The 72,089-nt window shown below is 47.0% G+C and overlaps 1 protein-coding gene across 1 annotated transcript; it reads left to right on the top strand.

Moving 5' to 3' along the window:
* Positions 1-5,392: 5,392 nt before the first annotated feature.
* On the top strand, positions 5,393-19,080 carry LOC122924534 (protein S100-P-like). Its single transcript, XM_044275736.1, has 2 exons — positions 5,393-5,567; positions 18,940-19,080. The coding sequence occupies exons 1-2, from the start codon at positions 5,430-5,432 to the stop codon at positions 19,078-19,080; spliced, it is 279 nt and encodes a 92-aa protein (XP_044131671.1). The 5' UTR covers positions 5,393-5,429.
* Positions 19,081-72,089: the final 53,009 nt, after the last annotated feature.

Here is a 72,089-nt window from a genome sequence, read left to right on the forward strand (position 1 = left end):
TATCCGCACCTTCAATCTAATATACCCTTTTATGGATAGATTTAAAGTTGGCCTCATACAGCAGAAACCACTGATTTAGGGAATTGCTAAGTTGGGAATTGTATTTCAACCCAGAACAAAAACGGTGCTTTGGCGGACACTAAATGAATTGACCAGCCTCAGCAATAAACACAGATTTAGCTGAATATAAATTTTAGGCCTATTATTTAGGCGCTGGATGACAGGTATATGTTTACGGACAGAATTAGACTTGGGAATGCACGGTATCGTGTAAAGTTATTGAGGATGACCCTATCCGCACCTTCAATCTAATATACCCTTTTATGGATAGATTTAAAGTTGGCCTGATACAGCAGAAACCACTGATTTAGGGAATTGCTAAGTTGGGAATTGTATTTCAACCCAGAACAAAAACTGTGCTTTGGCGGACACTAAATGAATTGACCAGCCTCAGCAATAAACACAGATTTAGCTGAATATAAATTTTAGGCCTATTATTTAGGCGCTGGATGACAGGTATACGTTTACGGATAGAATTAGACTTGGGAATGCACGGTATCGTGTGAAGTTATTGAGGATGACCCTATCCGCAACTTCAATCTAATATACCCTTTTATGGATAGATTTAAAGTAAGCCTGATACAGCAGAAACCACTAATTTAAGGAATTGCTAAGTTGGGAATTGTATTTCAACCCAGAACAAAAACGGTGCTTTGGCGGACACTAAATAAATTGACCAGCCTCAGCAATAAACACAGATTTAGCTGAATATAAATTTTAGGCCTATTATTTAGGCGCTGGATGACAGGTATACGTTTACGGACAGAATTAGACTTGGAAATGCACGGTAGCGTGTGAAGTTATTGAGGATGACCCTATCCGCACCTACAATCTAATATACCCTTTTATGGATAGATTTAAAGTTGGCCTGATACAGCAGAAACCACTGATTTAGGGAATTGCTAAGTTGGGAATTGTATTTCAACCCAGAACAAAAATATATCCTTTGCCAGACAGCAGACAGTATTACAATTGGCTGGCCACAGCTGAAACACCAGATTTAGGGTACTGCTATTTTGGCAATTGTATTTCACCCCTCAATAAAATAGCAAGCACAGCCAAGCCCCTGATGTAGGATATAGCAAAAAAATAACCACACTATTGATGGTTAAATGTACTTGGTGGCAGCTTGTGCTGGCGCACCACAAGAGTGACAAAAAAGTGACATAAAAACGCTCTGGGCAGCCTAAAAACAGTGAGCAATTAAGTAGCAGCAATTCAATGATCCACAGCTGTAGATCGATCACTTCATTAAGTGTTTTTGCTGAGTTAATCGCTGCCTAATCTCGCCCTAACAGCAGCTGCATCCTTTCCCTACACTGATCAGAGCAGAGTGACGTGCGGCGCTACGTGACTCCAGCTTAAATAGAGGCTGGGTCACATGCTGCACTGGCCAATCACAGCCATGCCAATAGTAGGCATGGCTGTGATGGCCTCTCGGGGCAAGTAGTATGACGCTTGTTGATTGGCTGCTTTGCAGCCTTTCAAAAAGCGCCAAGAAAGCAACGAACACCGAACCCGGACTTTTACGAAAATGTTCGGGTTCGGGTCCGTGTCACGGACACCCAAAATTCGGTACGAACCCGAACTATACAGTTCGGGTTCGCTCATCCCTAGTTATCAATAAATTAGGTGTATTAATAGAATCACAGGATAAAAAGTATACAAATACTTAGTACGACAATGTAAAGCTAATAAATATTGATAAGATGGAGCAGTCTCAAATATAAATAAGTAAAGATGAAAAGATATTAAAAAAACATAGTAGCTTCAGGTGTCCAATGATCTGCAGAAAAAATGGTGTACAAAATAGTAAAACAGTCTTGCACATATAGTACTTTCATTGGAGAAAGTAATATAATCTCGATTGTTATGATATTCGCTGGCAAATTTTCGGGTTGTAGCTGATCCGAATTTATAATTCCAAGTACAAATCTTACTAGGTGCTGGTAAAAAGTTCAAATCATGTTCAATAAAAATACTGAAGACCCTCCTGTTGATTAATACCATGTCAGAGGTAATCTGTCAAGGAACCTACGTGCGGGGTGAAAATTCTCGGGTAGCTTGTGCCTTAACGCGGCGTCCCGCGTTTTCTTCGGCACCTAAAATCGCTTACCTCTTTTTGTTCTCCCCTACGCAGCTCTTTCGATTATTGATCGATTGTAGCCTTACCCGGACTAGGCTTCGGCGTCCCACGTGAAGTCTGGTAGTGCGTTTCGCCTGGATTAGAGGGTTCGATTTGTTTGCACTGTCTTCACTAAGTATCCTACACACATGTTCGGTATGTGGTTGAACTAGGAAAAGGGCAAAGCCAGTCTTGGGTGGGGCTCAGAGCTCTCTCCCTCCTCCCACTGTATGCATGGTCACATGCTGGAGGTTACTGGGAGATTGCTTTGTGTCGGATCTTGCGCTCCTGTAATTCGCCCACTGGTCCTGGTATTGCCCATATGGCCCAGGTAGGTTTAGCGTTAGGTCCCGAGCTACTTGAGAAATCTTGTCCTCCAAGCAGGATATGTTGGCTAATCTCTCAATTTTACACCAGTATGAGGGTTAGTAAGACCACAGAGTGCACCTGTCTTTGTTTTGGTTATATTATTTTTACTGTTTATCACATCCACACATTTGCTATCCTGTGTAGGATGTCCATTGTGGTACTTGTGGTCCGCTGCGGCATCCTCCATTGTATGCATTTTTGCTGGGAATTGCCATTAGCAGCGGACCACAAGTGCAGGATCTGCCTCCCCAGTATAGATGCACCACTGCATATGGGGTTTAGCACTTCCTGCTTTTTAATACCACGCCAATCTGTAGTTTGTATATTGACTTTTTTTGGAGATGTAGAAACTCCTAGTCTGAATGTGCCTTTATTTCCATCTACAGGCAGCATTCTGGTGCACGTCAGGCCCGGGCTATATCAGCCAGTTTTGGGTGGGGCTCAGAGCTTTCTCCCTCCTCCCACTGTATGCATGGTCTTATGCTGGAGGTTACTGGGAGATTGCTTTGAGTCAGACCTTGCGCTCCTGTAATTCGCCCACTAGCTCCTGGTATTGCCCATATGGCCCAGGTAGGATCAGCGGTAGATCCCGAGCTACTTGAGAAAACTTGGCGCGGTGCTCGCGCTCAGACATGTCCTCCAAGCAGGATATGTTGGCTAATCTCTCAATTTTACACCAGTATGAGGGTTACTAAGAACGCAGAGTGCACCTGTCTTTGTTTTTGTTATATGACTTCTATTGCTCACTCACATACAATATTGGCACAATGAGGTAAAATGAACACACAAGTCTGCAAGTTTGAAAGTCTGGTAGTACTGGGTTAAGCAAAGCTCCTGGCGTGGACTTGTAATTTCTACAGGTGACTGAAGTGCTTCATATTATACGTAGAAGTAACATGTCACCCATGTGGAACGTGACCCCAAAAAAGGATCTTGCGACTTTTTTTAGGTCAAAAAACAAAAAATTATTTTTAGGTGTAAAAATATTCATAAATGACCTTCATTCTGTGTAGAAATGAGTGAATTGATTCTCACAAATTGATTCTTCTCATCAGCAGGACTTCTTCACCTGTCCCCGACGGTGAGGATGTGCCCATCTGCTGCTAGACCGCAATGGCCGGACATTGAGCCAGACGCTAACAATTTCCTGGCATTTTTGTGCCCTTCTCGCCACATGGGAGTGACATGGGTGTGGTGGGGGCTGGGACTTCATCCCCGGCACATTTACTATCTTTTACTCCTTGAAACAGGCATAAAAGAGGAGTAAAATCTACTCAGTCAGGGGCTGTAGTCTTTATTACTCCAGGTACACGGACTGCTGGCACTGAGCCTAATTTATGACGATGCCTTGTCATAAATAAGGCACTTTCTCTGCCAGAAAATAAAGATTGGCGTAAAAAGCTGGTCTTTGTAAATGACCCCTAATGTTTTTCATTCATTTACAACCAGCTTTCATTCATCAGCAGTGGAAACAGCGACACCTACAGGCAGAAATACAAAAGTCAGACAAAAATAGAGCTGGTAATATAGCAATGTATTGGAGAGTCAGAATTATGGATAACATAGGTGATTACATTATAGCAGTAGCTAAGTAGTAATGTTCTTATCGATATTATTTGTAGCATGTAGTTTAGTGAGCCGAGGAGGTGGAGAGCCGGGAGAAAGGGAGTGGTAGTTGTGGCAATTATAGGAGTTGTAGTGGTTCACTGTGGCTGTCCTCAATCTAACGCTCCCTGGGGCCATGTAATCGCATAGTTGCCAACTGCCCTGAATTTGCCAAGACTGTCCCAGATTTTCAGAGACAGTCCAGGCAAATTTGCGCAGTCCCAGGCCGAAAATGGGCAGGACACCACAAACCCCGCCAATAAATGTACGTGTCCATCCGTTCCTGGGCGGTGCATATATTCCCCGATTTTACCAACTGAGATGTTGGTAAGTATGCAGTCGTGGAGCAGTGAAGGTGATGGCAGTGATGTGGCCGGTTTTGTTGAACAGCAAACAGTCCCTTTACTGAGGAAATTTAGGCAGTTCATAACCAATGATAATTTCAGTTCAGTCTCTCCAAGATACGTACACAATGGGGGTCAAGTATTTAGTTGTAAAAATAGTCGCAAGTCCCTTTTTTAACTTGCCGTGAGCCAATATCTAGTCACAGGGCTGGATTTACGCCATGGTCAGCAGTTTGGCGAAACTTGCACTTAATCGGGACATTTACTAAGATGGCTTTTTATGTCGGTCTTAGTTGTCACCCCTGCTTAGTAGTATATGGCTAATTTATGACGATGCATGCACCACGTCATAAATTAGGCACATATATGGCAGTCCATTCACCTGTCTGAAACACTACGCCAGCTCCTGGCAGATGTAGTTTTTCGTCTACTTTACCGCCTGTTTCCAGATGAAAAAGTAGTAAATTTGCCAGAGCTGAAGTTCTGGCCCTGACGAGAACTTCAGCCCCAACACATCCCCATCCCACCAATCTGTTATACTTGCCGTAAAAATGCCTGTGCGACATTAAAATAGTCGCAAGAATACCCTTTGCAACAATTTTTTCGCCAGAAAGGCTTTAATAAATGACCCCCACTGTCTGTCTTCCAGCAATCCTTCATTTTGATGCCGCACAGTCTTTATATTCTGTACTAATTTCTCTCTCAGGGGATGGTAACTTTTCTTCAGCATTCAAGGGCATGTTTGCAGAGATAGTCAATTTCAGGTTGTATGAAGGTTACACCCTATAGAATATTTATTTTTTGAGAAATATTTGCCCTGAGCACAAAGCCACGATCTGTATATAAGCAGGAGCTCCGTCCCTTGTACTTCACTCTGCCTTTAGCAGCTGCCTGGAGAAGCCGAGAAGCTCAAATCCCATCCAAACATGACTAAGCTGGAAACCGCAATCGATCAAATCATCGGTGTCTTTGACCAATATGCCTCTACTGAGGGCAATAAAGACACTTTATCCAAAGGGGATTTGAAGACTATCATGGAGCAGGAACTGCCTGGACTCATGAAGGTAAGATGATGCCTTACATACAGTAGAAGTATACAGCTATCACCCATTATCTATATTATACTATAGAAGATAATCGGGAAACGCAAAAATAGCAATTCCATAGTGACAGAATGTCTCCTGGCGGCTGCAGGATAACTCAGGAAGGAACCCATCAACAGAATACAAATTGGAGTTTATAGCAGTCTATATACTATGACTGGCGGAGCATTCTACAACCTCATGTATAGGGTTCAGTATTAGGGTCGTATTACCGTACGTTTAAGCACCGTGCCGATCTATTATAAGTTACCTATAACCTCAGTGTCCAGCTGATGGAAATGTAGTGTTTTCTATTTATTTTAAAAAAATTTATTGTAAATTTTTGAATTTTAAAGCCACAGTTTGGAACCTTCTGCCATATAGAACTTTTCCAGTCACTTTTTGCATCCTTTAAAGGGATTATCCAATGAATACTGTAAAAAATGAAAATCGTACATAATCTAGTACAACCTCTTTATAATAAAGCTAGAACCAGTCCTGGACCTCACGTGGATCCAGAGATCTCCTGCTGTGTGTGATTTGCAACATAGAAGCCGTTACATTGTTGCAAAAACGGCATTATTTTTATGCATTTTTTGCCACATCAAAAATGCAGCACCGCTGCAACGTATGGCCGCACCTTCATAGTGCTCCCAACCAACCGATGAAAGAGCAAATGTCCTGATTTGATGCCAACTGTCCTGAATTTGGCAGAACTGTCCCTGATATTTAGACACAGTCCTGGCAAATTCCCACAGTCCCGGGATAAAAATGGGTGAGATTAACGAAAAGTTTGCCCATAAGTGGGTGCTCCCAGGTGGAGCCGGTGTATTCCCGGGGGCGTGGCTTACATGTCCCGATATTACCAACAGAATGGTTGGTAAGTATGGCCGATTAATGTGTTTATAGCCAATTGGTGCTTGTTCTGTCCGGGCAGTCGAAGAGGACCCTCAGTGCCACCAGGCAGTAGTGCTAATCACTAAGCCTCAGAGCTTTCTACTAAACTAGAACAGTTCCCATAGAACAAGGAAACATTTCCCAGACCCCTTTCTTTTGTAAAGTTCTGATATGTTCCCTTCTTGGGGATCTGTTCCTGTTTTTAGTGGAAAAAACTGAGCAGAGAACAAGCTGGTCCAAGGCTACTGAGAATTAAATAATGTAAGAAAAGAAGAAATGAATCGCACATACACTGCTAATGCTATGATCTCATCCCTGCGTTCCTGCAGGAGACAGCACTGAATAGCGCATGTGTACCACCTCCAAGCTACATGCTAAATGAGGCATTTGTGTACATTTTGATCAAAAGGCAATAAGCCCACTCACCACGCCAAGATTGCCTCTATGAGTGGGTCCTAACCTAAAATTGGTGCAGCGCTGCACGGCGACCACCAGCGCTGCGGCGCCATCCTGGCCGGTGGCGTGACCCAGTGGCCAAACAGCACCCCTCCTGCCTGACCATGCCATACCTAGCTCTGGGCCCCACCAACCAGCCAGAAAAACAGCACAGTGGCCCCCGTGCAGCACCGCACCATGTGAACAGTTGTCAAAGCTCACCTGCTCTGAAGCTCACAGGAACTCCAACTGAGAGCATGATAGGCTAATTTAACCCCTACTACAGAATACTGGGCTAATTAAAATCACCTGGCTAGTGGAAGGAGTGTAGATCCAGGGACAGAATTCTATGCATTAAATAATGGGAGAAAAGAAGAAATGAATCGCACAGCCACTGCTAATGCTATGATCTCATCCCTGCATTCCTGCAGGAGACAGCACTGAATAGCGCATGTGTACTACCTCCATGCTACATGTGTCATGGTCTTACCTTCTTGCTGTTCTCCTTCGTTTGACATGTGCTGGCGGCCATCTTGGTTTCTGGGTTTCTTGTAGCCTCCCACCCTGCGGCTTCTCCTTCCCACTGGGAGGAGCTGGATGCCCAGCTCATATATATAGGAGGTCTGTGGCTTCAGTTCCTTGCTTGGTCCTCCTGTGTACACATGTTTCTAAGACTGCTGCTGCTTCTGGTTCCTGATCCTGGCTTCGTCTGACTACCCTGCTGGTTCCTGATCCAGGCTTCGTCTGACTACCCTGCTGGTTCCTGATCCAGGCTTCGTCTGACTACCCTGCTGGTTCCTGATCCAGGCTTCGTCTGACTAGCCTTCTGGTTCCTGATCTCTGGCTTCGCAAGACCCTGCTTCGGTTTAGCCATCCGTTTGGACTTTTGCCTCACTGCTTGATTTTCAATAAAGCCTTCTTATTTCCACTTATCTCTTGTTGTACGTCTGGTTCATGGTTCCTTGACATTAGGACCAAGCCATGAATTCTGACGGTATAGGGCCATCCTCGCTACCTACGCTGGTTGCCAGACTTGATCAGCAGGATCACCTGTTGGGTCGGTTCGCTGTGGCGTTGCAAACCCTGCTTGAACGCACGGCTCATTTAGCTTCCGTTGCCGATGGGTCGGTTGTCGCTCCTGGGCCCGCTCCTACTGCCGCTCCGGTTGTTGCGCCAGAGTCTACCCCGACACCTGTTGCTGCGCCTGCGGTGTTTCGGGGTATGACCGGTTCTGCCCCCCTTCCACAGCGCTTTGGGGGAGAGCCAACTCAGTGCCGAGGTTTCCTTAACCAGGTGGGCATTTATTTCGAGTTGCTGCCACATGCCTTTCCTACTGAGAGATCAAAGGTGGGCTTCTTGATCTCGCTGCTCTCGGACAAGGCCTTGGCCTGGGCCAGCCCTTTATGGGAGAACAACAATCCGGTGGTTGCCGAGTTTTCCGGTTTTGTTGCTTCTCTTCGGAAGGTATTCGATGTGCCGGCTCGTGTTGCCTCTGCTGCGAAGCTCCTTATGTCCATCAGACAGGGTTCACGATCCGTAGCTGAATACGCCATTGAGTTTCGTACCCTGGCAGCAGAGGTGGGCTGGAATAATGAGGCTCTGGTCGCTGCTTTCTCTCATGGTCTCTCGGATGCCTTGAAGGATGAGGTTGCAGCTAAGGACCTACCAGTGGAGCTCGAGTCTCTTATTTCTTTCCTGATTTTGATTGACACCAGACTCAGGGAGAGACCTTCCTTTAAGGAGAGCCTGCGGAGGTCTTCTAACAGATTGGCGCCTACGTTTGCTGTCCCACCCGTGCCTCCCTCTCCTCCCACGCCTCCTGGGGATGACTTGTCTGGGGGTGAACCCATGCAGCTGGGGTTTGCTCGCCTGTCCGAGGGGGAGAGGGTACTCCGGAGACGCGAGGGCCGATGCATGTACTGTGGTTTCGGTTGGCATGCCCGAACCGTCCGGGAAACGCTCGCACCTGAGATCCTGTCGGGGGCAGATCTTGGGTGGAGTCTCCTCGTCCCCGGTTTCCCGTGTTGACAAACCACTGATTACTGTTGTCCTCTCCTGGGTCGGGGGCTCGGTGACGACCCAGGCGTTGGTGGACTCTGGTGCTGGTGGTTTGTTCATTGATAGTGTGTTCGCTGCCGCCAATTCCATTCCTCTGCAGCCTCGAGGTTCCCCACTGGCTCTTGAGGCGATAGACGGCAGACCCCTTCTGCCGCCACACGTGACTCAGGAGACCCTTCCAGTGGGGATGGCCATTGGTGCCGTTCACAGAGAGTCGGTCTGTCTCCAGGTTATTTTGTCTCCACACTACTCGGTGGTCTTGGGGTACCCCTGGCTCCAGAAGCATAATCCGACTTTCGATTGGAGATCGGCCGAGATCCTCTCGTGGTCACCGCAGTGTGGGGCTAGTTGCATCCATGGGCCTGTCAAGTTGCTGTGTACTTCCTCGGACTCTCTGTTGCCTCCTGAATACGAGGAGTACCGGGATGTATTTGATAAGGTGCGTGCGGTTGCCCTACCTCCGCACCGCCCATACGATTGTGCCATAGAGTTACAATCTGGTGCCGTTCCTCCTCGTGGCAAAGTCTATCCACTGTCGGTAGCGGAGAATGAGGCCATGGAGGAGTACGTGAGGGAGGCGCTTTCACGCGGACACATTCGCAAATCCTCGTCCCCGGCAGGGGCTGGATTCTTCTTTGTGAAAAAGAAGGGCGGTGAGTTGAGGCCTTGCATCGATTACAGGGGTCTCAATCGCATCACGATCAAGAACGCTTACCCGATACCCTTGATTTCCGAGCTGTTCGATCGCCTCAAAGGGGCCACGGTCTTTACCAAACTCGACCTGAGGGCGGCATATAACCTGGTAAGGATCAAGGCGGGCGATGAGTGGAAGACCGCGTTTAACACCAGGACCGGTCATTATGAATCCTTGGTTATGCCCTTTGGGTTGTGCAATGCGCCCGCAGTCTTCCAGGAATTCATCAACGATGTTTTCCGTGACCTGTTGCAGCAGTGTGTGGTGGTCTATTTGGATGACATCTTGGTATATTCTGAATCCAGGGAGGCCCACATTCTGAATGTCAGACGAGTGTTGCAACGGTTACGAGAGAACAAGCTGTTCGGTAAGCTTGAGAAATGCGAATTTCACCGATCCCAGGTAACCTTCTTAGGTTACATCATTTCCGCTGAGGGGTTCTCCATGGATCCTGAGAAGGTTTCGGCTGTCTTACAGTGGCCCCAGCCCAGTGGTCTTCGTGCCCTGCAGCGCTTTTTGGGCTTCGCCAATTATTATCGGAAGTTCATCAGGGACTTTTCCATGCTAGCCAAGCCTCTCACGGATCTGACCAGGAAGGGCAGTAATCCCCAGGTCTGGCCGCTCGAGGCCATCCGAGCTTTTGAGGCTCTAAAGTCCGCCTTTGTGTCGGCTCCGATTCTGTCGCATCCCAACCCTGGGTTGCCTTTTGTCCTCGAGGTGGACGCGTCTGAGACGGGAGTAGGCGCCCTTCTGTCTCAGCGTAGAACACCAGAGGGTCCTCTGCTTCCTTGTGGGTTTTACTCCTGGAAACTGTCTTCCGCGGAGTGCAACTATCAGATTGGTGACAGGGAGTTATTGGCCATCGTGCAGGCCCTTAAAGAATGGAGGCACTTGCTCGAGGGCTCGGTGGTTCCGGTTCTCATCCTGACGGACCACAAGAATCTGACCTACCTCTCTGAGGCCAAGAGATTGACACCACGTCAGGCCAGATGGGCTCTGTTCTTGTCACGTTTTAATTACGTGGTCTCCTACCTACCCGGTTCCAAGAACATCAGAGCGGATGCCTTATCACGGCAGTACTCCGAGCTGTCCGGGGAGGAGTCGATTCCGACTTCGGTCATACCTCCGAATCAGATCCTGGCCGCCATTCGCACCAGCCTGACCTCTCCCCTGGGTGAGCAGATTTTGGCGGCTCAATCTGGTGCTCCCTCTGGGAGACCCAACGGCAGATGTTTTGTGCCTGAGGAGTTGCGCACTCGGTTGTTGCGAACCTACCATAACTCCAAGGCCGCGGGGCATCCTGGAAAGAATCAGCTGTCCTGGGCTGTTTCACGTCTGTTCTGGTGGCCTTCTCTACGTTCCGACATCGCCGCATATGTAGCGGCATGCTCCGTTTGTGCCCAGAGTAAGTCCCCTCGGCACCTTCCATTGGGCCTTTTGCAACCCATAGCCACCGGGGAGCGTCCATGGTCACACCTGGGGATGGATTTCATTGTGGACCTCCTTGCATCCCGAGGCCATACGGTCATTCTCATGATTGTGGATCGGTTTTCCAAAATGTGCCACTGTGTTCCTCTCAAGAAGTTACCCTCTGCACAAGAGTTGGCCTCGATTTTTGCCAGGGAGGTCTTCCGGTTGCACGGTTTGCCCAAGGAGATTGTGTCGGATCGGGGGAGTCAGTTTGTGTCCAGGTTCTGGCGCGCCTTTTGCTCCCAGTTGTCACAACCAGACAGCTGAGAAGCTCTGACAGAGGCCTTTCAGAACCTCCTCCTTGAATTTCTGTGTTGTGGTATTCAGCTCCTCCTCTCGTCAGCCTCTCTCAGCTGTCATGTGTTAATTGCTTCCCTTTAAATGCCTCCCCAGAATGCTTTTCTGGGCGGCTTATATTACTTCCTGGAGTGTGTGTGCACGCTGATCTGTCCTCCTGTTTGCTTCAAAGCTAAGTATACCTTATCTGTTAATATCTGTTTGCTGGATCCCAGGTGACCCTGACTCCCTCCGTGTCTTGTGTAGGGAGCCGGTGGTCGTGTCCCCTCACTATTGTAGGGTGCTCAGGGCTTTATAGTCAAGGTTCGTGGATATGCAAACCTCCACCATTCGGATCTTTGCATAGGCTGAGCAGCCAGGGAAAGTGCCAGGTCTTCTGCAGGGGTCTCCCTTGGTTCCTTAGTTTTTGGATCCAGCGAGTCGTTTATACATGTTGCTTTGCCTTGTTACCTGTACACATTCCGTGACATTATAAGCCGCCTAAACCGTCTTAAGCATGGATCCGGTTTCACTTTTGGCTGAACGCTTCCAGGGTCTTTCATTGGAGGTAGCTGACCTCCGTAAGACTTTTTCTCAGCTTCAAGTGACCGGTTCAGCTTGCGTTCATGGAGCTTGTTCTGAGCCTAAGATCTCGCTCCCGGATACGTTCTCCGGGGGTAGTGAGAATTTTGTGTGTTTTAGAGAGGCTTGCAAACTCCATTTTCGCCTTCTTCCCCATTCTTCTGGTGATGAGGAACGGAGGGTGGGGATCATTATATCGCTGCTCAGGGGTAACGCTCAGTCCTGGGCCTTTTCGCTGCCGGAGGGGGCACGGCCCCTCCGTTCAGTGGATGAATTCTTTTTAGCCCTGGGTCAGATATATGATGATCCGGATCGTATTGCTCTGGCGGAGTCTAGACTACGTCTCCTATGCCAGGGTAAACAATCCGCAGAAATATACTGCTCAGAATTTCGGAGTTGGGCAGCTGATACTGGTTGGAATGATGCTGCACTCCGAAGTCAATTTTGCCATGGTCTTTCAGAGGGATTGAAAGATGCATTTGCCTTTCATGAAAGGCCTATTTCTTTGGACTCTGCTATGTCTCAGGCCGTTCGTATTGACAGGCGTCTTAGAGAGAGAGGAGAGATCTCTCCTTCCTGTCATACTCGGTCCCAGGACTGTGCAGCGGTCCCATTCTCTGCGCAGGGGTCTCAGTCGCTGTCAGCCCCTTCTGAGCAGGAGCCCATGCAGCTGGGGTTGATTGCTTCTGACAATAGAAGATTCAGCCCGCATGGGAGGGTTTGTTTTTGTTGTGGAGGTATTAATCATTTGGCAAATATTTGTCCCTCTAGGAGATTCAGGCAGTTCTCTGGGTATAATAAAGAAACAAAGAGGAAAAAATCTTTGAAAAATGTTCCGTCTGTTACTATTGGCAGGATTGAGGCGGAGATTGAAGATTTTCCGTTTGCTTGTAGTTCCCGTTTTGTCCTGCCGGCTAGGGTGGCGCTAGAGAGCAAGAACATTTTTTGTGAGATTTTTGTGGATAGTGGAGCAGCGGTCAATCTCATTGATAATCACTTTGCGATAACTCATGGTTTCCAGGTGTGCGCTTTGAGAAAGGATATTCCTGTGTTTGCTATCGATTCCGCTCCACTTTCTCAGAAGTCTTTAAAGGGCATAGTTCACAATATCCGTTTAATTGTGAGTGATTCTCATGTTGAGGATGTGTCATGTTTCGTCCTTAGCGGTTTGCCGACTCCTCTAGTGTTGGGGCTACCCTGGCTCACTAAACATAACCCCACCATTGATTGGCAAGCAAGGCAAATAAATGGTTGGAGTGACTTTTGCAGAGAGAATTGCCTCACGACATCTGTTTCTGAGGTTGCTACTAAGACTGTACCATCTTTTCTCTCTGAATTTTCGGATGTCTTCTCTGAGAGTGGAGTTCAGGATTTGCCCCCGCACAGGGAGTACGATTGCCCTATTAATCTCATCCCAGACGCCAAGCTGCCTAAATCTCGTTTATACAATCTTTCCCAACCTGAGAGGATCGCTATGCGTACTTATATCTCTGAGAGTCTGAGAAAGGGACACATACGACCCTCAAAGTCACCTGTTGCCGCTGGTTTTTTCTTTGTTAAGAAAAAAGATGGTTCTTTAAGACCTTGTCTGGATTTCAGGGAGCTGAACAATATCACAATTCGTGACCTTTATCCGCTTCCTCTGATCCCGGACCTATTTAACCAGGTTGTTGGGGCTAAAGTCTTTTCCAAATTAGATTTAAGAGGGGCATACAACCTGGTCAGGGTCAGAGAAGGGGACGAATGGAAGACGGCCTTCAATACCCCTGAGGGCCATTTTGAGAATTTGGTTATGCCTTTTGGTTTGATGAATGCCCCAGCCGTTTTTCAGCATTTCGTGAACAGCATTTTTTATCATTTGATGGGAAAATTTGTATTGGTGTATTTGGATGACATTTTGATTTTTTCTCCCGATTTCAAAACTCATAAGGAACATTTACGTCAGGTCTTGCTCATCCTGCGGGAGAATAAATTATATGCGAAACTGGAAAAATGTGTGTTTGCGGTTCCAGAAATTCAATTTCTGGGGTTTCTTCTCTCCGCTTCTGGTTTTCGCATGGACCCCGAGAAGCTCCGCGCTGTGCTTGAGTGGGAGCTTCCTGAGAATCAGAAGGCGCTGATGCGTTTTTTGGGCTTTGCCAATTATTACAGGAAGTTCATTTTGAATTATTCTTCTATTGTTAAACCACTCACTGATATGACCAGAAAGGGGGTAGATTTTTCTTCTTGGTCAGTAGAGGCGCGTAAGGCTTTTTCTGATATCAAGGAGAGTTTTGCTTCCGCTCCCATCTTGGTGCAACCTGATGTTTCGTTACCCTTCATAGTTGAGGTTGATGCTTCTGAGGTGGGTGTGGGGGCGGTCTTGTCTCAGGGTTCCTCTCCTGCCAATTGGCGACCGTGTGCCTTTTTCTCAAGAAAACTCTCCTCCGCAGAGAGAAATTACGATGTGGGAGATAGGGAATTGTTGGCCATCAAGTTGGCTTTTGAGGAATGGCGCCATTGGCTAGAGGGAGCCAGACACCCTATTACCGTATTTACTGACCATAAAAATCTGGCCTACTTGGAGTCAGCCAAGCGTCTGAACCCGAGACAGGCCAGATGGTCGTTGTTCTTTTCTAGGTTTAATTTTGTTGTCACGTTCCGCCCTGGAGTTAAGAATGGGAAGGCAGATGCCCTGTCACGTTGTTTTCCGGGAGGCGGGAATTTTGAAGACCCGGGTCCCATTTTGGCTGAAGGTGTGGTGGTCTCTGCTCTTTTTCCTGAATTGGAGGCAGAGGTGCAGGCAGCCCAGTCAGAGGCTCCTGATCTTTGTCCTCCTGGGAGGTTGTTTGTGCCTCTCGCTTTAAGACACAAGATTTTTAAAGAACACCACGATACGGTCCTTGCTGGGCACCCGGGGGTAAGAGCCACACTGGATCTCATCGCTCGGAGATTCTGGTGGCCTGCGCTTCGTAAGTCGGTTGAGGGTTTTGTGGCAGCCTGCGAGACTTGCGCTCGTGCCAAAGTCCCTCATTCACGGCCATCAGGTCCTCTCCTTCCCTTACCCATTCCTTCCCGTCCTTGGACACATCTGTCCATGGACTTTATCACGGACCTACCTCGTTCCTCGGGGAAGACTGTGATTCTGGTGGTGGTGGACCGTTTTAACAAAATGGTGCATTTCATCCCTTTTCCTGGTTTGCCCAATGCTAAGACGCTGGCGCAGGCATTTGTTGATCACATTGTCAAATTGCACGGTATTCCTTCAGACATAGTCTCTGATAGGGGCACGCAGTTTGTTTCCAGATTCTGGAAGGCTTTCTGTTCTCGCTTGGGGGTTCGGTTGTCATTCTCTTCTGCTTTCCACCCGCAGTCGAATGGCCAGACAGAGCGCGTCAATCAGAATCTGGAGACATATCTGCGTTGTTTTGTGGCGGAGAATCAAGAGGATTGGTGTTCTTTTTTGTCCCTTGCTGAGTTTGCTTTAAATAACCGTCGTCAGGAGTCCTCTGATAAGTCACCATTTTTTGGTGCATATGGGTTTCATCCACAGTTTGGGACTTTCTCGGGAGAGGGGTCTTCTGGTTTACCTGATGAGGACAGATTCTCCTCGTCTTTGTCATCTATTTGGCAAAAGATTCAAGATAATCTAAAGAGCATGAGTGAGAGATATAAGCGTGTGGCTGATAAGAGACGTGTGCTTGGTCCGGACCTGAATGTTGGTGATCTGGTGTGGTTGTCTACCAGGAATATCAAATTGAAGGTTCCCTCCTGGAAGTTGGGTCCTAGGTTTATTGGGCCTTACAAAATCCTGTCTGTCATCAATCCTGTTGCATACCGTCTTGATCTTCCTCAGACTTGGAAGATCCATAATGTTTTTCATAAGTCCTTATTGAAACCTTATGTTCAACCCATTGTACCCTCGCCTTTGCCTCCTCCTCCGATTATGGTTGATGGGAATCTTGAATTTCAGGTATCTAGGATTGTGGATTCTCGTCTTGTCCGCGGTTCTCTTCAGTACCTTGTTCAGTGTGAGGGGTATGGTCCTGAGGAGAGTATGTGGGTCCCAGTGACGGACATTAAGGCCTCTCGTCTCATCAGGGCTTTCCATAGGTCGCATCCTGAGAAGGTGGGTTCTGAGTGTCCGGAGTCCACTCGTAGAGGGAGGGGTACTGTCACAACCAGACAGCTGAGAAGCTCTGACAGAGGCCTTTCAGAACCTCCTCCTTGAATTTCTGTGTTGTGGTATTCAGCTCCTCCTCTCGTCAGCCTCTCTCAGCTGTCATGTGTTAATTGCTTCCCTTTAAATGCCTCCCCAGAATGCTTTTCTGGGCGGCTTACATTACTTCCTGGAGTGTGTGTGCACGCTGATCTGTCCTCCTGTTTGCTTCAAAGCTAAGTATACCTTATCTGTTAATATCTGTTTGCTGGATCCCAGGTGACCCTGACTCCCTCCGTGTCTTGTGTAGGGAGCCGGTGGTCGTGTCCCCTCACTATTGTAGGGTGCTTAGGGCTTTATAGTCAAGGTTCGTGGATATGCAAACCTCCACCATTCGGATCTTTGCATAGGCTGAGCAGCCAGGGAAAGTGCCAGGTCTTCTGCAGGGGTCTCCCTTGGTTCCTTAGTTTTTGGATCCAGCGAGTCGTTTATACATGTTGCTTTGCCTTGTTACCTGTACACATTCCGTGACACCAGTTGGGGATTCATCTCTCTTTCTCCTCGGCCTACCACCCTCAGTCCAATGGGGCCGCAGAACGATCCAATCAGGCCTTGGAGCAATTCCTTCGTTGCTATGTCTCCGATCACCAAGACAATTGGGTTGACCTCCTGCCTTGGGCTGAGTTTGCCAGGAACACGGCCGTGAACTCTTCCCCTGGGACGTCTCCCTTCATGGCCAACTATGGGTTCCAACCTGCCGTGTTACCGGAGGTATTCTCTCCCCAGGATATTCCGGCTGTGGAGGATCACCTTTCCGTCCTACGTGCTTCTTGGGTACAGATCCAGAGGTCCCTTGAGGTCTCTGCGCAGCGCCAGAGACTCCAGGCCGATCGCAGACGAGCGCCCGCTCCGTCCTACCAGGTCGGAGACCGCGTATGGTTGTCCACCCGCAACCTCAACCTTCGAATGCCCACTCCCAAGCTGGCGCCTCGCTTTGTTGGTCCCTTCCGAGTGCTTCGCAGGGTAAACCCGGTAGCCTATGCCCTTGCGCTTCCTCCTGGCATGCGGATCTCCAACGTGTTTCATGTCTCCCTGTTGAAGCCACTGGTGTGTAATCGTTTCACTTCCTCGGTTCCTCGGCCTCGTCCGGTCCAAGTGGGCAATCGTGAGGAGTATGAGGTGGGCAATATCCTGGACTCACGCCTGGTCCGTGGCCGGGTGCAGTTTTTGGTCCATTGGCGTGGTTATGGTCCAGAGGAGCGTTCCTGGGTTCCCTCCGCAGATGTCCATGCTCCTGCCTTGCTCCGAGCCTTCCACGCACGCTTCCCTCAGAAACCGTTCTTTACTCCGCGGAGGAGGGGCCCTTGAGGGGGAGGTACTGTCATGGTCTTACCTTCTTGCTGTTCTCCTTCGTTTGACATGTGCTGGCGGCCATCTTGGTTTCTGGGTTTCTTGTAGCCTCCCACCCTGCGGCTTCTCCTTCCCACTGGGAGAAGCTGGATGCCCAGCTCATATATATAGGAGGTCTGTGGCTTCAGTTCCTTGCTTGGTCCTCCTGTGTACACATGTTTCTAAAACTGCTGCTGCTTCTGGTTCCTGATCCTGGCTTCGTCTGACTACCCTGCTGGTTCCTGATCCAGGCTTCGTCTGACTACCCTGCTGGTTCCTGATCCAGGCTTCGTCTGACTACCCTGCTGGTTCCTGATCCAGGCTTCGTCTGACTAGCCTTCTGGTTCCTGATCTCTGGCTTCGCAAGACCCTGCTTCGGTTTAGCCATCCGTTTGGACTTTTGCCTCACTGCTTGATTTTCAATAAAGCCTTCTTATTTCCACTTATCTCTTGTTGTACGTCTGGTTCATGGTTCCTTGACAACATGCTAAATGAGGCATTTGTGTACTTTTCTCTCATTATTTAATACATAGAATTCAAGGCTACTGAGAACTGAGTCCTACAAAGGCAGCCTTTGTTTAGCAGCATTTCCTCAAATATATATAAGATTTCAACTTTGCTGTAGATTATTTTTATTTTTTTTAAATGGTATATTTCTTTTAAAGAGGTTTACCAAGCTCCAGATATTGATGATCTATTCTCAGAATAAGTTAATAATATTTGATGGGTGGGGGTCTGACACCCTGCACCTCCACCAATCAGCTGTTCCCTGCAGCCTCAGGTGCTGGAACTAGCGCTTGAATGGAGCAGGAAGTAGAGAGCTCCGTTCAATGTGTAGTGGCCATGTCGGGTTACTGCAACCCATCTTCCATTGAAGTGAAACTGAGCTGCAGTAACCCAGCACAAACACTACACTTTGAACAGAGCTGTCTGCTTCCTGCAAGTCATAAACATTTTAGTCCATACTGGCAGTTATACTTGTTCATACTGGTCATATGTGTTCAATTAAATCGGGAAATGGAAAAAAAAAAAATTCTGGGAAATTTTCGGGAAAAAAGATGTTTTGTCCATGAACAATCTTTCTTACAAAAGATCTTTCATCTAAGTATCAGACGAAAATTTCAAACATGGCTGACTTCTTTCAGATAATGATGGTCTCACTTCGGTCAATTAAAACAATAGTTCATTGTTAAATTTCACCAGATGATCATTTTGGTTGAAATTGTCGGATTTTTGGAGTCTAATGCTGGTGGCATGTAGCGTAAGGGGAATTTTCTAAATTTCTAATTTTCGCATTTTAAGGTCTTTGTTATGTAAATGTCCATGTTTATCGGTTCCTTCTTGACTATTTCAATTGTACAAAGAACCAAGGAGCTTCTCTGATTCTAATTCATTTTCTATATTTTTTGGTCTAGAATCCAAAAGGTAAAGACGAGCGGGGCCAGCTTCTAAAGGACCTGGATGAAGATGGAGACGCTCAAGTGGATTTTCAGGAATTTGTAATATTACTTTCTATGATCATTTCTGGGCCACGAAAGATTTCAATAAACGTCTAAAAAATAATTATTTCAATCAATCTGGCTTTGAATAGAAGTTCAGTATATTCCATTTGTTTCTTTTTTTTGTAGGGTTATGAACAGGTTGATATGGACATATATGATACATGATGGTTTAGAATGGGTGTGGATTAAAGTGTATCTGTTACCATGGTCAACTCTACTAAACCTAGAACTGACTATTATTATTTATATGCAAAAGAGATGCTTGGGGCACTGAGGGATTGGCCTAGCCCCTCGGAGGACCATTTCTAATTCTTCCTCTCCCCATTGCCACACTCTCTAAGTAAGATTAAGAGGGCCAGTCACCCTCACCAGTTAAGTGCCTGACCTCAAAATTTCGTGCATGCGCTGAGGGCAATTCTCAGAGTAAAAATCTCAGAGCAGTTCAATTCTCAGAGTGGTCCGCTAGTACTGCCGCTGGCGCATGCGCAAGATTTTGGGACCAAGCTTCAGAGAGGTGACGCTGCTTAGCCTTGTAATTCTCACTTGGAGGGGGATAAAAAAGGGCAGAGGCAGAGGTGAAGTGCTACTCCGAGGGCCTCATTTGCAGATGAATAAAAATGATAATTTCCCTGCAGTGGTAATACCAATTGCAACAAGATATGGCTCATTGCATTCAACATGATCAACCCTACTAGGAAGCTGTTTATAGGGTTGATCATTTTAAAGGAGTTCTCTGGTCCTCTTACGGATATTGATGGTCACTCTTCAGGATTAGGCATCAAGATTAGATTGGGGGGGGGCGACACACAAACCCTGCAACCCAACCAATCATCTATTTGTCATTTACCAGTCAGCACCATTCACTGTGAGTAGTGGATGGAGCTATTTATTTAGCTATTGAATTGAATGGGATCAGTGCAGCATTAACCATCCCACAATGGACAAAGCTGTTGTTCTGGAGCTGGACCTACAGTACTGCCGAACCGCTGATCGGCTGGTATTCGGAGTGTCAGACCACCACCAATCAGATATTGATGGCCTATCCTGATAATATTCAATATTCCTGAAGGCCAAGGATAGTTTTGTGGTTAACATTAGACATAGTTATATAATTATGTGGTTTAAAATAGTGAAGTGGTTAAAGTGGGCCCAGGGCAAATTAGTTTACCAATGCATTTCATCTAAATCAGGGATGGCAAACTGCGGCTCTCCAGCTGTTGCAAAACTACAAATCTCAGCATGCCCAGTCTGCCTACAGCTATCAGCCTACAGCAGGGCATGATGGGATAACTACACATTGCCACCAGCAACAAGTCTGCACGGCAACCGCGTCACGGTCAAACAACAATATGACTGTGACAGACCTACGAACTGCTAAAACCTGTGATCAGTTGTTATGGCAACCTGGCGTAGGACCTGGAAGCTTCTATTGGCTAATAAGGGACATGTGACCGTGTAAATGGCAGTTCGGATTTAAGTGAAAGGCTTGCTGGCTTCTAATGGCTAATGCAGGTCATTTTTGGGGAATATCTCAAGAACGGTACGTCCTAGAGACCTGAGTCTAGAAACCCGGTCTAAAACCTTCCTGGACAACTGATGTACCTGTGTGCCAAATTTGGTGAAGATCAATTCAGTCGTTTGGTCACGCATAAAGAACAGACAGACAGACAGAAACTCAATTTTATATATATAAGAGATAACTTTTACTGGTTTTCTTTAAAACCCCACATTATTAACTAATATTCCCTATAAATATACAACTGTATCAATATTCCAATAAGAGTTATTATTAGTGTCAGAAAACTTTGGTGGGGCATGGGTATAATCTCTGCCCAGCCCATCATTACTCACGATTTCACCTTCTTCAATCTTCCTGCACCAGTAGTGGTTCGTGATTAAAACAATATTCATAATGTTCATAGGATTCCTCTCATTCCATCCGAAATCCCATGGTCCTTTTCAGGGTGCCTCCCTAGAAGTGGGGTCATATCTGTTATATTTGGAGCCAGGTACCTGTACCTAGTTACTCCCTTATCTACCCCTACCTACAAGCGGAGCACCTGCCCCGAAAGGGGCAACCCCACTTCTCGGTGGCTAAACCCTCAAGAATCGCTTTTTCTACGCTCAATTTGGTACCAGACCTCCTATATTATTGTTCCATCGCGTTTCTCCAGTGTCTATGATATCTGGTTCTTCAGGGGACCTTGGATGATGTAGGCTAGACACAGACGATGCTGATAATGTCGTGATGAGCAAATAATGGCTTGATAGCAACTGCTCATCAACTGCAGAGGGCTGGGATGCCACAGACCTCAGCTGCAGTGTGGGCGCAATACAAGTCGCATGCATGAAGCATGAGTTTGTCCCCACTCTCTCTGGAGCGTGATAATTCCCTTGTCATTAAACCATCTGACAAGGGAAGTAACATTGTTGGAATGAATTGTGAACAGTATAAGGCCATGTGCCTCAGCATTCTTAGTGACAATTCATGTTATCGTGTGCTAGAGACAAATCCAATTGAAATATTCAGGAAAAAAGAGTCTTCTGGATGTAACACAGGATCATGACCTGATCAGTCGGACGGAGTTTGATTTTTTGTTCCCCAAACATCCCCAGATCCCTTGTTTTTACGGATTGCCCAAGGTACACAAGGGGCTTTCACCATTAAAGGGACGTCTTATCGTCTCTGGGACTGGGAGTCTGACACATCCAATCAGTACATACGTGGATAGGATTCTGCGACCGTTTGCGGTGGCCCTATCCTCGTATGTACGTGATTCTATGGATGTGATCAAAAAATTGGAGGGGATCCATATTGGTGGGAACGTCATGCTGGCCAGTCTGGATGTGGAGGCCCTTTACAGCTCCATACCTCACGAAAAAGGGTGTGGAGTTGTGGCCTCATTTTTAAACCAACGTGGCATCCATTGTTGGCAGCATAACGAATTTGTTCTTGAACTGATGAAATTCATTATTGAACACAACTTTTTTATTTTTGATCACCGTATGTACCACCAGCTCAGGGGAGTGGCGATGGGGAGCCCATGTGCCCCCACCTTCGCTAATCTCTACCTGGGCTGGTGGGAACGGGAAGATGTATTCGCTGACAACAACCAGAGATGGGCTGACCACATTAATTTGTGGTTACGTTACATCGATGATGTGCTGATTTTGTGGTCAGGAAGTGTAGATGATTTTAATAGCTTTGTTACGGACCTGAATTATAACATGATAGGACTTTTCTTTACATCAGAGATCCAGGAATCACAAATCACGTTCCTTGATCTGACTATCTTCAGGGACACGAATGGCAACATTGGTACACAGCTATTTCGTAAGGAGACTGCCACGAATAGTCTCCTTAGGTGGGACAGTTGCCATCCGTTGCCCCTGAAGAGGGGAATTCCTAAAGGCCAATACCTTCGGGTAAGGCGCAATTGTTCCAGTATGTCTGATTTTAGAATGGCGTCAAATGACTTACAGACCAGATTTAGAAGCAGGGGGTACCTGCAACATGTGTTAGCTAAGGCTTACCAACACTTGCTGGCCTTGAATCGGGATACCTTGCTCACATCTAAATCAGGACCATCTGAATCAGAACAACTGCGCATTGTGGCCACTTATGATGAAGCAAATAATACAGTAAGAGAGTTACTGACGACCTACTGGGGGATTTTAAAACCGGACCCCGATATTGGACATATGGTAGGCGATACACCTCTTATAACGTATAGATGTGGACGCAATTTGAGAGATCGTCTGGTCCACAGCTTCTTTCAGGACCCTACCACTACCACTTGGTTGAGTACCAACCTCAAAGGGACCTTCCGTTGTGGAGGGTGTGTGGCGTGTCCCGACATCCAGTTAGGCTCTGCATTTAATTGTGAAAAAAGAAGAAGGTCAGTCAGGAGAACACAGGAGTGTCTCCCTGATTACTGCTCAGTGAACAAAATCAATAAACTAGGGGGGCAGTAACTATTAAAATATTACTTTTATTAAATCATAGGAGTAAAAAAGACGGCCCCTACAGACAAACAACAAGTAAGACGAATACATACAAATCTGGTACATAGATGAAGACCAGTAATTGATATATGGTATGGTGTGAAAAAATGGACTGGACCAATGGTAGCAGGTCAGGCACGGCAGTGTCAGATGACAATGACTAGCCCTAGTCACTCCCTGCTTGGCCTGGTCCGCCCTATAGCACAAATCCTCAGGACGGGGTCCAAAAAGCCCCGCAAGGGGTGGCCCAGACAGGAACTCTTAACCTATGTAGGTAACCCTAACAGGCCCTAATACATCAGGAAGGGGATAATCGTCCAGAGGAGTAAAAACACACATAAATACCAAAAAAGCGTAACCCCACCACAGAAATTAACCACTGATCGGATTAAAGTGAGAGGAATACTTAAGTGTTCCTCTCACTTTAATCCGATCAGTGGTTACTTTCTGTGGTGGGGTTACGCTTTTTTGGTATTTATGTGTGTTTTTGCTCCTCTGGACGATTATCCCCTTCCTGATGTATTAGGGCCTGTTAGGGTTACCTACATAGGTTAAGAGTTCCTGTCTGGGCCACCCCTTGCGGGGCTTTTTGGACCCCGTCCTGAGGATTTGTGCTATAGGGCGGACCAGGCCAAGCAGGGAGTGACTAGGGCTAGTCATTGTCATCTGACACTGCCGTGCCTGACCTGCTACCATTGGTCCAGTCCATTTTTTCACACCATACCATATACCAATTACTGGTCTTCATCTATGTACCAGATTTGTATGTATTCGTCTTACTTGTTGTTTGTCTGTAGCGGCCGTCTTTTTTACTCCTATGATTTAATAAAAGTAATATTTTAATAGTTACTGCCCCTCTGCATTTAATTGCAGTGTCACTGAGCGGACATTTACCATCAGATCCTTTGTCAATTGCAAGACGAGGGGGTTGATATATTTGGCCACTTGTACTTGTGGAAATCAGTATGTGGGCAAAACCACTAGGGGATTCCGCAGAAGAATCGCAGAACATCTTAATGACATCTGCAAAGGTGCCGATACTCCCATTGCGAGACACATATCCACTTTACATGGTGGTAATGCAGATGTGATTAAATTTCAGGCTGTCGAGGTGGTGAGAAGATCCCCAAGAGGAGGTGACTTTGATAGGCGACTATTACAAAAAGAGACACAGTGGATCTACCGCTTGCATGCACTCCAACCTCAGGGACTGAATGAGTACAACTCTTTTGCTTGTTTTCTCTGAATCCCCGCACATATGGTTTCTTTTAAATTACCATATGCAGTGCAACGGGTGGAATATTAGGGCATGATTTTTCATGATTCTTCTTGATCCCTGTACTCTAATAATATGGACTAAATGAACGCAGCTCTTTTGTCTATTGTCATTTGGCCACTAAATTTGCGGCTCCCTTTAGCTTTTGTTATGGATTAGAAGGGGTGTACCCATGAATTGTGGCATGATCCCTTTTTACCTGGCTGCCACTTTATACTGGACACCCGATCCTTTGTAGGCATTAAGGGGTTCCTGTGAATATTCGCCAAGTCGCCACAAGCACCACCTGTAATAGGAGATGTGACAGGGCTCTCCCCCGTCCCTGCCTCGTCATTTTATTTGCAATCAATACTGTTATTAATACACTGGACCATATACCATCATATAATCTTCACCCTGGTTCCTCCAATACCACACTGCCGGTTAATGTACAGTCGCCGTTTTTGTCACTTCTATATCCAGCATACGAATGTCGGTTTATACGGGCAGATGTTTATCAATAGATTAGCTCATAAAATTTAGTCCAGGGCACACCAAGCTGGTTTTTGAGCAGAGCACCTTGTCAGTATCACGGTGCACACTTCTGGCTGAGTTTATCCATCATGGCCGGCTGGCCTAGTGGTGCAGCCTCTAGTAACGCACCAGTAGTGGACTTTCTAGTGACCCTATCCACATTTGAGCGGTACCGCGCCATGCTGTTTCATGTGCCATCTTGATCCGACTCATACTTGTGGTTAGGTGGTGTTCTAGAATTTTAATATAGGTTGTGGGTTTCCCCTCCCCTTCCCCCTTCTTTTTGTGAAACAATAAAGTATTAGTTTCATCTAATTTTCATAGCGTTCCTTACGACAGTGATATAATTTTGATGGTGGAACGTACACCTAACACCAGATACTTGTCAGTGATTGGAAGTTATGTTTCCACATGCTAACACGTGCATAGATATACGGTATAGAGGTATATAAATCACAGACGGACCTGACATACTAGATTATATAGATATAGTGGAAGACAGGGACAGGGGTGTACGGAATACCAAAAATTAGGATATTGGTGAATAGTTCCTTATATTGTACCTCCGTCCATCATATTGTGCATAATTGATGACTTAGATGAGGCTGTGAATTTCATATTCCCTATTTAGTCCCTTTGGTTCCAGACTATCAAGCGTGTGGCTCCAGTATGCTTCCCTCATTTTTAACAATTTGATTCTATCACCTCCCCTCCGACTCGGTGTCACCTGTTCAATCACTTGATATTTTAGTTGTGATAGATTGTGACCTGCTGACTTAAAGTGTGCTGGTACTGGAAGTAGTAGATTCTGTTGTCTGATGTTTGATTTATGCTAGCACAGACGATCACGTATCTTTTGGGTTGTCTCTCCTACGTACATCTTACCACAGGGACATTTTAATAGATATACCACGAAATTGGTTTCACACGTAAAGAAGCCACGGATGGGAAAGTTTCTACCTGACTGAGGGTGATAGAATTGAGGTCCTTTTAATACATTTGAGCACTGGAGGCAATGTATACATGGAAATGTTCCTGTCTTAGGTTTCTGCGTGAATGTCTGTCTCAGGGTGGTCTTTGAGGGGCCTATGTCAGCCTTCACAATTAGGTCCCGTAGATTCTTGGGACGGCGCGTGCAAGATAATATAGGGTTTTTAAACTCGGCAATATCAGGATAGGCCTTTTGTAGAAGGGGCCAGTGATTCCTAATGCTATTAATTATCTTATTGGCACTTGGGTGAAAGGTATGAACAAAGGGTATCCTATTAGTTACTCCTGTCTGTTTGTCTGATCTAGGTTTAACTGTTTCTTGAAGAATGTGTTGTTGATATCCTCGCGCTAGAAATCGCTGTTTCATTTCCGTTATTCTGGTTTGTTGAAGTGGGACTGTTTTAACTATGCGGCGTATCCGTTCAAATTGAGAATGTGGGAGTGACTTTTTAGTATTGGAAGAATGAAAACTGGAGAAGTGCAGCAGGCTGTTACGATCTGTAGATCGGTAGGTAATTTAGTGACCATAGTGTCTAGGAAATTGATTGAGTCAGAATGGTAGTGAATGGTAAACTGTACTTCTGGGTAGATGGAAATGAGGAATGTATGGAATTCAAGCAAGGAGTCCAATGAGTCACTGACCGTCTGCAGGCTCTTCCCTCACTATCTCCAGAGTGTGAAAAACAAGTTGAATCAGCAAGCGTATCCAAACACATCTGTATCTAATCCTATCCTGTGTGATACAGCCTGCTGAGCGGTGTATCTAATCCCATCACTGACAGTCCATAGGATCTTCCCTCACTATCTCGAGGGTGTGCACACGACCGTATCCATTTTGTGATCCACATTTTTTGCAGTCTCATTTAGTTCCAGGAATTTGAGGTCTTCATTTTGAGGACCAGAATAGGACATGTTCTGTCTTTACTGGAACTGACATACAGGTGTAAAAAACACACTGATGACGTCCCTGTGCTTTCCACATCCATATGTCAGTTCTGTGAAAGATAGAACATGTCCTATTCTGGTCCTCATAATGCAGATCTAAAACCCATAGAACTCAATGGGACTGCAAAAAAATGTGAATCGCACACGGACAGTAACCTTATATAGTGGATCCACCACTTGCAGACCGCAAAACAGATACAGTTCTGTGAACGAGCCCTATTACTTATACTCAGTGCTCATAACAGTGACATCCACAGTCCCCTCATAACAGTGACATCCACAGTCCCCTCATAACAGTGACATCCACAGTCCCCTCATAACAGTGACATCCACAGTGCCCCCATAACAGTGACATCCACAGTGCCCCCATAACAGTGACGTCCACAGTGCCCCCATAACAGTGACATCCACAGTGCCCCATAATAGTGGCATCCACAGTGTGTCCATAACAGTGACATCCACTGTGCCCCATAACAGTGCCATCCAGTGCCCCTAGTGCCATCCAATGCCCCCTATTTGACATCCAGTGCCCACTTGTGCCATCTAGTGCTCCTAATACCATCCAGTACCCCCACTATGCCATGCAGTGCCCCTTTTTTGCCATCAATTGCCCCACTTGTGCCATCTATTGCCCCCCTTGTGCCATCCAGTTCCCCCATTGTGCCATCCATTACCCCTTTGTGCCATCAATTTCGCCTATGTGTCATCCACTGTGCAACAAATGAAATCCAGTGCCCCCATGTGCCATCCTCATTGCCCCAGAGTGCAATGCACAATTCCACAGTGCCGCTAAGGGACATGTGACCCTGTGTATGGCAGTTGGGATATGAAGAGAAAGACTTGCAGGCTGGTATTGGAACGGTAAGTCCTAGAGAGCTGAGACCCCCACAAGATTTCTTTCCAGGTAGCAAGGGATGTGTATACCAGGTTTCGTTGAAATTGATGGTTGCGTTTTTGAGTGATCATACATATACACATATATATGTCCTTTTTTATATATATAGACTAGTAGAAGGACCCGGCTTTGCACAGGTAGATTTCATCTATTTCATTTAATGTTTGTGTGTGTCGTTAAAAGATATCGACAGTATCCACAAAAACAGTGACATCTACAGTACCCCTCCCCTTCAACAGTGATCTCTACAGCGGCCTGTACCATTAACAGTAACATTTACAGAACCCGCCCCCTTGACAGTGATCTCTACAGAGCTCTGTTCCCTTAAAATGCGACCTCCAAAACACCCGCCCCCTTAACAGTGACCTATACAGCACCCTGCCCCACCATAGCGGGCCGCCCCATTAACGGTGACCGTTATAGTTTCCTTTCCCCTTAACAGAGACCTCCACCATGTCCGCCACTTTAACAGTGACCTTCACAGCATCCCGCCCCCTTATCAGTGACCTCCACAGCAGCCTGCCCCTTTAACAGAAACCTGGACAGCATCCCGCCCCTTAACAGTAACCTCCACAGTGGCCGCCCCTTTATTAGTGACCTCCACAGTACCCCATTTCCTTAACAGTGATTACCACAACGCCCCATCCCCTTAACAGTGACCTCTACAGCACCCCCCCCCTTAACACTGACCACCATAGCGGACCGTCTCCTTAACTGTGACCTACACAGCAGCCTGCCCCTAGGGTGGCCAGAGGTCCGGTTTTAAACAGGACAGTCCAGCTTTTAGACTCCCTGTCCTCTGTTCGCCGCAGGACCTGGACGGACACAGAGATGTTCTTTTTAACAGCTCACTCTCAGACAGCAGTACTGTGTGAGCGTGAGCTGAAGGGAGAAAGTCACCCTCCCTCTCACCCCTGCAGCTGACAGAAGTAGATTTTTACCTTAATTTGTTTAAACCCCGTCGGCTGTGGAGTGGGAGGGGGCGTGGCTTAGTGGGTCCTGGGGGCGGGGTTTTTAAGTCTGTCTTTTGAGGGTGGCTTGAATGGCACCCTACCTGCCCCTGAACTGTGACCTCCACAGCACTCCACTCCCTTAACAGTGTCATGCATAGCGCCCTGACCCTTTAAATCTGACCTGCAGCAGTGAAGAAAAATGGCTGGGTTGTTATGGAAACCTAGAGTAAAACTGTGTGTATGTGGAGACTAAGGGCCTGCGAGCTTCTATTGGCTGATAAGGGACATGTGACCGTTTGTATGGCAGTTGGGATATGAAGAGAAAGACTTGCAGGATTTTTAGCGCAGGGCAAATTTTTGTTTTTGAAGCCCTTCGGTCTCAGATGCCGTCTGATGGTTATGGGGCTGCAGTCAGCACCAGTAAGGGCCTTAATTTGGGTCGAGGATCGTCCAGTGTCTTGATGGACAACCAATTGGATCCTCCGGCTCAGTGCTGATGACATTTTTTTGGGTCTTCCACTTGACTTTTTTGTTCCATAACCCTCAGGATCATTTAAAAAATTCCAAATGACTGTCTTACTGCGTCCCACCTCAGCAGTGATGGCGAGCTGTGAGACACCCTGATTATGTAGTTCAACAACACGACCACATTCAAAAAGAGAGAGTTTTTTGGTCTTTTCCATCAGAACGTGTGACTACCTGACAGAAAATGACAATGAATCCACATCTTTGCACAGATTTGGCCTTTTAAAGGCATGTGGTCCTAAAATTTGGATCAGCTGAAAAACAGCCTGTTTCAGTTTAATCGTTAATTTGAATTAATTGAATGCTCAAAATTTTTTTTGTCTCACTCTCATTTCTTCTTGTTGCATGTTGAAGCTCTACTTGGAACCTTGTTAAGATCCAACAATGTAAAATATGATTTTTTGCCATTTTTCAAGTGGTCTTGCAACACGCCAGACCTGCAGGGTATAGCGAAGCGAGGTCACGGTTATGGGCAATCGAGGGTTGATCACTGTATTGGAGAACCCTGGGCAGGCGCGTGGCAGTGAAGGAGAGGTAGACACAAGTTCCTCTGGGGCACACTCTGTATGTAGGGACCAGGCCTGATGGTGGATGAGGTGCCCTAGATGTTACGGGTATTTTGAGTGCCTGGGGCAAGGTCCCTTTAAGGTTCATGACGCCAGTGCCTTTGACGGTGGAACACCGGTTCATAGTTGGAATAAGTGAGGTACACAGATGGTATAGTGAACCAAACGTTGCTTTACTTAACAGTCCAACTTTGTACATACAAATGGTAACACAGTCCTTTAGATCAGTGTTTCCCAACCAGTGTGCCTCCAGCTGTTGCAAAACTACAACTCCCAGCATGCCCGGGCAGCATTTGGCTGTGCGGGCATGCTGGGAGTTGTAGTTTTATAACAGCTGGAGGCACACTGGTTGGGAAACACTGCTTTAGATCACAAGCTTCACAAGCAGGCTTATTTCACAAGATGGCAGGTATTGATTATGCAAGATACTCAGAGGGTAAATCCACAATGCACTCAGAATCAGGTTGTACTTTTCCTCAGAAATAGCGTACACTGTTCTTTCTAGAACTCCTGTCTGGCTTTCTATCCCAAGGCCCGGATGCCTAAATGGTGGCTTAAATCCTTGGTAAATATATCTTCCTCTGGTATTAGATCCTTGCTTTATTTTCTAAGCATCTGCCCATCAGTGTTACTTATCTTTACTTGTGATATCCTGACTTGTCTGGTGAAGGGCTGTGGGTTTCTCCCAGGAGGTTCTGTCCTGCTACTGGGGTGTCTCAACTGAGCTAAGTTTAGCCTCAGGAGCTTCAGGCTGACGAGGTAACTCCTCTAGTCCCCTGGAATGAACTAACCCTCTCCTGTCTGGGCCTTCCTATATATATCTAGGGCTCTCTAGTTCCCTCTAACGTCTGGGAGGCTAAACTACACCCTGACAGGCCTGACACCCAGATAACACAGGGAAAAACATGCACATGACATTCAATGCAATGAAACACATTAACCTGTGTAGTGCCCACCTTTACCTAGTGGGACACTACATACCCCCACGCTATGACGTTGCCCGTCCTCGGCGCAACATGGAGGGTCCGCCCATCTGGAAGCGGCAACCTGAAAGACAGATAATAATATGCATATACAGCATTCACCACATTAACAACATAACAGTGGACAAATACACTGAAAGGAGTGGTGACAAGGGGCGTCGTTCTCTTCTCTCAGGATAACATAAGGGAACGGGGGCGCTGACCTGGCACAGCGTATCAATAAATATCAGGATAGTCCATAATAATACTTTAAGTGCAAAATCTCCATAATAGAACAGTAGAAGAAATGTAAATAAACATAAGTCCTTGGAGGCTCAAAGGATCACATGAGTCCATACCCAGGCTTGCAAAGGTTAAACAGGGGTTTCCCGTGAGGGGCTACCTGGGCCCATAATGTAGTCCCCGAACCTCACAGGTGGGTGCCCCCTGGTAGAACGAGTGGACCTCCTTACTGGCAGGGATTCTTCCTGCCTGGCTTCAGGAATGTCAGATGAGCCCATCGCCTCTGGAGCTTCTTCAGGAGCTCTCTGGGGTAAGGTGTCCTGAGGCTGAGGGCTAGCAGGAACAGGAGCAGGAACCAATAAATTCAACCAAGGCGTGAGGGCCCAGTGGAGCGGCTCTTTATCATGGATTAAGTTCTCCACAGCCTGCATAGGGTCCATAGGTGGAGCCGGCAACTCCTCTTCAGAAGGCTCAGGTTCCATCTCCTCTGCCGCTGGTTCTCCTTCCATACAAGGCTTGAGGCGGTTCCTGTGGACGACTTGGGAACCTTTTCCGTCTCTGGAGACTTGATAGATGTGGGCTGCTGCATTGGGGATGGCAGTGATGATATAGGGAATCCTTTCCCACTTGCTGTCCAACTTGCTGGTCCGGTGGTTGTTTTTTAACCACACCTTGTCTCCGAGGGCCAGAGGTTCCGCATGGGCAGCCTGATCATAGTCCTTTTGCTGCCTCTCCCGAACAATCTCCATTCGTCCCTGGACGATCTCCTTAGCATCGAGGAGACGCCTTTGGTGCTCCACCACCCAATCAGTCCTGGGCAGTGGGTTGATCACATCCGGCACTTGTACCCCTAGGGAGTGATCCGCAGGTAATCTCCCTTGTCGGCCAAACATCAAATAGAACGGGGTGTAACCGGTGGAACAATGGATGGTGTTGTTGTAAGTGTACATAAGCTGCGGCAACAGAGTAGGCCAATCACCCCTCGTCTCAGGGGGTACTGCTCTCAGCATTTCAATGAGAGTCTTATTCATTTTCTCACAGAGTCCGTTACCTTGCAGATGATAAGCGGTGGTCCGGACCTTCTGGCAGTTGTGTAGCAGGCACATCTCATGAAACAGCTGTGACTCAAACGCAGACCCTTGGTCGGTGAGGATCCTTTCTGGGCAGCCGTAGGGCAGCAGGAAATGCTTCCAGAACGCCTCCGCTGTAGTCTTGGCCGTCAGGTCTTTCACAGGCACTGCTACGACAAACTTGGTGAAGTGATCAATTATAGTCATGGCATACGTGTACCCTGAGCGACTCGGATCCAACTTTACATGATCAATGGCAACAAGTTCTAAAGGAGTTTTACTTACAATAGGATGGAGAGGCGCCCTCTGGTCATGGCGTTCAGTCCGTCTCACAGCACAGGCAGTGCATTCTCGGCACCATTTCTCAATATCTTCTCTCATCCCGATCCAATAGAATCTTCTGCGTATGGTAGCCTCAGTCTTTTGCACACCAAAGTGTCCGGACTGGTTGTGATACATATCCAGCACCAGGTTGGCATCCCGACGTGGCAGGAGAATTTGGTACACTCTATCATAGGACACTGGATCCAGACTCCTTCTGAGCAACAGGCCTCTTTGAAGGAATAGTTGGTGGCGATGTCTCCACAGTCTCGCTAGCTCTGGGTCTGCACTCTTCCGGCGGATCCTCTCAGGGATTCTCCCGCTGGTAAGGAAGTCAAGCAGTTCACCGAGGACTCTACTTTCGGACTGGAGCTTAATCCATCTTTCTTGATCGCCTCTGGACTCAGGACCATCTGATGAGGAAGGATCAGCAGCAGGGGAATCTTCAGTACGTAGATTATCCTGCTGGGTAAATTTATTATAGAACGCTGGCATCTCCACCTCTTCCCAGGCATCTTTTGGTTCATCTGGGGCTTCTGTAGTGGGGAGTCGTGACAGAGCATCAGCGTTATCATTGGAGCGGCCTGCCCGGTATTTCACAGTAAAGTCATAGTTGGCCAGGCGGGAGGCCCATCTTTGCTCCAGTGCCCCTAATTTTGCCGTATTCAGATGCGCCAGGGGATTATTGTCCGTGAAGGCAACAAATGGTGTGGCAGCGAGATAGTCCTTAAACTTTTCGGTCACAGCCCACACTAAGGCAAGAAACTCCAGCTTGAAAGAACTGTAATTCTGGTCGTTCTTCTCAGCTCCCTTCAGGGATCTGCTGGCGTAGGCAATTACCCTTTCTTTGTTATCTTTCACTTGAGCCAACACGGCCCCCAGGCCTCTTTTACTGGCATCTGTGTAGAGGTGGAATGGCTTCTGATAATCTGGGTAACCTAGAACAGGGGGTTCAGTCAACTTCTTCTTTAGGAGTTGGAAGGCAATTTCCCGCTCTTCATTCCATTCAACAGGAATAGGAGTCTTTTGGCTCTTCTTTGGATGCCCCCTCAAGAGTTCCTGGATGGGATCCGCAATTGGTGCGAAATGCGGGATGAAACGCCTATAATACCCTGCAAAACTGAGAAAGCTTCTCACCTCTTTCACGGTCGTAGGAGTAGGCCAGTTACGGACAGCAGCAAGTTTATCAGGATCAGGCTGTACTCCTTCGGCACTGACAACGTGCCCGAGATATTTGACGGCTGGTTTCAGCAGGTGGCACTTGGATGGCTTGATTTTGAGGCCATATTTAGTAAGATAAGTAAAAAGGATAGACGGCTCTACCACTTAGGCAAATGCTAGAGGTGCAGAGACTGCTCTGTCTGACTCACCCAGTCAGGAGTATATGGTTGCAGAATTGATAAAGATGAGCAGGCACACTCAATTTGGGTACAAGTAAATAATTTATTAGTAGGTAAATAGTAGGTAGTTATTTTAAAATATGTTTAAGGGTATGGTTTTTTCATGTGATAGTGGGGACCACCTACTTGATAGTGAGTATTTTGTATACAAAGGAATAATAAGTATTTTGTATATAAACAAAAAGTAGCAGGTAAAAAATCAAGTAAAAAAATCAGGTAAATATCCGGAATAAAATGCAGTCTGTAAAGGCTTTCAAAAATATGTGCAGTCTGTAAAAACTTTCATAAAAATAATTCCATATACAAGTGGCCACTATTTAGCAGAAAAATCATCAATGAAATAGATAGATGGAATTGATGAAGGTATTATCAATGATGAGACGGTCCTTTGTGGAGGAAAAAAATGTAATATAAAAACAATTCTGAGCAGAGAGTGATTTATGCCTAATCCAGGATAGGTATTGTGATGTTGCAATATATTTCACATGGAGTAGTAGGCATAAATGTAACTTTGTACTCTTGTAGGCAGTCTGGTAGGTTGTAAGATTTATGTGCCAAGCTGTGGAGTGAAGCGGAGCTCTGTGCCTGAGTGCGGCGTCCCGCACTGTCTCTGGCTTCAGAGTTCACTTACCCCTCCCAGCGCTCGTTGTATTGCGTCCTCCGGCAATGGTCAGCAGTTCCTGGAAAGCTGTGGAGGCGATGGCGTCCCTCGTGTTGCCTAGGACGCTGGGGGCGTGGTTCGCGCGTCTGGATGGATGACGTCAGCGGACTTGTGATCGCGATCCTATTCAGAGTATGTTCTCCGTGCCTGCTTTGTTTCAGGGTTGATGCAATAATCCTCTGCTGCTTAAACGCGTTTCGGGACGCAGTCCCTTCATCAGTAAGTAGAGGATTATGGTGTCTAATGTGATATTTATAGGGCGGCAGTGATTAGCTCCTATTATTGGCTCATTCTCTTAATGAGGTGGATGTGCTTAATGAGGTGGATGTGCTCAATTAGTTGCTTTTATGCCTGTCTTATTTGGCATATTTAGTTTGTGATGGGGTGAAAAATTAGGTGATATAAGTAGTGGAGTAAAATAAAAGAAAAATAGGAATTTATTCTTATATATGTGATCCTATATTTTGGTGTTGTGTGTAGGGGTGAAAATATTGTGAAATCATAATTAGGGATATTTGATTGGAATCAGTCTTTCATCTCATGCAATGAGTAATTGTAAGTTAATTGAGTGTACAAGTGTTCTGATTATATTTGAGTTTTATCTGTCTCATAGGTCAGAGATCTTTATTTTGGTGGTGTCAAGGAATAGCTTCATTGGTTAAATGTGTACCATCTAGATATTTGTTGGTTGGTAGTGTCTATGATATTGATTGTTAAATAGATGGGGAGCTTGTTTTGATTTAGGATATAATTTAGTCGATTTTTGAGGAATTTAATCATACCGTAATCTTGGTATTTCATATTGATGGACGTGTAGTGGTCTTGATGTTTCTTAATTCTAGGTGTACAGTGGGATGGGCCCATTGTGCTGCTGGTCCATTGAGTAGAAGACACAGCAGTTATTTTGGCTTGGTCATTCCTTTTATGCCAAAAAGGAACATAGTGTGAGTTCTAGCAGGGTAGGGGATAGTGTTTTTAGTGTAGGGTGATGGTGTCTATGACTGATGATTATTTTTGTATCTCATGTAGTCTTGGTATTTTCTAATATTTGTATTTATACTTTTTAGTATATGTGTAGTACATCCTAATATTTCCTGATTATTAAAAAATGGTGGGAGGCATTCATTGCATTACTGGTCCATATTGTGATCCAGAGATTAATTGGATTCGCCTCCCTGTGTTTTTCAAATAAGAGTCGTACATTTTTAGACAACATGAAGAAGAGAGTCTGTTTCAGTTTAGGACAAATGCATGCCTATGAGTAGGGTCAATATGGCAGAGGCGTTCTATCTTTGACATATTAGATGCTTTGTAGGTATGGTGATAAGTTAGGGATGTTGGGGCTCGGGGTCCCCAGTATTTCTTAGGGTTAGTTTCTCCTTATAATTTTCTTTATAATTTTTCTTTGTTTCTAGGGGGCGTTGTAGATTTTTATTTATTTTAAGGGGGCGTTGTAGTATTTCTAAATTATTGGAATATAGTGGGAGGTATTCATTGCATCACTGGTCCGTAGTATAATAGACCCAGAGATTACTTAGACTTACCTCCCTGTATACTACAACATGGGGGGGGGGGGGGGAATATGTATTTCTTGGGTACAGCAACCCACAGAGAATAGGATTGACGAAATTTTTAATGATAATTATAGGTTTGATTCAAATTGTGATATATACTGACTTATGGATGGGGTCAATATGGTAGAGTCTTCCTGAAATTGGAGTATATGAGGCTTTGTGGGTGTTCTATCAGATTCGGAATGTTGGGGCTTGGGGCCCTAATGGTGGTTAATTCCTCCTTCTAGGTTTTTCTTTATTTCATGTGTGTTAGGCTTATGGTTAATGTAGAAGTTATTGAGGGGCGGCCGTCCCCCAAGGGGCAACCGGAAGGATTCAAAAAAATCCTGCCGGTTACGCATCGGGGGGCGGCAGCCCCCTTTTTTAGAGGAAACCAAAAATCTCCATCTCTGCGTTCAATCCATTCGGTAGAACAGAGTTAAACTCAAAGATCCTCCTAGATTCTATCCTGGACATTTTGTGTATAAAATTGCCCCCTCTCCAGTCTTTTTTTACTTTTTCTAATGCTGTATATCTTAGTCCGGTTGGGTCTTTATTATGGGTGATTCTGAAATGATTTGATACTGTATGTTTTTCATATCCTTTTCTTATGTTTGCAATGTGTTCTGATATGCGTTTTTGGAGTGTTCGTTTCGTACGACCAATATACAATTTTTGACATGGGCATTCTAAGGCGTATATAACTTCTGTTGAGCTGCATGTTAGGAATTCTTTGATTTCTTGTGTATGGGAATTTATTTTGGATGTGACACAGGTGGTTTTCTTTGGAAATGATGTAGTCCGACAGTTGTTGCATTTTCCGCATCTGAAAAAGCCTGTAATGTCTGCCCATTTTTGGATTGTTATTGAATGTTCTCTATTGTGTTTGATTGTGGGAGCAATTTTCAGGCCTAGATTTGGGGCTTTGGTGAATGTGATTAATGGAGTATCTGAAATGGTGGTCCCTATTATTTTGTCTTGTTTTATGTGATACCAATGGTCATTTATTATTATATTTTTTTTTATTTTAATTTTTTTTAATTTTTTTATATTGTGGGTTGTATGGTAATATCATTCTGGGTGTTGTTTCTCCTTCCTCAATTTTTTTTATTGGATTTGCGAAAAATGATGACCTTTCCATTTCTTTGACTTTATTTAATGATGTTTCAAGTAGTTCGATGGTAGGGATGAGCGAACTCGAACTGTATAGTTCGGGTTCGTACCGAATTTTGGGGTGTCCGTGACACGGACCCGAACCCGGACATTTTCGTAAAAGTCCGGGTTCGGGTTCGGTGTTCGTCGCTTTCTTCGCGCTTTTGTGACGCTTTCTTGGCGCTTTTCGAAAGGCTGCAAAGCAGCCAATCAACAAGCGTCATACTACTTGCCCCAAGAGGCCATCACAGCCATGCCTACTATTGGCATGGCTGTGATTGGCCAGAGCACCATGTGACCCAGCCTCTATTTAAGCTGGAGTCACATAGCGCCGCCCGTCACTCTGCTCTGATTAGCGTAGGGAGAGGTTGCGGCTGCGACAGTAGGGCGAGATTAGGCAGATTAACTCCTCCAAAGGACTTGATTAACTGATCGATCTGCAGCTGTGGATCATTGAGCTGCTGATCCTCAATTGCTCACTGTTTTTAGGCTGCACAGACCGTTTGTCAGTCTCATTTTTCTGGGGTGATCGGCGGCCATTTTGTGTCTTGTGGTGCGCCAGCACAAGCTGCGACCAAGTGCATTTAACCCTCAATGGTGTGGTTGTTTTTTGGCTAAAGCCTACATCAGGGTGAAGCTGTGACACCAAGTGCATTTAACCAGCAATAGTCTGTTCATTTTTTGGCCATATACAAAATCAGGGGCAAGCTGCGCCTGTCACCAAGTGCATTTAACCCTCAATGGTGTGGTTGTTTTTTGGCTAAAGCCTACATCAGGGTGAAGCTGTCACACCAAGTGCATTTAACCAGCAATAGTCTGTTCATTTTTTGGCCATATACAAAATCAGGGGCAAGCTGCGCCTGTCACCAAGTGCATTTAACCCTCAATGGTGTGGTTGTTTTTTGGCTAAAGCCTACATCAGGGTGAAGCTGTCACACCAAGTGCATTTAACCAGCAATAGTCTGTTCATTTTTTGGCCATATACAAAATCAGGGGCAAGCTGCGCCTGTCACCAAGTGCATTTAACCCTCAATGGTGTGGTTGTTTTTTGGCTAAAGCCTACATCAGGGTGAAGCTGTCACACCAAGTGCATTTAACCAGCAATAGTCTGTTCATTTTTTGGCCATATCCCAGTCTAATTCTGTCACTAAATCCATACCGGTCACCCAGCGCCTAAATACTAGGCCTCAAATTTATATCCAGCTAAATCTGTCCCTAGTGCTGTAGCTGGGCGAGTTATTTAGTGTCCGTTCAAGCACATTTCTTGTTCTGGGTTGAAATACAATTCCCAATTTAGCAATTTCATAATTTAGTGGTTCCTGCTATATCAGAGCTCTTTGAAATCTATCCCAAAAAGGGTATATAATATTGAAGGTGCACATAGGGTCATTCAGAGTAACTTCACACACACCCGCTACTGTGTATTTCCAAGTCTAATTCTGTCACTAAATCCATACCGGTGACCCAGCGCCTAAATACTAGGCCTCAAATTTAATTCCCTCTAAATCTCTCGTTACCCACCGCTGTACTGTTGTTGCTGGGCAAGATATTTAGTGTCCGTCAAAGCACATTTTTTGTTCTGGGTTGAAGTACAATTCCCAATTTAGCAATTTCATAATTTAGTGGTTTCTGCTATATCAGAGCTATTTGAAATCTATCCCAAAAAGGGTATATAATATTGAAGGTGCACATAGGGTCATTCAGAATAACTTCACACACACCCGCTACTGTGTATTTCCAAGTCTAATTCTGTCACTAAACCCATACCTGTCACCCAGCGCCTAAATACTAGGCCTCAAATTTAAATCCCTCTAAATCTCTCGTTACCGTTGTCCTGTTGTAGCTGGGAAAGTTATTTAGTGCCCGTCAAAGCACATTTTTTGTTCTGGGTTGAAGTACAATTCCCAATTTAGCAATTTCATAATTTAGTGGTTCCTGCTATATCAGAGCTATTTGAAATCTATCCCAAAAAGGGTATATAATATTGAAGGTGCACATAGGGTCATTCAGAATAACTTCACACACACCCGCTACTGTGTATTTCCAAGTCTAATTCTGTCACTAAATCCATACCGGTGACCCAGCGCCTAAATACTAGGCCTCAAATTTAATTCCCTCTAAATCTCTCGTTACCCACCGGTGTACTGTTGTTGCTGGGCAAGATATTTAGTGTCCGTCAAAGCACATTTTTTGTTCTGGGTTGAAGTACAATTCCCAATTTAGCAATTTCATAATTTAGTGGTTTCTGCTATATCAGAGCTATTTGAAATCTATCCCAAAAAGGGTATATAATATTGAAGGTGCACATAGGGTCATTCAGAATAACTTCACACACACCCGCTACTGTGTATTTCCAAGTCTAATTCTGTCACTAAACCCATACCTGTCACCCAGCGCCTAAATACTAGGCCTCAAATTTAAATCCCTCTAAATCTCTCGTTACCGTTGTCCTGTTGTAGCTGGGAAAGTTATTTAGTGCCCGTCAAAGCACATTTTTTGTTCTGGGTTGAAGTACAATTCCCAATTTAGCAATTTCATAATTTAGTGGTTCCTGCTATATCAGAGCTATTTGAAATCTATCCCAAAAAGGGTATATAATATTGAAGGTGCACATAGGGTCATTCAGAATAACTTCACACACACCCGCTACTGTGTATTTCCAAGTCTAATTCTGTCACTAAATCCATACCGGTGACCCAGCGCCTAAATACTAGGCCTCAAATTTAATTCCCTCTAAATCTCTCGTTACCCACCGCTGTACTGTTGTTGCTGGGCAAGATATTTAGTGTCCGTCAAAGCACATTTTTTGTTCTGGGTTGAAGTACAATTCCCAATTTAGCAATTTCATAATTTAGTGGTTTCTGCTATATCAGAGCTATTTGAAATCTATCCCTAAAAGGGTATATAATATTGAAGGTGCACATAGGGTCATTCAGAATAACTTCACACACACCCGCTACTGTGTATTTCCAAGTCTAATTCTGTCACTAAACCCATACCTGTCACCCAGCGCCTAAATACTAGGCCTCAAATTTATATCCAGCTAAATCTGTCCCTAGTGCTGTAGCTGGGCGAGTTATTTAGTGTCCGTTCAAGCACATTTCTTGTTCTGGGTTGAAATACAATTCCCAATTTAGCAATTTCATAATTTAGTGGTTCCTGCTATATCAGAGCTCTTTGAAATCTATCCCAAAAAGGGTATATAATATTGAAGGTGCACATAGGGTCATTCAGAGTAACTTCACACACACCCGCTACTGTGTATTTCCAAGTCTAATTCTGTCACTAAATCCATACCGGTGACCCAGCGCCTAAATACTAGGCCTCAAATTTAATTCCCTCTAAATCTCTCGTTACCCACCGCTGTACTGTTGTTGCTGGGCAAGATATTTAGTGTCCGTCAAAGCACATTTTTTGTTCTGGGTTGAAGTACAATTCCCAATTTAGCAATTTCATAATTTAGTGGTTTCTGCTATATCAGAGCTATTTGAAATCTATCCCAAAAAGGGTATATAATATTGAAGGTGCACATAGGGTCATTCAGAATAACTTCACACACACCCGCTACTGTGTATTTCCAAGTCTAATTCTGTCACTAAACCCATACCTGTCACCCAGCGCCTAAATACTAGGCCTCAAATTTAAATCCCTCTAAATCTCTCGTTACCGTTGTCCTGTTGTAGCTGGGAAAGTTATTTAGTGCCCGTCAAAGCACATTTTTTGTTCTGGGTTGAAGTACAATTCCCAATTTAGCAATTTCATAATTTAGTGGTTCCTGCTATATCAGAGCTATTTGAAATCTATCCCAAAAAGGGTATATAATATTGAAGGTGCACATAGGGTCATTCAGAATAACTTCACACACACCCGCTACTGTGTATTTCCAAGTCTAATTCTGTCACTAAATCCATACCGGTGACCCAGCGCCTAAATACTAGGCCTCAAATTTAATTCCCTCTAAATCTCTCGTTACCCACCGGTGTACTGTTGTTGCTGGGCAAGATATTTAGTGTCCGTCAAAGCACATTTTTTGTTCTGGGTTGAAGTACAATTCCCAATTTAGCAATTTCATAATTTAGTGGTTCCTGCTATATCAGAGCTATTTGAAATCTATCCCAAAAAGGGTATATAATATTGAAGGTGCACATTGGGTCATTCAGAATAACTTCACACACACGCTTCTGTGCATTTCCAAGTCTAATTCTGTCACTAAATCCATACCGGTGACCCAGCGCCTAAATACTAGGCCTCAAATTTAATTCCCTCTAAATCTCTCGTTACCCACCGCTGTACTGTTGTTGCTGGGCAAGATATTTAGTGTCCGTCAAAGCACATTTTTTGTTCTGGGTTGAAGTACAATTCCCAATTTAGCAATTTCATAATTTAGTGGTTTCTGCTATATCAGAGCTATTTGAAATCTATCCCTAAAAGGGTATATAATATTCAAGGTGCACATTGGGTCATTCAGAATAACTTCACACACACACGCTTCTGTGCATTTCCAAGTCTAATTCTGTCACTAAATCCATACCGGTCACCCAGCGCCTAAATACTAGGCCTCAAATTTATATCCCGCTGAATTTGAATACAATACATTGGGCCAAATAATATATTTGTTGTTGTGGTGAACCATAACAATGAGAAAAACATCTAGTAAGGGACGCGGACGTGGACATGGTCGTGGTGGTGTTAGTGGACCCTCTGGTGCTGGGAGAGGACGTGGCCGTTCTGCCACATCCACACGTCCTAGTGTACCAACTACTTCAGGTCCCAGTAGCCGCCAGAATTTACAGCGATATATGGTGGGGCCCAATGCCGTTCTAAGGATGGTAAGGCCTGAGCAGGTACAGGCATTAGTCAATTGGGTGGCCGACAGTGGATCCAGCACGTTCACATTATCTCCCACCCAGTCTTCTGCAGAAAGCGCACAGATGGCGCCTGAAAACCAACCCCATCAGTCTGTCACATCACCCCCATGCATACCAGGGAAACTGTCTCAGCCTCAAGTTATGCAGCAGTCTCTTATGCTGTTTGAAGACTCCGCTGGCAGGGTTTCCCAAGGGCATCCACCTAGCCCTTCCCCAGCGGTGAAAGACATAGAATGCACTGACGCACAACCACTTATGTTTCCTGATGATGAGGACATGGGAATACCACCTCAGCATGTCTCTGATGATGACGAAACACAGGTGCCAACTGCTGCGTCTTTCTGCAGTGTGCAGACTGAACAGGAGGTCAGGGATCAAGACTGGGTGGAAGACGATGCAGGGGACGATGAGGTCCTAGACCCCACATGGAATGAAGGTCGTGCCACTGACTTTCACAGTTCGGAGGAAGAGGCAGTGGTGAGACCGAGCCAACAGCGTAGCAAAAGAGGGAGCAGTGGGCAAAAGCAGAACACCCGCCGCCAAGAGACTCCGCCTGCTACTGACCGCCGCCATCTGGGACCGAGCACCCCAAAGGCAGCTTCAAGGAGTTCCCTGGCATGGCACTTCTTCAAACAATGTGCTGACGACAAGACCCGAGTGGTTTGCACGCTGTGCCATCAGAGCCTGAAGCGAGGCATTAACGTTCTGAACCTGAGCACAACCTGCATGACCAGGCACCTGCATGCAAAGCATGAACTGCAGTGGAGTAAACACCTTAAAACCAAGGAAGTCACTCAGGCTCCCCCTGCTACCTCTTCTGCTGCTGCCGCCTCGGCCTATTCTGCTGCTGCCGCCTCGGCCTCTTCCTCCGCCTCTGGAGGAACGTTGGCACCTGCCGCCCAGCAAACAGGGGATGTACCACCAACACCACCACCACCACCTCCGTCACCAAGCGTCTCAACCATGTCACACGCCAGCGTTCAGCTCTCCATCTCACAAACATTTGATAGAAAGCGTAAATTCCCACCTAGCCACCCTCGATCCCTGGCCCTGAATGCCAGCATTTCTAAACTACTGGCCTATGAAATGCTGTCATTTAGGCTGGTGGACACAGACAGCTTCAAACAGCTCATGTCGCTTGCTGTCCCACAGTATGTTGTTCCCAGCCGGCACTACTTCTCCAAGAGAGCCGTGCCTTCCCTGCACAACCAAGTATCCGATAAAATCAAGTGTGCACTGCGCAACGCCATCTGTAGCAAGGTCCACCTAACCACAGATACGTGGACCAGTAAGCACGGCCAGGGACGCTATATCTCCCTAACTGCACACTGGGTAAATGTAGTGGCAGCTGGGCCCCAGGCGGAGAGCTGTTTGGCGCACGTCCTTCCGCCGCCAAGGATCGCAGGGCAACATTCTTTGCCTCCTGTTGCCACCTCCTCCTTCTCGGCTTCCTCCTCCTCTTCTTCCACCTGCTCATCCAGTCAGCCACACACCTTCACCACCAACTTCAGCACAGCCCGGGGTAAACGTCAGCAGGCCATTCTGAAACTCATATGTTTGGGGGACAGGCCCCACACCGCACAGGAGTTGTGGCGGGGTATAGAACAACAGACCGACGAGTGGTTGCTGCCGGTGAGCCTCAAGCCCGGCCTGGTGGTGTGTGATAATGGGCGAAATCTCGTTGCAGCTCTGGGACTAGCCAATTTGACGCACATCCCTTGCTTGGCGCATGTGCTGAATTTGGTGGTGCAGAAGTTCATTCACAACTACCCCGACATGTCAGAGCTGCTGCATAAAGTGCGGGCCGTCTGTTCGCGCTTCCGGCGTTCACATCCTGCTGCTGCTCGCCTGTCTGCGCTACAGCGTAACTTCGGCCTTCCCGCTCACCGCCTCATATGCGACGTGCCCACCAGGTGGAACTCCACCTTGCACATGCTGGACAGACTGTGCGAGCAGCAGCAGGCCATAGTGGAGTTTCAGCTGCAGCACGCACGGGTCAGTCGCACTACAGAACAGCACCACTTCACCACCAATGACTGGGCCTCCATGCGAGACCTGTGTGCCCTGTTGCGCTGTTTCGAGTACTCCACCAACATGGCCAGTGGCGATGACACCGTTATCAGCGTTACAATACCACTTCTATGTCTCCTTGAGAAAACACTTAGGGCGATGATGGAACAGGAGGTGGCCCAGGAGGAGGAGGAGGAGGATGAGGAAGAGGGGTCATTTTTAGCACTTTCAGGCCAGTCTCTTCGAAGTGACTCAGAGGGAGGTTTTTTGCAACAGCAGAGGCCAGGTACAAATGTGGCCAGCCAGGGCCCACTACTGGAGGACGAGGAGGACGAGGATGAGGAGGAGGTGGAGGAGGATGAGGATGAAGCATGGTCACAGCGGGGTGGCACCCAACGCAGCTCGGGTCCATCACTGGTGCGTGGCTGGGGGGAAAGGCAGGACGATGACGATACGCCTCCCACAGAGGACAGCTTGTCCTTACCCCTGGGCAGCCTGGCACACATGAGCGACTACATGCTGCAGTGCCTGCGCAACGACAGCAGAGTTGCCCACATTTTAACCTGTGCGGACTACTGGGTTGCCACCCTGCTGGATCCACGCTACAAAGACAATGTGCCCACCTTACTTCCTGCACTGGAGCGTGATAGGAAGATGCGCGAGTACAAGCGCACGTTGGTAGACGCGCTACTGAGAGCATTCCCAAATGTCACAGGGGAACAAGTGGAAGCCCAAGGCCAAGGCAGAGGAGGAGCAAGAGGTCGCCAAGGCAGCTGTGTCACGGCCAGCTCCTCTGAGGGCAGGGTTAGCATGGCAGAGATGTGGAAAACTTTTGTCAACACGCCACAGCTAACTGCACCACCACCTGATACGCAACGTGTTAGCAGGAGGCAACATTTTACTAACATGGTGGAACAGTACGTGTGCACACCCCTCCACGTACTGACTGATGGTTCGGCCCCATTCAACTTCTGGGTCTCTAAATTGTCCACGTGGCCAGAGCTAGCCTTTTATGCCTTGGAGGTGCTGGCCTGCCCGGCAGCCAGCGTTTTGTCTGAACGTGTATTCAGCACGGCAGGGGGCGTCATTACAGACAAACGCAGCCGCCTGTCTACAGCCAATGTGGACAAGCTGACGTTCATAAAAATGAACCAGGCATGGATCCCACAGGACCTGTCCGTCCCTTGTCCAGATTAGACATTAACTACCTCCCCATAACCATATATTATTGGACTCCAGGGCACTTCCTCATTCAATCCTATTTTTATTTTCATTTTACCATTATATTGCGATGCTACCCAAAGTTGAATGAACCTCTCCTCTGCCTGTGTGCTAGGCCTAAATATATGCCAATGGACTGTTGCAGTGGTGGCTGACATGAAGCCTGATTCTCTGCTATGACATGCAGACTAATTCTCTGCTGACATGAAGCCAGATTGTCTGTTACGGGACCTCTCTCCTCTGCCTGGGTGCTGGGCCTAAATTTATGACAATGGACTGTTGCAGTGGTGGCTGACGTGAAGCCTGATTCTCTGCTATGACATGCAGACTGATTCTCTGCTGTCATGAAGCCAGATTGTCTGTTACGGGACCTTTCTCCTCTACCTGGGTTCTGGGCCTAAATTTATGAAAATTGACTCTTACAGTGGTGGGTGACGTGAAGCCTGATTCTCTGCTATGATATGAAGACTGATTCTCTGCTGACATGAAGCCAGATTGTCTGTTACGGGACCTTTCTCCTCTGCCTGGGTTCTGGGCCTAAATTTATGAAAATTGACTCTTACAGTGGTGGGTGACGTGAAGCCTGATTCTCTGCTATGATATGAAGACTGATTCTCTGCTGACATGAAGCCAGATTGTCTGTTACGGGACCTTTCTCCTCTGCCTGGGTTCTGGGCCTAAATTTATGAAAATTGACTCTTACAGTGGTGGGTGACGTGAAGCCTGATTCTCTGCTATGATATGAAGACTGATTCTCTGCTGACATGAAGCCAGATTGTCTGTTACGGGACCTTTCTCCTCTGCCTGGGTTCTGGGCCTAAATTTATGAAAATTGACTCTTACAGTGGTGGGTGACGTGAAGCCTGATTCTCTGCTATGATATGAAGACTGATTCTCTGCTGACATGAAGCCAGATTGTCTGTTACGGGACCTTTCTCCTCTGCCTGGGTTCTGGGCCTAAATTTATGAAAATTGACTCTTACAGTGGTGGGTGACGTGAAGCCTGATTCTCTGCTATGATATGAAGACTGATTCTCTGCTGACATGAAGCCAGATTGTCTGTTACGGGACCTTTCTCCTCTGCCTGGGTTCTGGGCCTAAATTTATGAAAATTGACTCTTACAGTGGTGGGTGACGTGAAGCCTGATTCTCTGCTATGATATGAAGACTGATTCTCTGCTGACATGAAGCCAGATTGTCTGTTACGGGACCTCTCTCCTCTGCCTGGGTGCTGGGCCTAAATATATGCCAATGGACTGTTGCAGTGGTGGCTGACGTGAAGCCTCATTCTCTGCTATGACATGCAGACTAATTCTCTGCTGACATGAAGACAGATTCTCTGTTACGGGACCTCTCTCCTCTGCCTGGGTGCCGGGGCCTAAATATCTGAGAATGGACTGTTCCAGTGGTGGCTGACGTGAAGCCTCATTCTCTGCTATGACATGCAGACTAATTCTCTGCTGACATGAAGACAGATTCTCTGTTACGGGACCTCCCTCCTCTGCCTGGGTGCTGGGCCTAAATATATGCCAATGGACTGTTGCAGTGGTGGCTGACGTGAAGCCTCATTCTCTGCTATGACATGCAGACTAATTCTCTGCTGACATGAAGACAGATTCTCTGTTACGGGACCTCCCTCCTCTGCCTGGGTGCTGGGCCTAAATATATGCCAATGGACTGTTGCAGTGGTGGCTGACGTGAAGCCTCATTCTCTGCTATGACATGCAGACTGATTCTCTGCTGACATGAAGCCAGATTCTCTGTTACGGGACCTCTCTCCTCTGCCTGTGTGTGTGCTGGGCCTAAATATATGCCAATGGACTGTTGCAGTGGTGGCTGACGTGAAGCCTCATTCTCTGCTATGACATGCAGACTGATTCTCTGCTGACATGAAGCCAGATTCTCTGTTACGGGACCTCTCTCCTCTGCCTGTGTGTGTGCTGGGCCTAAATATATGCCAATGGACTGTTGCAGTGGTGGCTGACGTGAAGCCTCATTCTCTGCTATGACATGCAGACTAATTCTCTGCTGACATGAAGACAGATTCTCTGTTACGGGACCTCCCTCCTCTGCCTGGGTGCTGGGCCTAAATATATGCCAATGGACTGTTGCAGTGGTGGCTGACGTGAAGCCTCATTCTCTGCTATGACATGCAGACTGATTCTCTGCTGACATGAAGCCAGATTCTCTGTTACGGGACCTCTCTCCTCTGCCTGTGTGTGTGCTGGGCCTAAATATATGCCAATGGACTGTTGCAGTGGTGGCTGACGTGAAGCCTCATTCTCTGCTATGACATGCAGACTGATTCTCTGCTGACATGAAGCCAGATTCTCTGTTACGGGACCTCTCTCCTCTGCCTGTGTGTGTGCTGGGCCTAAATATATGCCAATGGACTGTTGCAGTGGTGGCTGACGTGAAGCCTCATTCTCTGCTATGACATGCAGACTAATTCTCTGCTGACATGAAGACAGATTCTCTGTTACGGGACCTCCCTCCTCTGCCTGGGTGCTGGGCCTAAATATATGCCAATGGACTGTTGCAGTGGTGGCTGACGTGAAGCCTCATTCTCTGCTATGACATGCAGACTAATTCTCTGCTGACATGAAGACAGATTCTCTGTTACGGGACCTCTCTCCTCTGCCTGGGTGCCGGGGCCTAAATATCTGAGAATGGACTGTTCCAGTGGTGGGTGACGGGAAGCCAGATTCTCTGCTATGGAACCTCTCTCCAATTGATTTTGGTTAATTTTTATTTATTTAATTTTTATTTTAATTCATTTCCCTATCCACATTTGTTTGCAGGGGATTTACCTACATGTTGCTGCCTTTTGCAGCCCTCTAGCTCTTTCCTGGGCTGTTTTACAGCCTTTTTAGTGCCGAAAAGTTCGGGTCCCCATTGACTTCAATGGGGTTCGGGTTCGGGACGAAGTTCGGATCGGGTTCGGATCCCGAACCCGAACATTTCCGGGATGTTCGGCCGAACTTCTCGAACCCGAACATCCAGGTGTTCGCTCAACTCTATTCGATGGGATATTTTTTGTCTATAAATTGTTCTTTCATTTTTACTGCTTCCTCCTCAAAGTCGGATTTTATTGTGCAGTTTCTCTTGACTCTGCGGAACTGTCCCTGTGGGATATTTGTAAGCCATGATGGTAAGTGGCAACTGTCGTATTGAATAAAACTGTTTTTGGATGTTGGTTTGTGGTAAGTGGTGCATTTAAGTTTATCCTCTTCTATTGTAATTTGTAGGTCCATAAATTCTATTTTAGAGTTGCTGATGGATGAGGTGAATTTTAGGCCATAGGGATTTGTGTTGATTGTGGTTAAAAAGGTGTCTAAATTCTCCCTGCTGTCTTGCCATATGAATATGATATCGTCAATATAACGTTGCCAAAAAAAAAAAAAAAAAATTACCATTGGTATCACATAAAACAAGACAAAATAATAGGGACCACCATTTCAGATACTCCATTAATCACATTCACCAAAGCCCCAAATCTAGGCCTGAAAATTGCTCCCACAATCAAACACAATAGAGAACATTCAATAACAATCCAAAAATGGGCAGACATTACAGGCTTTTTCAGATGCGGAAAATGCAACAACTGTCGGACTACATCATTTCCAAAGAAAACCACCTGTGTCACATCCAAAATAAATTCCCATACACAAGAAATCAAAGAATTCCTAACATGCAGCTCAACAGAAGTTATATACGCCTTAGAATGCCCATGTCAAAAATTGTATATTGGTCGTACGAAACGAACACTCCAAAAACGCATATCAGAACACATTGCAAACATAAGAAAAGGATATGAAAAACATACAGTATCAAATCATTTCAGAATCACCCATAATAAAGACCCAACCGGACTAAGATATACAGCATTAGAAAAAGTAAAAAAAGACTGGAGAGGGGGCAATTTTATACACAAAATGTCCAGGATAGAATCTAGGAGGATCTTTGAGTTTAACTCTGTTCTACCGAACGGATTGAACGCAGAGATGGAGATTTTTGGTTTCCTCTAAAAAAGGGGGCTGCCGCCCCCCGATGCGTAACCGGCAGGATTTTTTTGAATCCTTCCGGTTGCCCCTTGGGGGACGGCCGCCCCTCAATAACTTCTACATTAACCATAAGCCTAACACACATGAAATAAAGAAAAACCTAGAAGGAGGAATTAACCACCATTAGGGCCCCAAGCCCCAACATTCCGAATCTGATAGAACACCCACAAAGCCTCATATACTCCAATTTCAGGAAGACTCTACCATATTGACCCCATCCATAAGTCAGTATATATCACAATTTGAATCAAACCTATAATTATCATTAAAAATTTCGTCAATCCTATTCTCTGTGGGTTGCTGTACCCAAGAAATACATATTCCCCCCCCCCCCATGTTGTAATATACAGGGAGGTAAGTCTAAGTAATCTCTGGGTCTATTATACTACGGACCAGTGATGCAATGAATACCTCCCACTATATTCCAATAATTTAGAAATACTACAACGCCCCCTTAAAATAAATAAAAATCTACAACGCCCCCTAGAAACAAAGAAAAATTATAAAGAAAATTATAAGGAGAAACTAACCCTAAGAAATACTGGGGACCCCGAGCCCCAACATCCCTAACTTATCACCATACCTACAAAGCATCTAATATGTCAAAGATAGAACGCCTCTGCCATATTGACCCTACTCATAGGCATGCATTTGTCCTAAACTGAAACAGACTCTCTTCTTCATGTTGTCTAAAAATGTACGACTCTTATTTGAAAAACACAGGGAGGCGAATCCAATTAATCTCTGGATCACAATATGGACCAGTAATGCAATGAATGCCTCCCACCATTTTTTAATAATCAGGAAATATTAGGATGTACTACACATATACTAAAAAGTATAAATACAAATATTAGAAAATACCAAGACTACATGAGATACAAAAATAATCATCAGTCATAGACACCATCACCCTACACTAAAAACACTATCCCCTACCCTGCTAGAACTCACACTATGTTCCTTTTTGGCATAAAAGGAATGACCAAGCCAAAATAACTGCTGTGTCTTCTACTCAATGGACCAGCAGCACAATGGGCCCATCCCACTGTACACCTAGAATTAAGAAACATCAAGACCACTACACGTCCATCAATATGAAATACCAAGATTACGGTATGATTAAATTCCTCAAAAATCGACTAAATTATATCCTAAATCAAAACAAGCTCCCCATCTATTTAACAATCAATATCATAGACACTACCAACCAACAAATATCTAGATGGTACACATTTAACCAATGAAGCTATTCCTTGACACCACCAAAATAAAGATCTCTGACCTATGAGACAGATAAAACTCAAATATAATCAGAACACTTGTACACTCAATTAACTTACAATTACTCATTGCATGAGATGAAAGACTGATTCCAATCAAATATCCCTAATTATGATTTCACAATATTTTCACCCCTACACACAACACCAAAATATAGGATCACATATATAAGAATAAATTCCTATTTTTCTTTTATTTTACTCCACTACTTATATCACCTAATTTTTCACCCCATCACAAACTAAATATGCCAAATAAGACAGGCATAAAAGCAACTAATTGAGCACATCCACCTCATTAAGCACATCCACCTCATTAAGAGAATGAGCCAATAATAGGAGCTAATCACTGCCGCCCTATAAATATCACATTAGACACCATAATCCTCTACTTACTGATGAAGGGACTGCGTCCCGAAACGCGTTTAAGATTATTGCATCAACCCTGAAACAAAGCAGGCACGGAGAACATACTCTGAATAGGATCGCGATCACAAGTCCGCTGACGTCATCCATCCAGACGCGCGAACCACGCCCCCAGCGTCCTAGGCAACACGAGGGACGCCATCGCCTCCACAGCTTTCCAGGAACTGCTGACCATTGCCGGAGGACGCAATACAACGAGCGCTGGGAGGGGTAAGTGAACTCTGAAGCCAGAGACAGTGCGGGACGCCGCACTCAGGCATAGAGCTCCGCTTCACTCCACAGCTTGGCACATAAATCTTACAACCTACCAGACTGCCTACAAGAGTACAAAGTTACATTTATGCCTACTACTCCATGTGAAATATATTGCAACATCACAATACCTATCCTGGATTAGGCATAAATCACTCTCTGCTCAGAATTGTTTTTATATTACATTTTTTTCCTCCACAAAGGACCGTCTCATCATTGATAATACCTTCATCAATTCCATCTATCTATTTCATTGATGATTTTTCTGCTAAATAGTGGCCACTTGTATATGGCATTATTTTTATGAAAGTTTTTACAGACTGCACATATTTTTGAAAGCCTTTACAGACTGCATTTTATTCCGGATATTTACCTGATTTTTTTACTTGATTTTTTACCTGCTACTTTTTGTTTATATACAAAATACTTATTATTCCTTTGTATACAAAATACTCACTATCAAGTAGGTGGTCCCCACTATCACATGAAAAAACCATACACTTAAACATATTTTAAAATAACTACCTACTATTTACCTACTAATAAATTATTTACTTGTACCCAAATTGAGTGTGCCTGCTCATATTTAGTAAGAAATTGAAACACCTCACCCAGGTGCTCTAGATGGTCCTCATACGTCTTGGAGTATATAATGACGTCATCCAGGTATAATAGTACCGTCTCAAAACTCCTATGGCCTAAACAACGTTCCATCAGCCTCTGGAACGTTCCTGGGGCATTACACAGTCCAAATGGCATATAATTGAATTCAAACAGGCCCATAGGTGTAGTGAAAGCAGTCTTTTCTCGATCTTCTGGGGCCATGGGTACCTGCCAGTACCCACTGGTTAAGTCCAAGGTGGAGAAATAGGCTGATGACCCTAGGGCAGTCAAGGACTCTTCAATGCGTGGCAAGGGATATGCATCTTTGTGGGTGACTTGATTAATTTTCCTGTAATCCACGCAGAACCTGATGCTGCCATCTTTTTTCCGGACAAGTACTAGGGGCGCAGCCCAGGGACTATGACTGTCCCGGATTATATTAGAGTCTTTCATCTCTTGTATCATCTCTTTCACAGACTGATAGGTAGTAGGTGGTATGGGTCTGTGCCTCTCCTTAATAGGAGGGTGAGAGCCAGTGGGTATGGTGTGTTGGATTACACTGACCTCTCCATAGTCCGTGGAGTGCTTGCTGAAAGCCTGGTGGTGCTCCTTCACCAGCTTCAGGACTCCCTCTATTTGCTCCTTTGGGGTGGATTCGTTCCCCACATGTAGTTCTTCCCACCAGGATGCCGTTGGGGTGCTGCTGCTCTGTGTGGTCTGGAGCGCCTCCGTGGCAGGCAGACGGATCACATCCTGGAAAGACACTTGGAAAAGCTGAGCAACGGGGCAATGCTTAAAGAGAGTAACGGGATGATCACCAAAGTTAATTAAACGGACAGGCACTTTACCTTGAGACACGGTCACCAGAATCTTGGCTGTCCGTATGAAGGGATGATCTTTAATGGGAATAGGTTCCACTAGGGCTTGATAGTCCTGGCCCTGGATCCCTAATACAGCACGGCACCACAGGATGATCTGGGAATTTGGAGGCAAAATTACTGGCCGGTTATCCCGGATCCGGACAGTACAAATTTCTCCTTTCTTGTTGGCGAACCTTTGTTGAGCACACAGCACACTAATAGTCTTTTGAATGACTCTTCTGGAAGCAGGTGAGGCTGAAGATATGTTTTATTCAATGCTTCAAGCACTTCGGAGTAACAATTTTTAAGATTATTAGTCCCTAAGATCACAAGGTGTCCTCCTTTATCTCCTGCTTGTACCACAATCACGCCTTGCTGTGACAGGGTGGCTTCTCCCACCTGAAGGGTAGGTTTCCAATACCCATGCACTTTCACTGGCTTACCGTTGCTGGCAATGATATCTAGCCAGGACTCTGGTGGCTGGGTGAGGAGACTTGGATCCCAGAACTTGTCAAAGGCAGGCCGTTGAATGGTGGTGACCTGTGACCCAGTGTCCAGCAGGGCTTCAAAGGGTATCCCGTTGATACATATATTAATTTTTGGACGGGATCCTACATACTTAGGCATCCAGCTTGGATCCTTTGGACCTACTGTTCTACCTCCCGAGGGGCGGTCCTCTGCCTCAGGGGTTGCCCGTTGTAACTGCCAGCACATTGATTCAGTATGTCCATATTTCTTGCAGTGGTGGCAGACAGGCTGTTTTCTACTTCTGGGCCGGTACCTCGGTCGCCCATCAGGCTCTTTTGGATATACATCTCCATATGCAGGTGGGAGCCTTGGAGCAAAAGGACCTTCATCTTCTAGTAACAATGGTCTCTCCCACTCCTCTATTTTCTTGCACACCTTCTCTAGACTTAGAGTAAGATAGTTTACTTGCTCCATTAGTGCTGCCACTACATCCGTGACTGGAGCTTGGGTGGCTTGACCGACTCCTGCAGACCCCACATTAACAGTCTTTGGCTGGGAAGCCTGGGGTTCAGGGAAGGCTGCTGGCCCTGGAGCAGGGTTCTGACCTAGTATACTAATGGTCAATTCCTTAAAATCCAAAAATGTACAGTGAGGGTGCTGAGCTGACAACATGCGTAGCTAGCCCTTTAAGTGTTCAGTGCCGATGCCCGCAATGAATTGCTCTCTAAGAGTCCGGTCCTGGTCCTCAGCTTCTTTAGGATCCACTTGGACTACAGCTCTCAGCGTCTCTTGTAAGGACAGGGCAAAATCGCGGAGCGACTCTCCAGGCTGCTGCTTTCTGCTAAAGAAACGCATTTTAACTTCTGACACCGTTCTGGCTTCAAATGTGGTGCCCAAGCGTTCAAAGATCTGTTCCAGGCTACTCTTCTCAGAACGGGGCCATGACATTACTTCCCTGCGGGCGGCCCCTTCTAACTGAGCTAAGAGGATCTCCATTTGTTGCTCAGCAGTTATGGGATAAAGCCGGAACAAGGCCAGTATCTGCTCCCTGAAGTATTTTAACTTGTGGGCTTCCCCTGAATAACGTGGGAACCAGGGGGCCCCGAAATAGTACGGCATGGTTAGCGGCATCAGGCTGGGCGGTGCCGCGGCGGCAGGGGCCCTAGAGTCGGCTGCGGGTACTTCGGCAGGCACGACTGGGACTGCCTGTCCGATTTCCTCAACTGCGGACATGGCGTTGCTAGGTGGGTATGGCCCTTTAAATGTAGCGGAGTGGACCGGAGCGGCAATGGCAGTAACTTTAACTTTTTTTTTCTCAGACAAGTCTTTGATTACTAGCGGGGGTCCCTCCGGTGCCCTGGCAGGGGTCGGGAAGCTTCCGGTAAGGTAAGCGGAGAAGCCGGCAAAATTTTTTAAAGTCTGTACTTACTCCGGCGGTGCTCGCTCCAGGTCTCGCAAGATGCGCAGCTACGGGTGTCGGACGTCCCTCGTACCGCGTCAGCAGATGGGTGCGGCCTCTCGTAACTCCAGGACTCAGGTAGGCGGCACCTTTTCTTCCAGACAGGGCGGCGTTCTTCTTCCTTGTTGGCTGGGCGATGGCTCCGCCTGGTTCCTTTCGTGCCAAAGTCCTCTTTTTCGCGCCAAACAGCTCCACGAGGCGCACTTGTAATCCAATCAAGGTGAAGGAGGCAATATGGCTGTCTATTCACTGACAGCAAGCGGTGACTTAAATCGGCAGCAAACAGTCCAGATAATACAATCTTCACACCGCAATTGTCACAGTTCACTTTGGCCCAACAATTTTCAATAAAGCAATTAGGGCTTGTCACTTTAAGGCAATTTACAGCACACAGTTTTTGTATCCGCAATGGCGCAGGAATGTTCGGATCCTGTTCGTGATGCCAATTTATGCAACACGCCAGACCTGCAGGGTATAGCGAAGCGAGGTCACGGTTATGGGCAATCGAGGGTTGCTCACTGTATTGGAGAACCCTGGGCAGGCATGTGGCAGTGAAGGAGAGGTAGACACGGTTCCTCTGGGGCACACTCTGTATGTAGGGACCAGGCCTGATGGTGGATGAGGTGCCCTAGATGTTACGGGTATTTTGAGTGCCTGGGGCAAGGTCCCTTTAAGGTTCGTGACTAGAGTTGAGCGAACACCTGGATGTTCGGGTTCGAGAAGTTCGGCCGAACTTCCCGAAAATGTTCGGGTTCGGGATCCGAACCCGATCCGAACTTCGTCCCGAACCCGAACCCCATTGAAGTCAATGGGGACCCGAACTTTTCGGCACTAAAACGGCTGTAAAACAGCCCAGGAAAGGGCTAGAGGGCTGCAAAAGGCAGCAACATGTAGGTAAATCCCCTGCAAACAAATGTGGATAGGGAAATGAATTAAAATAAAAATTAAATAAATAAAAATTAACCAAAATCAATTGGAGAGAGGTCCCACAGCAGAGAATCTGGCTTCCCGTCACCCACCACTGGAACAGTCCATTCTCAGATATTTAGGCCCCGGCACCCAGGCAGAGGAGAGAGGTCCCGTAACAGAGAATCTGGCTTCATGTCAGCAGAGAATCAGTCTTCATATCATAGCAGAGAATCAGGCTTCACGTCACCCACCACTGCAACAGTCCATTTTCATAAATTTAGGCCCAGCACCCAGGCAGAGGAGAGAGGTCCCGTAACAGAGGATCTGGCTTCATGTCAGCAGAGAATCAGTCTGCATGTCATAGCAGAGAATCAGGCTTCACGTCAGCCACCACTGCAACAGTCCATTGTCATAAATTTAGGCCCAGCACCCAGGCAGAGGAGAGAGGTCCCGTAACAGACAATCTGGCTTCATGTCAGCAGAGAATCAGTCTTCATGTCATAGCAGAGAATCAGTCTTCATGTCATAGCAGAGAATCAGGCTTCACGTCACCCACCACTGTAAGAGTCCATTTTCATAAATTTAGGCCCAGCACCCAGGCAGAGGAGAGAGGTCCCGTAACAGAGGATCTAGCTTCATGTCAGCAGAGAATCAGTCTGCATGTCATAGCTGAGAATCAGGCTTCACGTCAGCCACCACTGCAACAGTCCATTGTCATAAATTTAGGCCCAGCACCCAGGCAGAGGAGAGAGGTCCCGTAACAGACAATCTGGCTTCATGTCAGCAGAGAATTAGTCTGCATGTCATAGCAGAGAATCAGGCTTCACGTCAGCCACCAATGCAACAGTCCATTGTCAGATATTTAGGCCCAGCACCCAGGCAGAGGAGAGAGGTCCCGTAACAGAGGATCTGGCTTCATGTCAGCAGAGAATCAGTCTTCATGTCATAGCAGAGAATCAGTCTTCATGTCATAGCAGAGAATCAGGCTTCACGTCACCCATCACTGTAAGAGTCCATTTTCATAAATTTAGGCCCAGCACCCAGGCAGAGAAGAGAGGTCCCGTAACAGAGGATCTGGCTTCATGTCAGCAGAGAATCACTCTGCATGTCATAGCAGAGAATCAGTCTTCATGTCATAGCAGAGAATCAGGCTTCACATCACCCACCACTGTAAGAGTCCATTTTCATAAATTTAGGCCCAGCACCCAGGCAGAGGAGAGAGGTCCCGTAACAGAGGATCTAGCTTCATGTCAGCAGAGAATCAGTCTGCATGTCATAGCTGAGAATCAGGCTTCACGTCAGCCACCACTGCAACAGTCCATTGTCATAAATTTAGGCCCAGCACCCAGGCAGAGGAGAGAGGTCCCGTAACAGACAATCTGGCTTCATGTCAGCAGAGAATTAGTCTGCATGTCATAGCAGAGAATCAGGCTTCACGTCAGCCACCAATGCAACAGTCCATTGTCAGATATTTAGGCCCAGCACCCAGGCAGAGGAGAGAGGTCCCGTAACAGAGGATCTGGCTTCATGTCAGCAGAGAATCAGTCTTCATGTCATAGCAGAGAATCAGTCTTCATGTCATAGCAGAGAATCAGGCTTCACGTCACCCACCACTGTAAGAGTCCATTTTTATAAATTTAGGCCCAGCACCCAGGCAGAGAAGAGAGGTCCCGTAACAGAGGATCTTGCTTCATGTCAGCAGAGAATCACTCTGCATGTCATAGCAGAGAATCAGTCTTCATGTCATAGCAGAGAATCAGGCTTCACGTCACCCACCACTGTAAGAGTCCATTTTCATAAATTTAGGCCCAGCACCCAGGCAGAGGAGAGAGGTCCCGTAACAGACAATCTGGCTTCATGTCAGCAGAGAATCAGTCTTCATGTCATAGCAGAGAATCAGGCTTCACGTCACCCACCACTGTAAGAGTCCATTTTCATAAATTTAGGCCCAGCACCCAGGCAGAGGAGAGAGGTCCCGTAACAGAGGATCTGGCTTCATGTCAGCAGAGAATCAGTCTGCATGTCATAGCAGAAAATCAGGCTTCACGTCAGCCACCACTTCAACAGTCCATTGTCAGATATTTAGGCCCAGCACCCAGGCAGAGGAGAGAGGTCCCGTAACAGAGGATCTGGCTTCATGTCAGCAGAGAATTAGTCTGCATGTCATAGCAGAGAATCAGGCTTCACGTCACCCAACATTGGAACAGTCCATTGGCATATATTTAGGCCCTGGCACCCAGACAGAGGAGAGGTTCATTCAACTTTGGGTAGCCTCGCAATATAATGGTAAACTGAAAATAAAAATAGGATTGAATGAGGAAGTGCCCTGGAGTCCAATAATATATGGTTAAGGGGAGGTAGTTAATGTCTAATCTGGACAAGGGACGGACAGGTCCTGTGGGATCCATGCCTGGTTCATTTTTATGAACGTCAGCTTGTCCACATTGGCTGTAGACAGGCGGCTGCGTTTGTCTGTAATGACGCCCCCTGCCGTGCTGAATACACGTTCAGACAAAACGCTGGCCGCCGGGCAGGCCAGCACCTCCAAGGCATAAAAGGCTAGCTCTGGCCACGTGGACAATTTAGAGACCCAGAAGTTGAATGGGGCCGAACCATCAGTCAGTACGTGGAGGGGTGTGCACACGTACTGTTCCACCATGTTAGTGAAATGTTGCCTCCTGCTAACACGTTGCGTATCAGGTGGTGGTGCAGTTAGCTGTGGCGTGTTGACAAAAGTTTTCCACATCTCTGCCATGCTAACCCTGCCCTCAGAGGAGCTGGCCGTGACACAGCTGCCTTGGCGACCTCTTGCTCCTCCTCTGCCTTGGCCTTGGGCTTCTACTTGTTCCCCTGTGACATTTGGGAATGCTCTCAGTAGCGCGTCTACCAACGTGCGCTTGTACTCGCGCATCTTCCTATCACGCTCCAGTGCAGGAAGTAAGGTGGGCACATTGTCTTTGTAGCGTGGATCCAGCAGGGTGGCAACCCAGTAGTCCGCACAGGTTAAAATGTGGGCAACTCTGCTGTCGTTGCGCAGGCACTGCAGCATGTAGTCGCTCATGTGTGCCAGGCTGCCCAGGGGAAAGGACAAGCTGTCCTCTGTGGGAGGCGTATCGTCATCGTCCTGCCTTTCCCCCCAGCCACGCACCAGTGATGGACCCGAGCTGCGTTGGGTGCCACCCCGCTGTGACCATGCTTCATCCTCATCCTCCTCCACCTCCTCCTCATCCTCCTCCACCTCCTCCTCATCCTCGTCCTCCTCGTCCTCCAGTAGTGGGCCCTGGCTGGCCACATTTGTACCTGGCCTCTGCTGTTGCCAAAAACCTCCCTCTGAGTCACTTCGAAGAGACTGGCCTGAAAGTGCTAAAAATGACCCCTCTTCCTCCTCCTCCTCCTCCTCCTCCTCCTGGGCCACCTCCTCTTCCATCATCGCCCTAAGTGTTTTCTCAAGGAGACATAGAAGTGGTATTGTAACTCTGATAACGGCGTCATCGCCACTGGCCATGTTGGTGGAGTACTCGAAACAGCGCAACAGGGCACACAGGTCTCGCATGGAGGCCCAGTCATTGGTGGTGAAGTGGTGCTGTTCTGTAGTGCGACTGACCCGTGCGTGCTGCAGCTGAAACTCCACTATGGCCTGCTGCTGCTCGCACAGTCTGTCCAGCATGTGCAAGGTGGAGTTCCACCTGGTGGGCACGTCGCATATGAGGCGGTGAGCGGGAAGGCCGAAGTTACGCTGTAGCGCAGACAGGCGAGCAGCAGCAGGATGTGAACGCCGGAAGCGCGAACAGCACTTTATGCAGCAGCTCTGACATGTCGGGGTAGTTGTGAATGAACTTCTGCACCACCAAATTCAGCACATGCGCCAAGCAAGGGATGTGCGTCAAATTGGCTAGTCCCAGAGCTGCAACGAGATTTCGCCCATTATCACACACCACCAGGCCGGGCTTGAGGCTCACCGGCAGCAACCACTCGTCGGTCTGTTGTTCTATACCCCGCCACAACTCCTGTGCGGTGTGGGGCCTGTCCCCCAAACATATGAGTTTCAGAATGGCCTGCTGACGTTTACCCCGGGCTGTGCTGAAGTTGGTGGTGAAGGTGTGTGGCTGACTGGATGAGCAGGTGGAAGAAGAGGAGGAGGAAGCCGAGAAGGAGGAGGTGGCAACAGGAGGCAAAGAATGTTGCCCTGCGATCCTTGGCGGCGGAAGGACGTGCGCCAAACAGCTCTCCGCCTGGGGCCCAGCTGCCACTACATTTACCCAGTGTGCAGTTAGGGAGATATAGCGTCCCTGGCCGTGCTTACTGGTCCACGTATCTGTGGTTAGGTGGACCTTGCTACATATGGCGTTGCACAGTGCACACTTGATTTTATCGGATACTTGGTTGTGCAGGGAAGGCACGGCTCTCTTGGAGAAGTAGTGGCGGCTGGGAACAACATACTGTGGGACAGCAAGCGACATGAGCTGTTTGAAGCTGTCTGTGTCCACCAGCCTAAATGACAGCATTTCATAGGCCAGTAGTTTAGAAATGCTGGCATTCAGGGCCAGGGATCGAGGGTGGCTAGGTGGGAATTTACGCTTTCTCTCAAATGTTTGTGAGATGGAGAGCTGGACGCTGCCGTGTGACATGGTTGAGACGCTTGGTGACGGAGATGGTGGTGGTGTTGGTGGTACATCCCCTGTTTGCTGGGCGGCAGGTGCCAACGTTCCTCCAGAGGCGGAGGAAGAGGCCGAGGCGGCAGCAGCAGAAGAGGCCGAGGCGGCAGCAGCAGAAGAGGTAGCAGGGGGAGCCTGAGTGACTTCCTTGGTTTTAAGGTGTTTACTCCACTGCAGTTCATGCTTTGCATGCAGGTGCCTGGTCATGCAGGTTGTGCTCAGGTTCAGAACGTTAATGCCTCGCTTCAGGCTCTGATGGCACAGCGTGCAAACCACTCGGGTCTTGTCGTCAGCACATTGTTTGAAGAAATGCCATGCCAGGGAACTCCTTGAAGCTGCCTTTGGGGTGCTCGGTCCCAGATGGCGGCGGTCAGTAGCAGGCGGAGTCTCTTGGCGGCGGGTGTTCTGCTTTTGCCCACTGCTCCCTCTTTTGCTACACTGTTGGCTCGGTCTCACCACTGCCTCTTCCTCCGAACTGTGAAAGTCAGTGGCACGACCTTCATTCCATGTGGGGTCTAGGACCTCATCGTCCCCTGCATTGTCTTCCACCCAGTCTTGATCCCTGACCTCCTGTTCAGTCTGCACACTGCAGAAAGACGCAGCAGTTGGCACCTGTGTTTCGTCATCATCAGAGACATGCTGAGGTGGTATTCCCATGTCCTCATCATCAGGAAACATAAGTGGTTGTGCGTCAGTGCATTCTATGTCTTTCACCGCTGGGGAAGGGCTAGGTGGATGCCCTTGGGAAACCCTGCCAGCAGAGTCTTCAAACAGCATAAGAGACTGCTGCATAACTTGAGGCTGAGACAGTTTCCCTGGTATGCATGGGGGTGATGTGACAGACTGATGGGCTTTGTTTTCAGGCGCCATCTGTGCGCTTTCTGCAGAAGACTGGGTGGGAGATAATGTGAACGTGCTGGATCCACTGTCGGCCACCCAATTGACTAATGCCTGTACCTGCTCAGGCCTTACCATCCTTAGAACGGCATTGGGCCCCACCATATATCGCTGTAAATTCTGGCGGCTACTGGGACCTGAGGTATTTGGTACACTAGGACGTGTGGATGTGGCAGAACGGCCACGTCCTCTCCCAGCACCAGAGGGTCCACTAACACCACCACGACCATGTCCACGTCCGCGTCCCTTACTAGATGTTTTCCTCATTGTTATCGTTCACCACAACAACAAAAATATTATTTGGCCCAATGTATTGTATTCAAATTCAGCTGAATATAAATTTGAGGCCTAGTATTTAGGCGCTGGGTGACCGGTATGGATTTACTGACAGAATTAGACTGGGATATGGCCAAAAAATAACCACACTATTGCTGGTTAAATGCACTTGGTGTGACAGCTTGACCAACCACACTACTGAGGGTTAAATGCACTTGGTGACAGGCGCAGCTTGCCCCTGATGTAGTATATGGCCAAAAAAATGAACAGACTATTGCTGGTTAAATGCACTTGGTGTGACAGCTTGACCAACCACACTACTGAGGGTTAAATGCACTTGGTGACGGGCGCAGCTTGCCCCTGATGTAGTATATGGCCAAAAAATGAACAGACTATTGCTGGTTAAATGCACTTGGTGTGACAGCTTGACCAACCACACTACTGAGGGTTAAATGCACTTGGTGACGGGCGCAGCTTGCCCCTGATGTAGTATATGGCCAAAAAATGAACAGACTATTGCTGGTTAAATGCACTTGGTGTGACAGCTTGACCAACCACACTACTGAGGGTTAAATGCACTTGGTGACGGGCGCAGCTTGCCCCTGATGTAGTATATGGCCAAAAAATTAACAGACTATTGCTGGTTAAATGCACTTGGTGTGACAGCTTGACCAACTACAAGACACAAAATGGCCGCCGATCACCCCAGAAAAAAGTGACTGACAAACGGTCTGGGCAGCCTAAAAACTGTGAGCAATTGAATTTCAGCAGCTCAATGATGCACAGCTGCAGATCGATCGATTAATCAAGTCCTTTGGAGGAGTTAATCTGCCTAATCTCGCCCTACTGTCGCAGCCGCAACCTCTCCCTATGCTAATCAGAGCAGAGTGACGGGCGGCGCTATGTGACTCCAGCTTAAATAGAGGCTGGGTCACATGGTGCTCTGGCCAATCACAGCCATGCCAATAGTAGGCATGGCTGTGACGGCCTCTTGGGGCAAGTAGTATGACGCTTGTTGATTGGCTGCTTTGCAGCCTTTCAAAAAGCGCCAAGAAAGCGTCACAAAAGCGCCAAGAAAGCGACGAACACCGAACCCGAACCCGGACTTTTACGAAAATGTCCGGGTTCGGGTCCGTGTCACGGACACCCCAAAATTCGGTACGAACCCGAACTATACAGTTCGAGTTCGCTCATCCCTAGATATGACCCCACTTCTAGGGAGGCACCCTGAAAAGGACCATGGGATTTCGGATGGAATGAGAGGAATCCTATGAACATTATGAATATTGTTTTAATCACGAACCACTACTGGTGCAGGAAGATTGAAGAAGGTGAAATCGTGAGTAATGATGGGCTGGGCAGAGATTATACCCATGCCCCACCAAAGTTTTCTGACACTAATAATAACTCTTATTGGAATATTGATACAGTTGTATATTTATAGGGAATATTAGTTAATAATGTGGGGTTTTAAAGAAAACCAGTAAAAGTTATCTCTTATATATATAAAATTGAGTTTCTGTCTGTCTGTCTGTTCTTTATGCGTGACCAAACGACTGGATTGATCTTCACCAAATTTGGCACACAGGTACATCAGTTGTCCAGGAAGGTTTTAGACCGGGTTTCTAGACTCAGCTCTCTAGGACGTACCGTTCCTGAGATATTCCCCAAAAATTACCTGCATTAGCCATTAGAAGCCAGCAAGCCTTTCACTTAAATCCGAACTGCCATTTACACGGTCACATGTCCCTTATTAGCCAATAGAAGCTTCCAGGTCCTACGCCAGGTTGCCATAACAACTGATCACAGGTTTTAGCAGTTCGTAGGTCTGTCACAGTCATATTGTTGTTTGACCGTGACGCGGTTGCCGTGCAGACTTGTTGCTGGTGGCAACGTGTAGTTATCCCATCATGCCCTGCTGTTGGCTGATAGCTGTAGGCAGACTCGGCATGCTGAGATTTGTAGTTTTGCAACAGCTGGAGAGCCGCAGTTTGCCATCCCTGATTTAGATGAAATGTATTGGTAAACTAATTTGCCCTGGGCCCACATTAACCACTTCACTATTTTAAACCACATAATTATATAACTATGTCTAATGTTAACCACAAAATTATCCTTGGCCTTCAGGAATATTGAATATTATCAGGATAGGTCATCAATATCTGATTGGTGGTGGTCTGACACTCCGAATACCAGCCGATCAGCGGTTCTGTAGTACTGTAGGTCCAGCTCCAGAACAACAGCTTTGTCCATTGTGGGATGGTTAATGCTGCACTGATCCCATTCAATTCAATAGCTAAATAAATAGCTCCATCCACTACCCACAGTGAATGGTGCTGACTGGTAAATGACAAATAGATGATTGGTTGGGTTGCAGGGTTTGTGTGTCGCCCTCCCCCCCCCCCATCTAATCTTGATGCCTAATCCTGAAGAGTGACCATCAATATCCGTAAGAGGACCAGAGAACTCCTTTAAAATGATCAACCCTATGGAGGGGCGGAGCTAGCGCCGGATGGAGATGGCTGCATAGTTCACAGCTCTCCCGAGAGGTTTGCTCATAACTCCAGCTACCAGACGCTTCATTGAGAGAGAATGGTCAAGATTGGCAACCCGAAGCAGGGTGAACACTCCACCACCTCTAAAACTCAGATCCCTCCTGGAGAGATGGAGAAATTCCTCAGAAAAGCTGCCGCCACGGTGACTCAGAAGGAAGCCAAGATGGCGCCGACACCACAGACGAAGGTGCAGAAGCGCGCGCCGGCTCTTTCAGAGGGAGAAAGTGACACGGAAGAAATGCAGGCTTGTGCCGATCTCCCCCTCACCAGAAAATATCTGGATCAAGCCCTGAGCAGGGTTATGGAACCCATCCTTACCGAAATCTCCGCGCTCAGGCAGGAGGTAAAACACATCGGCGATCGGGTAGAGACCGTGGAATCGCTCCAAGCTGCGTCTCTGATCCACCAAGCTGCAACGACAGATGCTCTGAGCCAGTGTTCGTCTTACCTGAACGGGCTTCACAATATAATAGAGGATCAAGAAAACAGAGGGCGCCGTAATAACCTGAGGATCCGCGGGATATCAGAAGCGATACAACCAGGTGACATACCGGCAGCTGTCCTCTCTATCTTCAACTCTCTACTGGGGCCTGACTATACACGTGAAGTGATCGTGGAACGGGCTCACAGGGCTCTCCGCCCGAAACCCAAACCGTCTGAGCCCCCTAGAGACGTCATCTGTAAGCTTCTGAACTTTCCGGTCAAGTCCGCCATCTTAGAGGCCGCCCGCAACGCCACAGATTTATCGTATGGGGACTCTAAGATTGAAATCTACCAAGATTTGGCCCCCTCTACCTTGAGGAAACGCCGAGCACTGAAGCCCTTGACCGATTGGCTCCGGTCTAATAAAGTCCTTTATCGTTGGTCCTATCCATTCGGGCTGTCGTTCTCCTTCTCTGGGAAGAAAGTATTCATCGCTTCCTTCACCGACCTGTTCGCCACCTATGACATCCTGAATATCGATCCATTACCGATTGAGAACTGGGAACTCTACCAAGACCTGAAGGACCTTCCAGAACTGCCCAAAGTCGTTCCTTTTGAGGTCCCGCATACTCCTAAGAATTCCAGATCCAGGAAGAGAGGCTCCAAGAAGCCTTTCCCAGGATCATTAGCCTAGGACACAGGAGTTCCTCCTCATTATGTCTGGGATCTATTTTTGGTTTTTCCTATTGCTTTTTTCTCTCCTGAGTAGGTCCTGGCCTGCTGATTTAATGGCAGGTTACTATAGGCAAGACTGCTTAGTTATATATCTCTGTCTAGTCCCGTTGGAATGTTCAGGAAGACTCTCCCTCTCTGAAAAATCAATGGCCCTAGCTGAGATGTTATATGACCTCTTACTCGGTCACAAGACCACACTTCCCCCTCATGATTGTAGCATGTAACTGTATGCTTAATTCCTTTTTGTTTGTTTTTTCCTGTTTTGTTCCGTATTCTCACCCTCTTTTTCTCCCAAGGTACGAGTCACTTCTATCCACTGCGTGGGTACGAGGCTGCGTCTTGGGGACGGCTACTGATCAAGAGAAGAGAACGCTTAATACCTTTTTGCTCTCTTGGAGGGGACACCTCCAGCGCAGAGGTACTTGCATCTACACTTCACAATATGGCTGACTTACACATTGCTTCTTACAATGCAAGGGCTTCAACTCTCCCTCCAAAAGGAGTCAAGTCTTTGCCATTCTAAGGAAAGCCAAGGCTGAGGTGGTGTTCCTCCAGGAGACGCACTTTCGGTTCAACCGTTACCCCAACATGCAGTTCTCTTATTTCTCTGATTGGTATCACTGTGGGGGTAACTCCTCAGCTTCATGTGGGGTTAGTATAGGCTTTAATAGGAAAATTCCGTTTAAGCTCTTAGACCAGGTTTTGGACCCAGAGGGTAGATATTTGTTGATTAAGGGTTCCATTGGACAGCAAATATACACCTTCATCAACATATATGGTCCTAATACTAACCAACCCAAATGGGTAGCTACTCTGGTCCCAATTGTCAACCCCTTCAAGGAAGGGATCGTGATTATGGGGGGAGACCTAAATGTGGCCCTTTTCCCTCTCCTAGATACGTCATCACGCAGATCTTCCCACTCAGGCAGATCTCTCAAGTTCATAAGGAAAAGCCTGTGGGATCTTCACCTGGTAGACTCGTGGCGCTCCCTCCAGCCCAACTCCCTAGACTACTCTTTCTACTCCCCGGCTCATGACACTTATCACCGGCTGGACTACATGTTCATCTCTAAAGAACACCTCCACCTCTGCAACTCAGCATCAATTGGCTCTATCCATATATCAGACCACTCCCCTATATTTATTAAGATACTTGCTCCCTCTAAAAATCCTACCTGTTTTAAATGGTGCCTTAATGAGACCTTATTGGGCTCCCAAGACTTGATAGATCAGGCCTCCAAGCACTTAAAAGATTATTTCTCACTGAATGACAGTACGGATATTTCCGCTAATACCCTGTGGGATGCCCATAAACCAGTTATAAGGGGCCACTTTATCAGTGTGGGCTCCTTTAGAAAGAAACTCCAAGAAAAGGCAATGGATGAGGTCCTTAAAAAGATACGGGACCTTGAGTCCTGCCACAAATCTACCCTTCTAAAATCACAGCTAGAGGAACTCTCTGAATATAGGGCGAAACTCCAATCCCTCTTATCAGCTAAAACAGCAAAGTTCTTTTTGAGTGCTCAACATAAGTTCTTTGCTCATGGAGACAAGGCTTCAAAATTCTTGATAAGCAGGATTAAGGGAAGGAGATCTTCGAACTATGTTCATCAGCTTTCTTCTCCAGATGGCAAATCTATCTTTTCAGTTTCTCAGATTGCGGAGCAATTTCGAGATTATTACAGTAGCCTTTATAACCTTTCCCCTTCAGCCCCCACTGATCAACGAACCTCGCTCATTGGAAGTTTTTTAGACGCGTCCAAAATACCACAAATCTCAACAGACCAGAAATTAAAACTAGAAGCCCCTTTCTCCATCTTAGAACTTAAAAATGCAATGCTACAAATGACAGCCGGGAAGAGTCCAGGTCCGGACGGGCTTCCCCTTGCTTATTACAAGACCCTTCAAGGAATTCTCTTACCCCATCTGTTGAAGGTCTGTAACCAATCCCTGTTGGGAATCCCGCTATCAAGAGACATGACTATGGCGCACATTACACTTATACCGAAAGAGGGGAAAGACCCCAAATGCTGTTCCAATTATAGGCCCATCTCCCTCCTAAACATAGACCTCAAGCTCCTAGCCAAGATGTTAGCGAACCGACTAGCTTCCTTCCTCCCCACCCTCATACATGGGGACCAGGTCGGCTTTATCCGCGCAAGAGAAGGCAAAGATAATACGTCCAGAGTGATAAACGTCATCTGCCACGCCACAAGACTTTCCTCCCCTTTGCTTCTCCTTAGTACAGACGCGGAGAAAGCGTTTGATAGGGTGAACTGGCAATACTTACGGCAGACTCTTCAAAGATTTGGCCTTCCTGGTCCCTTCATTGATGCGACCTTTACCATGTATGAGCGGGCATCAGCGAGAGTACAAATAAATGGAAGCTTGTCAGCCCCTTTCCTGATAAGCAATGGGACACGGCAAGGTTGCCCCCTCTCACCCCTCCTATTTATATTGGCGCTAGAACCTCTTTTGGCTATTGTGAGGAGAGATGGGGAGATATCTGGTCTATGTTTGGGAGGCAGGGAGCAAAAAGTTGCTGCATTTGCGGATGATGTTCTCATAATGACAAACAACCCTAAAGCTTCCCTACCGCGTATTCAATATCATTTAGACTGCTTCAGTGCAGCTTCGGATTTTAAAATCAATGCTAACAAATCCTTAGTCCTTTGCGTAGGGGTGCCCCAATCTACAATAAATCAGCTAAGGGTAGGCTCACCCTTTAATTGGTCCTCACCCACGATCACTTACTTAGGAGTCAAAATTAGCCCTAATATTCAGGATCTTTTTTCCCTTAATTACACCCCCCTGAGGGAGTCCATATTCGAAGCTATAGATAAACTGGCACAATCTAACCCAACTCTCTCGTGGTTCGGCCGCAAGAACCTCCTCGCATCACTGATTCTTCCACGCCTAACTTATCTTCAACAGGTATTGCCCATCACAGTCCCCAGACACTATTATGAGCAAATAGCTAAAAAGTTTAGGGCCTTTATTTGGAATAACAAAAAAGCAAGGCTGTCGTACTCTTTGCTTACCAGGCCCAGACATGAGGGAGGGATTGGCCTGCCAAATCCTGAAAACTATGGTAGGGCTATCCTCCTAGCCCGAGTAGTGGCATGGTTGCGGCCCCCCCCCACTCGCTCTTGGTGGAAGCAGAAGTGGATATTCTACAAAGCTCCCCTAGGGCTTTACTTCTTGGTTCCCAAACGACTATCCCGAGTCAATATGCCCCTTACCCATTAATAAAAGCAGCGCTAGAGGTCTGGAAATGGGTCTTGTCCTCACATAACTCTGTTCCTTTCCCCTCCCCGCTTCTGACAGTAAAGGACATCATAGACACTGCCCCTCTTACTTTACGTGCTGCTACCTCTCAAGAGCTCAAATCCACACCTTTACAGTTAGTGGCTCTGACTAGAGTTGAGCGAACACCTGGATGTTCGGGTTCGAGAAGTTCGGCCGAACATCCCGGAAATGTTCGGGTTCGGGATCCGAACCCGATCCGAACTTCGTCCCGAACCCGAACCCCATTGAAGTCAATGGGGACCCGAACTTTTCGGCACTAAAAAGGCTGTAAAACAGCCCAGGAAAGAGCTAGAGGGCTGCAAAAGGCAGCAACATGTAGGTAAATCCCCTGCAAACAAATGTGGATAGGGAAATGAATTAAAATAAAAATTAAATAAATAAAAATTAACCAAAATCAATTGGAGAGAGGTTCCATAGCAGAGAATCTGGCTTCCCGTCACCCACCACTGGAACAGTCCATTCTCAGATATTTAGGCCCCGGCACCCAGGCAGAGGAGAGAGGTCCCGTAACAGAGAATCTGTCTTCATGTCAGCAGAGAATTAGTCTGCATGTCATAGCAGAGAATGAGGCTTCACGTCAGCCACCACTGCAACAGTCCATTGGCATATATTTAGGCCCAGCACACACACAGGCAGAGGAGAGAGGTCCCGTAACAGACAATCTGGCTTCATGTCAGCAGAGAATCAGTCTGCATGTCATAGCAGAGAATCAGGCTTCACGTCAGCCACCACTGCAACAGTCCATTGGCATATATTTAGGCCCAGCACACACACAGGCAGAGGAGAGAGGTCCCGTAACAGAGAATCTGGCTTCATGTCAGCAGAGAATCAGTCTGCATGTCATAGCAGAGAATGAGGCTTCACGTCACCCACCACTGCAACAGTCCATTGGCATATATTTAGGCCTAGCACACAGGCAGAGCAGAGAGGTCCCGTAACAGACAATCTGGCTTCATGTCAGCAGAGAATCAGTCTGCATGTCATAGCAGAGAATGAGGCTTCACGTCAGCCACCACTGCAACAGTCCATTGGCATATATTTAGGCCTAGCACACAGGCAGAGCAGAGAGGTCCCGTAACAGACAATCTGGCTTCATGTCAGCAGAGAATCAGTCTGCATGTCATAGCAGAGAATCAGGCTTCACGTCAGCCACCACTGCAACAGTCCATTGTCATAAATTTAGGCCCAGCACCCAGGCAGAGGAGAGAGGTCCCGTAACAGACAATCTGGCTTCATGTCAGCAGAGAATTAGTCTGCATGTCATAGCAGAGAATCAGGCTTCATGTCAGCCACCACTGCAACAGTCCATTGGCATATATTTAGGCCCAGCACCCAGGCAGAGGAGGGAGGTCCCGTAACAGAGAATCTGTCTTCATGTCAGCAGAGAATCAGTCTGCATGTCATAGCAGAGAATGAGGCTTCACGTCACCCACCACTGCAACAGTCCATTGGCATATATTTAGGCCTAGCACACAGGCAGAGCAGAGAGGTCCCGTAACAGACAATCTGGCTTCATGTCAGCAGAGAATCAGTCTGCATGTCATAGCAGAGAATCAGGCTTCACGTCAGCCACCACTGCAACAGTCCATTGGCATATATTTAGGCCTAGCACACAGGCAGAGCAGAGAGGTCCCGTAACAGACAATCTGGCTTCATGTCAGCAGAGAATCAGTCTGCATGTCATAGCAGAGAATGAGGCTTCACGTCAGCCACCACTGCAACAGTCCATTGGCATATATTTAGGCCTAGCACACAGGCAGAGCAGAGAGGTCCCGTAACAGACAATCTGGCTTCATGTCAGCAGAGAATCAGTCTGCATGTCATAGCAGAGAATCAGGCTTCACGTCAGCCACCACTGCAACAGTCCATTGTCATAAATTTAGGCCCAGCACCCAGGCAGAGGAGAGAGGTCCCGTAACAGACAATCTGGCTTCATGTCAGCAGAGAATTAGTCTGCATGTCATAGCAGAGAATCAGGCTTCATGTCAGCCACCACTGCAACAGTCCATTGGCATATATTTAGGCCCAGCACCCAGGCAGAGGAGGGAGGTCCCGTAACAGAGAATCTGTCTTCATGTCAGCAGAGAATCAGTCTGCATGTCATAGCAGAGAATGAGGCTTCACGTCACCCACCACTGCAACAGTCCATTGGCATATATTTAGGCCTAGCACACAGGCAGAGCAGAGAGGTCCCGTAACAGACAATCTGGCTTCATGTCAGCAGAGAATCAGTCTGCATGTCATAGCAGAGAATCAGGCTTCACGTCAGCCACCACTGCAACAGTCCATTGGCATATATTTAGGCCTAGCACACAGGCAGAGCAGAGAGGTCCCGTAACAGACAATCTGGCTTCATGTCAGCAGAGAATCAGTCTGCATGTCATAGCAGAGAATGAGGCTTCACGTCAGCCACCACTGCAACAGTCCATTGGCATATATTTAGGCCTAGCACACAGGCAGAGCAGAGAGGTCCCGTAACAGACAATCTGGCTTCATGTCAGCAGAGAATCAGTCTGCATGTCATAGCAGAGAATCAGGCTTCACGTCAGCCACCACTGCAACAGTCCATTGTCATAAATTTAGGCCCAGCACCCAGGCAGAGGAGAGAGGTCCCGTAACAGACAATCTGGCTTCATGTCAGCAGAGAATTAGTCTGCATGTCATAGCAGAGAATCAGGCTTCATGTCAGCCACCACTGCAACAGTCCATTGGCATATATTTAGGCCCAGCACCCAGGCAGAGGAGGGAGGTCCCGTAACAGAGAATCTGTCTTCATGTCAGCAGAGAATCAGTCTGCATGTCATAGCAGAGAATGAGGCTTCACGTCAGCCACCACTGCAACAGTCCATTGGCATATATTTAGGCCTAGCACACAGGCAGAGGAGAGGTTCATTCAACTTTGGGTAGCCTCGCAATATAATGGTAAAATGAAAATAAAAATAGGATTGAATGAGGAAGTGCCCTGGAGTCCAATAATATATGGTTATGGGGAGGTAGTTAATGTCTAATCTGGACAAGGGACGGACAGGTCCTGTGGGATCCATGCCTGGTTCATTTTTATGAACGTCAGCTTGTCCACATTGGCTGTAGACAGGCGGCTGCGTTTGTCTGTAATGACGCCCCCTGCCGTGCTGAATACACGTTCAGACAAAACGCTGGCTGCCGGGCAGGCCAGCACCTCCAAGGCATAAAAGGCTAGCTCTGGCCACGTGGACAATTTAGAGACCCAGAAGTTGAATGGGGCCGAACCATCAGTCAGTACGTGGAGGGGTGTGCACACGTACTGTTCCACCATGTTAGTGAAATGTTGCCTCCTGCTAACACGTTGCGTATCAGGTGGTGGTGCAGTTAGCTGTGGCGTGTTGACAAAAGTTTTCCACATCTCTGCCATGCTAACCCTGCCCTCAGAGGAGCTGGCCGTGACACAGCTGCCTTGGCGACCTCTTGCTCCTCCTCTGCCTTGGCCTTGGGCTTCCACTTGTTCCCCTGTGACATTTGGGAATGCTCTCAGTAGCGCGTCTACCAACGTGCGCTTGTACTCGCGCATCTTCCTATCACGCTCCAGTGCAGGAAGTAAGGTGGGCACATTGTCTTTGTAGCGTGGATCCAGCAGGGTGGCAACCCAGTAGTCCGCACAGGTTAAAATGTGGGCAACTCTGCTGTCGTTGCGCAGGCACTGCAGCATGTAGTCGCTCATGTGTGCCAGGCTGCCCAGGGGTAAGGACAAGCTGTCCTCTGTGGGAGGCGTATCGTCATCGTC

This window comes from Bufo gargarizans, chromosome 1 (genome assembly GCF_014858855.1).
Source record: "Bufo gargarizans isolate SCDJY-AF-19 chromosome 1, ASM1485885v1, whole genome shotgun sequence".
Taxonomy (NCBI): domain Eukaryota; kingdom Metazoa; phylum Chordata; class Amphibia; order Anura; family Bufonidae; genus Bufo; species Bufo gargarizans.

Coding starts and splice junctions, on each gene's coding strand:
- LOC122924534 (XM_044275736.1), top strand. CDS start 5,430: ATGACTAAGCTGGAAACCGCAATCGATCAAATCATCGGTGTCTTTGAC. Junction 5,568..18,939: donor AACTGCCTGGACTCATGAAG/GTAAGATGATGC, acceptor TTTTTGGTCTAG/AATCCAAAAGGTAAAGACGA.